The 54,992-nt window shown below is 52.1% G+C and overlaps 2 protein-coding genes across 9 annotated transcripts; one reads left to right on the top strand and one right to left on the bottom strand.

Moving 5' to 3' along the window:
* The first annotated feature begins 1,578 nt into the window (after window positions 1-1,578).
* On the top strand, window positions 1,579-14,242 carry PCIF1 (PDX1 C-terminal inhibiting factor 1). Of its 4 annotated transcripts, none has more exons than XM_032263688.1 (17): window positions 1,579-2,065; window positions 4,365-4,532; window positions 5,881-6,026; window positions 6,118-6,242; window positions 7,359-7,496; window positions 7,688-7,818; window positions 7,934-8,088; window positions 9,303-9,450; window positions 9,546-9,629; window positions 9,869-9,968; window positions 11,070-11,232; window positions 11,910-12,082; window positions 12,227-12,313; window positions 12,398-12,582; window positions 13,274-13,367; window positions 13,463-13,638; window positions 13,741-14,242. In XM_032263688.1, exons 3-17 carry the CDS (start codon window positions 5,903-5,905, stop codon window positions 13,970-13,972), a joined length of 2,115 nt encoding a protein of 704 aa, XP_032119579.1. In that variant the 5' UTR covers window positions 1,579-2,065; window positions 4,365-4,532; window positions 5,881-5,902; the 3' UTR covers window positions 13,973-14,242. The 4 variants fall into 4 exon arrangements, with proteins under 4 accessions (XP_032119579.1, XP_032119581.1, XP_032119583.1 ...); XM_032263690.1 differs by having other exon boundaries at window positions 5,884-6,026; window positions 13,741-14,239; XM_032263692.1 differs by lacking the exon at window positions 1,579-2,065 and adding an exon at window positions 2,516-2,687 and having other exon boundaries at window positions 5,884-6,026; window positions 13,741-13,972.
* A 623-nt stretch (window positions 14,243-14,865) lies between these two features.
* Window positions 14,866-40,965, bottom strand: ZNF335 (zinc finger protein 335). 5 transcript variants are annotated; one of them, XM_032263686.1, is made up of 28 exons: window positions 40,866-40,947; window positions 39,959-40,209; window positions 38,171-38,411; window positions 36,641-36,718; window positions 36,080-36,385; window positions 35,840-35,980; window positions 34,039-34,179; window positions 31,950-32,202; window positions 31,687-31,864; window positions 30,270-30,382; window positions 29,064-29,082; window positions 28,814-28,930; window positions 28,652-28,728; window positions 28,411-28,571; window positions 27,145-27,374; window positions 24,894-24,987; window positions 24,662-24,756; window positions 19,558-19,817; window positions 18,460-18,571; window positions 18,003-18,377; window positions 16,647-16,789; window positions 16,416-16,570; window positions 16,165-16,268; window positions 15,999-16,076; window positions 15,694-15,777; window positions 15,542-15,607; window positions 15,378-15,459; window positions 14,866-15,288 (listed from the first exon to the last, which is right to left on the bottom strand). In XM_032263686.1, exons 2-28 carry the CDS (start codon window positions 40,157-40,159, stop codon window positions 15,161-15,163), a joined length of 4,032 nt encoding a protein of 1,343 aa, XP_032119577.1. In that variant the 5' UTR covers window positions 40,160-40,209; window positions 40,866-40,947; the 3' UTR covers window positions 14,866-15,160. The 5 variants fall into 5 exon arrangements, with proteins under 5 accessions (XP_032119577.1, XP_032119574.1, XP_032119576.1 ...); XM_032263683.1 differs by having other exon boundaries at window positions 14,869-15,288; window positions 15,542-15,634; window positions 40,866-40,965; XM_032263685.1 differs by lacking the exon at window positions 40,866-40,947 and having other exon boundaries at window positions 14,869-15,285; window positions 15,542-15,634; window positions 39,959-40,616.
* Window positions 40,966-54,992: the final 14,027 nt, after the last annotated feature.

The raw sequence follows: 54,992 nt of genomic DNA, 5'->3' as shown, positions 1-54,992 counted from the left end.
AAAAAAAAAAAAAAAAAGGATAATCATCACTACATGGTTTTTACACTTTAGTGTAAGGAAGGACTAGCTGCGGACCTTGGAAAACTTGGCATTCCATAGGTCAAGAGTGACTATGTAATTTATTGTCCAAAGCAGGACTTTTTTTTTTTTTTTAATGGAGTCTCACTCTATCACCCAGGCGGAGTGCAGTGGCACGATCTCGGCTCACTGCGACTTCTGCCTCCTGGGTTCAAGCGATTCTCCTATCTCAGCCTTCCGAGCAGCTGAGATTACAGATGCGCACCACCAGGCCCCGCTAATTTTTTGTATTTTTAGTAGAGGCGGGGTTTCGCCGTATTGGCCAGGCTGGTCTCGAATTCCTGACCTCAGGTGATCCACCCACCTCAGCCTCCCAAAGTGCTGGGATTACCGGAGTGAGCCACCACGCCCGGCCCCAAAGAAAAGCACTTCTGAGAAAAGAAGCAATATTAGTAATTATGCCAGGCAGCAGGCATAAATCAAGACTGGCCCCTGCCACTCCAAATCTGAGACAGAGCCCAGGAGTTCGGTTTCCCATCAAGCCTCTTATCCGAACCGGAAGCTGTGCCGGTTCGGATAAGAGGGCAGGAACTGCTGTGCCTATAAGCTGGCTTATTTCTGGAAGGCTCAAATCTACTTGGAGCAATGCTGACACGCCTGTGAAATGATCATGGCTAACACTGATTCAGCACTTAGGAAGCGCCTGGTATTGTGCTGAGGACTTTATATGCATCACCTGAGTTAATTCTCACCAAATCTTTATGAGGTAGGTGGATTTATTATCTTCCACCGAGGAAACTAAAATTTAAATTGGTTAACTCCTTCAAGGTGGAAGAGCTGGGGATTAAAATCAGATGAGGATCTGAACCCTCGTTCTCAATTACTCGTATCAGTGCCTCCGTTTGTCTTGAGCCTCCCCCGGCTCGCCCCCACGCTGCTTGCAGCCGGGACCACAGACACCTGAGAGGCTGCCCAGCCGGGGCACCTGCAGCCTCCGGCTCCACACAAGCGCCGGTCTGACAGCAGGTGGCAAGCTTGTCCTCTTCTCAAACTAGTACTGGAAGGGCTGCTTACTGGGGAGGCCAGAAGTGGGTGGAGCTACTATTCTGACGCCTGCAGGCCCCTACCAAAAAGAATCCTGCAGAGAGCCGGAGGAGGAGCACCTTACAGCTTCCAGTTCCCTGCCAGGCTACCCTCCGTAGCCGGTTTGAAGGCACAGTGACGCTTTGAACTGCAAATAATGGCCACAGATATGCCAGTGTTGGAAAGGCCCTATGATGCATTTAGTTGATTTCCCATCTTTACCCCAAACCATCTCTAATACATGCCCCCGCAAGGCTAGTTTAAGTTCCTTCTACTCAAAAGCATTTACAGCTTGGGCTCGATGTGCATGTACCCCGGGCATGGGGCAGCGCTGCATAACATTCCGACACCACGCAGCACAGAGGCCCAGAGAAGGCACGAGACTGACCGGAAGTGGCAGAACCGCGCGGGTGCCAGGACCCAGGTCTCTGCTACGTAGGGAGCCTGCGTCACTAGGACTCCTCCTCTGGGCCGACCGCCGAGCCAGAGACCCCAGTAGGTTCTAAGACGGTCCCACGCCCCCTAATGCGCACGCTCAGTCCAGCCCCGCTGCGAACCGCCCACCAAGAGTCTGCGACTCCTGCGGGTGTCCCCGCGGGGGAAACTGAGGCGGGGGCGTGCCAGTGAATTCATTCCTTCCTCAGTCCACCCCTAGGCCTACAGAGCTGTCTCCCCCTCCTTAGTGCCCCAAGGAACAGCAGGGGCAGGAACAGAACAGATGGGAGGAAGGGGAGGCGGCCGAAAGCAAGCTGGGTGTGAGAAGACAGCCGACCCTGCCACACTCAAGATGGCGGCGAGGCCGTGGCGAGGTCCCTCAGAGGCGGTACCAGCGCATGCGCAGCGCGGAGTCCCGGCCCGGGACACAAGATGGCGGCAGCGGCGCTGGGGAGGGCGAGGCGGAGGCGGCAAAACGGGCGGTCGAGCAGAGCGTGTAGCCGCGTCCCCTCGAGTCCGCTCCGGGCAGGTAAGAGTCCCAGAATGCCATGGTCCCGCAGCGAGCCGCGCCAGGGTCTGGGATCCGAAGCCGAGCGGCGGCGGCCCCTCCGGCGCTTTCTCCTCGGGGCTGCCGCTTGCCCCGGCTCTGTTGCCGCCGCCATCTTAGACCCGCCGGTGGGCAGCCGCGCCGGTAACCGAGGTGAGGGAGGTGGGCCTGGAGAGCCCAAGCAGAGCGGCCTCTAGAGCCCCTCCGCTGCTGCCGCCGCCACTGCCTTTGTGTCGGGCTCCGACTCTGAGTCGCCTCAGCCCGGGGGCGGGAGCGCGCGGCGGGGCGGGGGGCGGAGCCCGGGAGATGGGCCGGCGCGCGCGCGCCAAACAGCCCACCCCCACTGCGGGGTGGGGGGGCGGGTAAGTGCGCGCGCGCGCGCTGGGGTTCGCCGTTCCTCGCCTTCGCGCGCTCTGGCGCCTGCGCACTTTGTTAGCCCTTTGACTCCGCCCTACTGGGCCGGAGAATTCTGACTGGTACATTGCGGAGATGGTCCCGCCCCTCCTTCTTCCAATCCCTGACTCGGACTCTGGCTTCTGGTGGGTTCCTCTGGTTGCGCAGATAGAGTTGTTTATCCTTGAACAGCGGTGATTCTCAAGCTTCGGTATGCATGGGGGTCGGGAAGCCACAGGATAAATAAAAACCTTATCTTAAGAGCAGTTATGTCTTACTCAGAGCGCACAATACTGGACTCTACGCATAGCGGTCGAGTGATTCCGGTTTATAAGCCGGAAAGCAGAAGAAGGGCCCCGAATCCGGGTCTGTCCAACTCCAGGGCTGCTGCTTTGGTCACAGACCTGCGGCACTCAAGTCACATGGGAAATTAAAAACGGTTTTAATCGCAAAAAATGGGTAAATTTTTTCAAATGGCGTGAAAAAATGAGTCATCCTGTCTCCAGTCACTCTTAGGGCGCGTTTTAAAAATGCTAATTCTTGTGTGCCTCCCCTCCGTATTTCTGGCTCCCGATATGCGCAGTGAGGCACAGGAGTCTGAAAATATGTATATTTTACAAACTCCGAGATGATTCTGATGCACAGCTGGCTCTGGAAATGCTGCAGTGTCCCCATTCGGCCTCACACAAGCTGTTCCGCTTGTGCGTAATCTGCAAAGTTCATCTACCCGGTGCATCAATACCACAGGATGTTTTGGGAAAAATATTTTTCAATAAAGGCAAGCAAGATATGTCACATAATGTGTTTGCATGTTTTTATTTTTTGCAAGACATCATTCAGAGCGTGTCTTTCACTTGCTGTGGGAGGCTTGCGATTGTGCCCCCAGATCAATGATATGTATGTATGTTGATTTTTCTCTGGTCTAAGGGTACTTTATTTTTTAAGAGGTGAGGTCTTGCCCTGTCACCCAGGCTGAAGCACAGTGGCATGAACATACCTCACTGTAGCCTCGAACTCCTGGGCCCAGGTGACCCTTACACTTCAGCTTCCTGATAGCTGGGATTGGAGGTGCAATATTTTTTTTTTTTTTTTTTTTTGGGCCGAGCGCACTGGCTTACGGCTGTAATCCCAGCACTTTGGGAGGCTGAGTGGATCACTTGAGGCAGCTGGATCACTTGAGGTCAGGACGGCCTGGTCAACATGGTGAAACCCTGTCTCTACTAAAAATACAAAAAATTAGCCAGGTGTGGTTGTGCACGCCAGTAATCCCAGCTACTCGGTGGGCTGAGACAGGAGAATCTCTTGAACCCAGGAGGTGGAGGTTGCAGTGAGATTGTGCCTTGCACTCCAGCCTGGGTGACAGAGCGAGACTCCCAACTCAAAAAATAAAAAAATTTTAAAAAACAAAAAACTGACCAAGCAAAAAACTTTATTTGTTGTAAAGCTGGGGTCTCAGTATGTTGCTGAGGCAACTTCTGGCCTCAATAAATCCTCCCACCCCAGTTCCCAAGTTGCTGGAGCCACTGTGCCCAGCCTAAGGGTGCTTGAGTTGGCAGGACTGCCTATAGAGTTTGTGGGGCTCAGGGTAGAGAATGAAAACGTGGGCTCCTTTTTAAAAAGTTATTAAAAATGTTAAGACAGTGACCGCAGAGCTTTAAACCCAACTCAGGGCTTTCCTGAATGTGGAGACCTGTGCAGCCGCACAGGCCCATGAAAGCAAACCTTATTGGTAACATTTTCATCCCCGGTGTTCCCTCATCCCATTCCGGGTGTGTCCTGCCCTGTCCTGGAGGCTCCCAACTTGCTCTTTGTTTTTGCTCCTCTTGTTGTACCTGCTCTGCAGCATCCCACAGGTCGGTGACTCTCCATTTTCCTATTTGCTCTCCAGCTGCTGATGCAAGGAATCCCCTGGGGCCCCGTTCACTCTACTGCTGACCAGCCCATCCGCCTGTGCTGAGTCTTCCTGCAGGCCTTTCCTCGCCTCTGTGGGACCCTGTGGGGGTCCATCCGGCTGGAGAAGAAAACCCTCTCATGCTAGTGTTGCAGACCTCAGAGGGTGAGAGAAAGGGGGGACTTCAGTGTTGAAACTTGTGGGCTCAGCCCTCAGGGCACCAGGAATTCTTCCTACGTAGAGAATCAAGGCAGCTTTTTTTCTTACCTTGGTCAGTGGTTCTCAACCTTTCTGTTATCAAGGCCCTTATTATTGTACGTATGTCCTTTTGACTGCTGCATTTTTATCTGCCAAACTGTACCGCTGGAGGAACCATTCACTTTTCCCTTTCTCAATTAACAAAGACGACTGTGACGGAGTGTGCAATAAAATCAATGTCCCAATGATTTCTATGATGTCTTCAACAACCGATCAGAGCTTCTGATCAGCATGAGATAATCACTGTGACCACAATGAGTTGATAAAATGTCAGCATGAAAAGATAACTGATGTTTAAGCCTGCCTTGTGGTCTTGTGGATAAAAGTCTTTTGGGTGGTGTGACTTACAGAAAACAGTTCTATCTCAGCCCCAGGTGTCTAACAGCCCCAGGCCAGAAGCACCTGAGGCTCATGCTGGGTTTGCTTTGGGTGGGGGAGGAGGGAATACAGATCTGAAGGAACTGGCCTCCCTGCTGGTTCTTACAGTAAATATCCACCTGGGGATTATGAAGGGCTGAATTAGATAGTCCTTCTCGGTTGCATTGGTTCTTTTAGCAACAGATTGCTTCCTGCTGTGTAGTGTAAAATAAGGTGGCCAATTAGATTCCATGCCCTTCCCTAGTGTGCTTTGTTCCTTTTAGATTTTACTGGATGGGAGCGTAAAATCCCATCTCCTACTGAGAGTTGTTACTATTCCTTCTTGTGGGAATCGCTTTTTAAGGGCGGATCCTGTTGGTCTCGTTTGCTGCTCTTGCTGCTTTGTAAATATTTGTAGAATCAATAGTGCTCCTGTTGGGTTCAGGTCCTGTGCTGAGCCCTGCAGAGAGCTGAGTTGGACCAATTCCTATTCCTGGAAGTTCTAACAGTTTAGCGTAGAGAAAAACTCAGATGACAGACCAGACCATCTGAGTGAGTGCTAAGATAGAGTTGTTCATGGCCCTGAGGAGGGGCTCTGACCACTTGGCCCAGGGAGGGGAGAGTCAAGAAAGGCTTCCTGAAGGATGTGAACCCTACAGCAAGCCAGGCAGAGAAGAGGGGGAGGGGCATCTTAGGCAGAGGAAGCAGCAGGAGTGCACCCATTGAACAGCTGTAGTTGCAGTTAGATCCCAGGGCTGCTGCTGTGGCACCATGCTGGCCCTTTAGGATAGGACCCTATTGGATTTCTCCATATCCGTGGGTGGTCATTGGGGCCCCTGGGTGGATTGTAATTGGCAGGTGAGGGGTTGGAGCTGACAGTCTTCGGTCCTCTGTGTGGCAGGTCCTGTGTGGGTGCGGAAATGGCCAATGAGAATCACGGCAGCCCCCGGGAGGAAGCGTCCCTGCTGAGTCACTCCCCGGGCACCTCCAATCAGAGCCAGCCCTGTTCTCCAAAGCCAATCCGTCTGGTGCAGGACCTCCCAGGTACTGAGGGAAAGCAGCAGTGGGGTGGTGGGGTAAGAAGGGCACCCTGGGAGCATCCCTGACCCTGGTTGGGCCCCATGCCTGTTTGCAGAGGAGCTGGTGCACGCAGGCTGGGAGAAGTGCTGGAGCCGGAGGGAGAATCGTCCCTACTACTTCAACCGATTCACCAACCAGTCCCTGTGGGAGATGCCCGTGCTGGGGCAGCACGATGTGATTGTGAGTGCCAGCCTAGGGTGGGGGTCTCAGAGTGGCCTCTGGCACCTGGGCCTTCCCCAGATGTACCCTGAACAGTTGTTCAGTGCCCAGCCCTGTGCTGGCACTTGCATATACAATGATAAGCAAGACAGACACAGTCCCTGCCCTCATGGAACATACACTCGGTAGACTGACAGGTAAACATGGTTGTGCAGCTGCTGCACGGTGGGCACTGTGCAATGATGCAGGAATGAACAACACAGACTTGCTCCCTGCCATCGCAGAGCACCCACAGGCTGCCAGGAGACTGTGCAGTTACAGTTGTGGTCCTCGTATGAGGAATAGTGTTAGAGGACATCAGGATCCTGACCTACTCTGGGGAGGGAAGGAGACAGGAAAAGCTCTGAGAGTGAGTGTTTAAGTGAGCAGGTTAGCAAGTGAGTGGGAAGGAAAAGAACATTCTAGGATCTGGCATGTCAGTGTGACGGGAGGTACAGGCATGGGCTGTCTGGTGGGAACATGGGCTTTTGGGTTCATCTCAGCTGGGGCAGCATTTCTTTACTAGGCACGGTCGAGACAGTTGGCATCTCCGTTTTGCAGGTGAAGACAGTGAGGTTCACAGACGGGGAACAGCTGGCCCAAGACCTCAGTTAGTAGTAGGCAGAGCAGGACGCACAGCTGATGTGAGTTCAGGCCCACACCACTCACCACCATACATTCTGTCAGCGTTACCAAGAGTCCCATCTGCGGGGACTTGCTTTTCACAACAATAAGCAGTTTTGAGTTTTTCCTTTATTCCTGACTTTCACTCTGTTCTTGAGGAAAATAATGTGTAATGAGCACTGATCTCGTGCCAGATGCCTTGTTAAGCAAGTCATATTCACTGACTCATTTAATTTCAGTGGTGATGTAGGGCTTAGCACGGCCATTCTGAAAGTAAAACAGGAAGGGTAGTAGCACACCCGGTCACAGTTGCAAGTTGCAGGCAGAACTGGAGCCATGTTCTCTGCCTGTATCCCAGCCCCTCTGCTCTTCTCTAAGGAGTAGGAGCAGGGGTGGGAGGGCGTGAGGATTCAATGTCCTGGGGCCCTTAAGCCACTGGCTCTGGTTGCAACTCTGCTGGTCTCCCTCCACCAGTCGGACCCTTTGGGGCTGAATGCGACCCCACTGCCCCAAGACTCAAGCTTGGTGGAAACCCCCCCGGCTGAGAACAAGCCCAGAAAGCGGCAGCTCTCGGAAGAGCAGCCAAGCGGCAATGGTGTAAAGAAGCCCAAGGTGAGTGTCTGCAGCCAGGAACCATCTGCTGAGTGGCCAGCTCAGACAGGAAGCCCACAGGCTCCCTGCAGGGGCTGGGCATCGGCAGGCTGGCCAGGAGGGGGGCCCGGGACACGGTTCACTAGGTGTGCACTGTTGGATGGAGCCTCTCTGGTAAATCTGACCTGACACCTTTGTGACTTTCACTACAGATTGAAATCCCCGTGACACCCACGGGCCAGTCGGTGCCCAGCTCCCCCAGTGTCCCAGGAACCCCAACGCTGAAGATGTGGGGTACATCCCCTGAAGATAAACAGCAGGCAGCTCTCCTCCGACCCACTGAGTGAGTCCCTGCTGATTGGCTTGGGGCCACCCATTGCTAATGCCAGCCTGTCCGGGACTGTAGGGTGTGGCATGGGTGGGCAGGGCATCCTCATCACTTCTCTCTCTGCCCCAAGGGTCTACTGGGACCTGGACATCCAGACCAATGCTGTCATCAAGCACCGAGGACCTTCAGAGGTGCTGCCCCCGCACCCCGAGGTGGAGCTGCTCCGCTCTCAGCTTATCCTGAAGCTTCGACAGCACTACCGGGAGCTGTGCCAGCAGCGAGAGGGTACCTGCCTCTGGGCCATGGCCTCCTTTATTTTCACCCACCTTTAGCAAGAGCCAGGCTTGGCCAGGCCAGCTTGGGGATGGCGGAGTGGGGGCCAGTGGTGAGCCATGATCATGCTACTGCATTCCAGCCTGAGTGACAAAGCAAGGTCCTGTTTCAAAAAAACAAGAGTATCTATACCTTAGGATTATCACAAGGAGTAAGTGAAATGGATAAGTATTCTTTTTTTTTAATTTTTTTTTTTTTTTTTTTTTTTTAAAGATGGGGTTTCACCATGTTGGTTGGGCTGGTCTTGAACTCCCGACCTCAAGTGATCTGCCCGCCTTGGCCTCCAAAGTGCTTGGATTACAGGTGTGAGCCACCACGCCCGGCCATGGATAAGTATTAAATAAAATTTAGTTTTTAATTTTTTTAAGAGGATCTCGCAGTGTTGCCCAGGTGTGTCTTGAACTCCTGGGCTCAAGCCATCTGCTTGGCTTGGCCTCCCACAGTGCTGCAATTACAGGTGTGAGCCACTATGCCTGGCCTAGTTTCTAATTCTTTTTTTTTTTTTTTTTTTTTAAGATGGGGTTTCACCATGTTGGCCAGTCTGGCCTTGAACTCCTGACCTGGTGATCCACCCGCCTCGGCCTCCCAAAGTGCTGGGATTACAGGCATGAGCTACCGCACCCAGCCTCTAATTCTTATGATTAGTAAATAAACCTGTTTAACTTTGCTCAAATACACAATCCTCTGGCTTCTCTCTTCTTTATTTTTTTACATTATATAATATTTTCTATTCTTTTGAGACAAAGTCTTGCTCTGTCACCCAGGTTGGAGTGCATTGGTGCGACCACAGCTTCAACCACCTGGGTTTTAGTGATCCTCCCACCTCAGCCCCTCGAGTAGCTGAGATGCCCAGTTAATTTTTTTTTTGTAGAAACAGGGTCTCACTTTGTTGCCCATGCTGGTCTCGAACTCCTGGGCTCAAGCGATCGTTCTACCTTAGTCTTCCAAAGTGCTGAGGTTACAGGTGTGAGCCACTACACCTGGCTACTTACTAACACTATAAAACTAGTGATTTTTAGAATATATTTTGGGAAATACAGCCTAGAAGCTTCTGAAGTGGGACTGTGTCTTACTCACTGCTGAATGCGGTGCTTCCTCTATGTGCCAAGCTCCAAGTGGGACTGCTTGACTAAATCCAGGCCTTTAGCAGCTCTCCTGTCCTCCAGGCATTGAGCCTCCACGGGAGTCTTTCAACCGTTGGATGCTGGAGCGCAAGGTGGTGGACAAAGGCTCTGACCCCCTGTTGCCCAGCAACTGCGAACCAATCGTGTCACCTTCCATGTTTCGTGAAATCATGAACGACATTCCCATCAGGTACAGCCCCACAGCTGGGGATGACCCTGGGCCATTTGGTTTCTGTGCCCAGTCACATATAGAAGGTCTCTAACTCTGCCTACTCTCTAATGCAGGTTATCCCGAATCAAGTTCCGGGAGGAAGCCAAGCGCCTGCTCTTTAAATATGCGGAGGCCGCCAGGCGGCTCATCGAGTCCAGGTTTGCCTCTGTTTCCTGCCCCAGGAAAGATGGGTCTGTGATCAAAGTGGGAGGTCATAGGCCATCTGGCCCAGTCTCATGCAGGGCTGTCATTGCTCTTGGTGGCAGAAGTGGGGCCAGCTCCCAAAGGCAGAACAAGGGCTGCAATGTAAGCCTAGGGCTTGATTCCCAGGAAGCCCATGAAGTGGGACGAGGAGGGTGGAGCCAAGCCATTCCTTTCTTGCGCCCTTGACTGGCAGGAGTGCATCCCCCGACAGTAGGAAGGTGGTCAAATGGAATGTGGAAGACACCTTTAGCTGGCTTCGGAAGGACCACTCAGCCTCCAAGGAGGACTACATGGTGAGTGGGCCCCTGGGTGAGGAGGCCAGTTTTAGGGCTCTGTGGCCACTTTCTCCAGGAAGCCTACTCTGCCTGTCCAGGCTGGGCCAGGCCTCCCCCAGTGGCCTCTTCTTGTGCAGTACGGCAGACCTTTGATGTTCGTCAGTCCCCAAACTTATGACTGGGGAGATGTTTCTCTAGGCGCCTGGCTTTCTCCCAAAGAACATTTCCGTTAACAATCTTAATGGAATCTTATGCTTGGCCACACACCACATGTAGCTGCCTTTCAACCTAATAAATGTTCAGCATCTCCCTTGAGTAGAGTTTTGGAAACAGATTGACGGCCTGCTTTTTCTTGGGTGTGTGTGTTCATATCATAGTTAAGAACTGCCATCAGATTCAATTCCCTTCTCTTAATGTGTCCAAAACAATTCTGTTTTCTGGCCAAAACCTATCACTTCTTAAACCTCTCCACCAGCACTAGCAATGGGCTTTCTTTTCAGGACCATATTTCACAAGAGACAAGGTTTCGCACTTCACGATAGTAACTGTGTACTTGACACGTAGAGAGTGACAAAGGTAGGTGTACTCACTAGCCAGAGTGACTCATTCTCACTCTTCAGTTTTACACGTGTGATTCAGCAAAATTACAAGTCCCGACAGTCATCTTTGCAAGTAACTAAAAGCTCAAATCTCAAGTCTGCAGCAGCCAAGCACCCTGTTTTGTAATTGTCTTTCCCCAATAGACTGCATACACTGTAAGCTGGGACCGTGCTGGTTTGTCTGGTTTTTCAGTAATTATCATGGGATCTGGCAGTGTAACCCCAACAAAAGCTACTGGCATTTATTGTACAATTACTGTATGCCAGACGCTTGGTAAGCCCTTAAGGGAAATGATCACATTTAATATTCAAACTGCCCTGTTAGGTATCTTGTGTCCCCTTGACACCTGAGGAATAAGATTCAGAGAAGCCAGGGGATTTGTCCAAGTAACACAGCTAGTCAGCGGCAGAGCTGGTTCAGAACAAGGACTGCTGGACTCCAGCAGCCCTGTGCTTACCTGCTAGCCAGCTGAACCCCTCTGGCCTCCACTAGTGCCCTGATCCAGAATGTCTCCTCCAGGATCGCCTGGAGCACCTGCGGAGGCAGTGTGGCCCCCACGTCTCAGCTGCAGCCAAGGACTCCGTGGAAGGCATCTGTAGTAAGATCTACCACATCTCCCTGGAGTACGTCAAACGGATCCGAGAGAAGCACCTTGCCATCCTCAAGGAAAACAACATCTCAGGTAGGGGAAAGGTGGAGCAGGAGGGCAGCTGTGATGCCGTCAGCCGTGTGCCCTGATGGAAGGGACAAATGAGGCCGAGCCTCAAGGCCAGGGGCTGGTTTGGGGCAGAACCTGCTGTGTCCTTTGGCTGGACTTTTCTGGGAAACAGGGAGAAGTGATAAAGGGAGAACCAGATGGTGGTGGTGAAAGGCTGGGAGCTGTAGTTAGGTGTACCTGAGTTTACATCCGTTCTCTGCAAGCCTCACCTTCCCCAGACTGAAGTATAGCACCTGGTGGTAGGATTGTGTGAGTACTCACAGGTAACACAAACCGCTTGGCCCAGAAAGATCCCCAAATAAGGGATCATCACGATTACGATGATGGAGATGCAGTTCTTGTACGTCTGCCGGACAGCAGGACCCCTAGCCCTGAGCCTACTTGCCATTCCAGCCCCAAGACACAACAGATGGGGGCCTGCTTCAGTACTGAGGGTGTTGACACAGGCCACCAGTTTCTGCCCCAGCCATTTGCTTGGCTGGTTTCTTTTTATGGCTTTTTCTTCCCTTTTTACTGAAATGGGCAATGGTATACTGATCTGTGGGATGGGACTTCCCTCTCTTGGTGCAAAGCATGTGGCACACAGCAGCTGCAGCGTGAGAATGAGCAGTGTGGTCCCTCACTGCTCTCCCTGCCCACAGAGGAGGTGGAGGCCCCTGAGGTGGAGCCCCGCCTGGTGTACTGCTACCCAGTCCGGCTGGCTGTGTCTGCACCCCCCATGCCCAGTGTGGAGATGCACATGGAGAACAACGTGGTCTGCATCCGGTATAAGGGAGAGATGGTCAAGGTCAGCCGCAACTACTTCAGCAAGCTGGTAAGGGCTGGGGGAGGAAGGCCTTAGCTGATGGATGAGTCGGGGCCTGGGATCTTTCCTGGGCAGAGTCTCCAGCAAGAGGCCAGTGATGGGGACATGAGGGAGCACTGCTGAAGGCTACTCCTCTCTTATCCCACCCCACAGTGGCTCCTTTACCGCTATAGCTGCATTGATGACTCTGCCTTTGAGAGGTTCCTGCCCCGGGTCTGGTGTCTTCTCCGACGGTACCAGGTACAGGCCTGGGGCAGCAGGGAGGGCTCCCCAGGAAGAAACAGAGAGGCTGAGCCCCAGGTGCTGACTGTGGCCATTCTGCAGATGATGTTCGGCGTGGGCCTCTATGAGGGGACTGGCCTGCAGGGATCGCTGCCTGTGCACGTCTTTGAGGCCCTCCACCGCCTCTTCAGCGTCAGCTTCGAGTGCTTTGCCTCACCTCTCAACTGCTACTTCCGCCAGTACTGTTCTGCCTTCCCCGACACAGATGGCTACTTTGGCTCCCGCGGGTGAGAGCCAGGGGCTACCCTTTACCCAGGCCAGCGAGGTGGTCTCCAGACCACAGGGCCCACCTTAGCTGACTGCTTCCTGGGCTGTAGCATCAGGCAGGCTTGGGTAGAGTCCCTGCCTCCACCTCTTACCAAATATGTGACCTTGGACGTGTTGCTTAACTTCTGGGAGCCTGAGCTTTTCTGGCTCTGGGAAGGCATGTGACACCCCTAACCCGGCCTGTGGGTTTCTCAGTGAGTCAGCTCAGGGTAGAATAGGAACACGTGGTCCCAGGCCCTGAGAGGAGTGAGAAATGGGGCCACAGACCTCAGAGGCCTTACAAACTAGGGGTGCGGGTGAGCAGACGAGAGAAGGTAATGCTGTTTCCAGGAGGAAGAATGGCCAGGACCTCCAGGTCCAGAGCTCAGCAGCCGGGGGTCTTGGGTGCAGCTTCTGCTGTGGTGGTGGCCGGCTCAGAGCTGGATCCCAATTCCAGCTTGGTGAACACGGGCATCCCAGCCTGAGCCTCCTTCACTGTCCTCATCCATTCAGTGCAGATGATCACGCCTTATGCCACAATCAATTTGGGTGAATGCTGGCCTCTGGCCAGGCTATCTCTTCAGTGTGGTTGCCTAGGGTTGGGGGTGGTACCTGTTTCTGGTTGAGGGACTGGGTCCTGATGGGACTTAGAATGCTCACTCCTGTCCCCAGGCCCTGCCTAGACTTTGCTCCACTAAGTGGTTCATTTGAGGCCAACCCTCCCTTCTGCGAGGAGCTCATGGATGCCATGGTCTCTCACTTTGAGGTGGGTACACTGCGAGGGTGAGGGGTGGACAACAGGCAGGATTGCCAGCAACCTGGGAGGCAGCCCTGACGCCCACCCTGTGTCCCTTCCCACAGAAACTGCTTGAGGGCTCACTGGAGCCCCTGTCCTTCATCGTGTTCATCCCTGAGTGGCGGGAACCCCCCACACCAGCTCTCACCCGCATGGAGCAGAGCCGCTTCAAACGCCACCAGCTGGTCCTGCCTGCCTTTGAACATGAGTACCGCAGTGGCTCCCAGCACATCTGCAAGAAGTGGGTGCCAGGGAGGGCAGGGGAAAGAGGCTGGGCTGGTCAGGCTGGGCTGACCAGGCCAGGCCCAGCCCCACCCTGAGCCGTCGTTGCCTTTGCCCACAGGGAGGAAATGCATTACAAGGCTGTCCACAACACAGCCGTGCTCTTCCTGCAGAATGACCCTGGCTTTGCCAAGTGGGGGCCGACGCCTGAACGGCTGCAGGAGCTGAGCACTGCCTACCGGCAGTCAGGCCGCAGCCACAGCTCTGGTTCTTCGTCATCATCCTCCTCGGAGGCCAAGGACCGGGACTTGGGCCGTGAGCAGGGCCCCAGCCGCGAGCCTCACCCCACTTAACATACCCTGCGGGGAGGAGGAGCCCCAGGGGTGCTGGTCTGGACTGCTAGGACTTGGGGCCCCTGGGGTGGCAGCGAGACCCCAGCTGTCACTGATAATATGGAAATTCTGGCTTTGCCAAGGCTCCCCTCCCTGCCCATCCCCAACTCCTCACCTCAGAATCCTTCCAAGTCCCGTGTATATAGGTCCTGATGCCTTCCCAACCCCACTCCTCACCCTGTTCCCACCTTGTTTCATTTGTAAAAGGAAATACAGAAACCCCCCCAAGAATGTGTGAGGGTCTTGAGGGCAGAGAAGGCTTAGGCAGCTGGAGCTACTTCTGGGACCACACTCCCTTTCCTCCAAGCATGTCCTTTTCATGGCCCCTGGGGTCTCACAGCTGGGTCCTTGGTGGCCTCTGCCTGTGCTCAGGTCTAAAGAGTCCAAGGCCCTGCATCCCCTAGTTCCAAACCCCCCCAGCAGGGCCTGCATGAATACCCCTGGGGATCAGAGCACGGAGAGCTGTGCCTGTCCCCAACCCGTAAGTCAGGCTCTAGCTGGCCTTGGATCCCCACAGTGAGCAGACAGCTGGGTGTGCTTCACAGTTGAGGCTCAGGAGAGCAGCCTCAGAGCCACCAGGGCCTTGGTGCTGTGCTGCCCTCTGAGGGGGGCCTATAGGCACAGACCGCATGCTCCCTAGGGCCCAGGGAGGAAGCAAGTCTGAAGGTGCTGGCTGGGGCTCTTGGTGGCTCAGCTGCCTCTCTTGTTGCCAGGCCTCTGCAGCAAGGCTCTGCCCTGCTGGTGGATCACCGGACTTAACAGAGGCAGGGCAGGGCACACTGTGGAGCCAGACAACCTCTACCTCACAGGACCTGGCCTGGTTCAGGCTGCAGGAGAAAGCAGACAAAGTAAGCTGGTCAGGACTGGACTCTGGTCCCTTTATTGAGACTGAGAGACCAGTGGGTCTATCCAAACAAAAATAAATTTTTCTCTCAAAGCCTGCCCGCAGGCTGGGGCACCCAGCACATCCTGGCTGGGGCCCATGGCTGCCCTTAACCCCAACACAATAGGTCTGGCTCCCTAGGAATGACAGGATGCTGGCTATCCAGTATCTAGAGATCCTAAATGAAGAGGGAGGTGACTCCTGGTGCTCCCCTACCCCCAGGAGGGCTGGCCTCAAATCCATGATCTGTGTTGGGCCCTCAGGGCTCAGTCATCGGCCAGGGTGATGACGTCGTATTCGATGCCCTGGTGCTGCAGCTGCTGAATGTGTTCAGGCACTGCCTCGTCTGTGCCAAACAGGCCCTGGGCTTGAGCCATGGCAGCATCAGCCACTGCTGCCAGAGGAGGGAAAAGCATGGTGAGCTGGAGGCTCAGGAGCTGGGCCCGAACCCAGCCCCATGCTCCTCAGGGTCCAGCTCCGTACCTGTGACAGCCGAGTGTGCTGCGGCCTCAAGTTGAGCCTGTGTGACTAGCTGCTGGCCTGGCGACACAGGCACATACTGGATCTGGAGGGGAGAAGCTGGTAAGATGCTGGCCTGGAAAAATCCTGCCTGTGCTGCAGGTCCCTCTGTCCTGCTAGGGCCCTACCTGGGACTCCTGAAGGAACGGGGCTCCTTGTTCATACTGGATGTGTGTGATCTGGCCCTCCTGTACCTGCAGAGAGGAAGCCAACCTGTGATCCTGGAAAGAGGTCATGCAGCCCTTTGCCACACCCCACCCTCATCCCAGGCCTGACTTACCTGGATGTGATGGCCCTCGGGGACCACAACGTATTCCTGGGGGAGCAGGTGCTGGACACCATCCTGGGAGATGATGTATTGCACCTGTGGGAGGAGGGCAGCAAGGAGGCAGATGCCGAGGCCCCACCCACTAGGAGCTCAGCTAAGAAGGCGAGTGGAAGACCAGGGACGCCACCAGCAACAATGCAGTTGTTGGCAAGCATGGACCCCAGGAGGGATGGTTTGAGAAGTATCACTCCTCCCTGAGGTGGGTTCTTGGGAGGGAGGGTAGACGGTCACAGCTGAGGGGATCAACGGTAGCTTACCTGGTTGTCGGAGGTTACCAGGTGCTGTACAGTCTGGCCATCTGCTGTGGTGATCTCTTGGATGTAGGTGGCTTCCTCCTGCCAGGATCAAGTCAGCTCTAGCCTCAGTTCTCTACCCCAACCCCTGCCTGTCATTGGCCAGAGGGCCCCCAACCCTGACTCTTACTTGATTGGTCACTGTCTGTTCCTGGGCGACAATGATGTGCTCCTGGCCCAGTGCCTGCTGCAGCCGCTCTGGGCCTAAGACCCCGTGACTGGACTGGAGTGCAGCTGGGCAGAAAGGAGAGGAGGTTCACCTGGGGTCCAGGAAAACCTGCAATGCCCCAGCCTCTACTGTGCCCAGAGGTGCTTTTTGGGGCAGTGGCCCAAGTCTGGATCTACCCTGGTGCCCACCCTGTGGCCCTAGAGGCAGCTCACTATGCAGGGTGGCCAGTGTTTCATCATCACTGTTGAGAATGATAGTCTGGGTTGGGGTCTGGGTAGCGGCCCGGGCTGTAGGAGTTCCTGACTTCCTCCCATCAGGACTGTGCAGTCGCTGGATGTGGAACTTGAGGTGCCCGTTACGGTTGAAACTGGGGATGAAAGGTGGCTTGGGTTAGCTCCCCCATACATGCCCAGCAGTCTCCACCCCCTGGTATCTGGCCTCACCGCTGCCCACAGAGGTGGCACGCAAAAGGCTTCTCCTTGGTGTGAGTCAGCATGTGCCGCCGCAGGTCCTTCTTGTTCTTGGAGGCAAAGCTGCATTGGCTACACTGGTGGGGCCGCAGGCTTGAATGCTGTGCCATGTGTGCCTGCAGAGAGGACCGAGTTGGGGGCATCAGCTGGGTCAGGATAGAGGACAATAAACTGCCAGGTCCCTGCAGCTGGTCAGAGAACTAGGCAAAGTGGACCTGGGAAAACCAAAATCCTGGGTGCTAACAAGAAGCTGGGTAGAAAGGCCAAGCCAGATCAACATCTGGTGCTGCTGTGTCCTAAGAGTGAAAGGCTATAGGTTCCAACCTTATTAGGTCAGTTGGAAAATCTGTTTACCCATATGTAACTTACAGGTGTGGATGAAGGGACCTGTGCAGATCCCATCGACCCCTGATATTCTAGGGCTGAGGCCTGCTTCACGGGGCCTCCGTCTCTGTATCAAGAGAGAGGGGCCCTAGGCCCTGCTTCCCTCTTACCTCTGGGGAGGATGTCAGTGCATGATAGGATATGAAAAGTGGAAATCCTCAGGCAAACAGGGAGGCCCCAAGTGGGGATGTAAACCTGCCCCAGAACCTGCCTACTTACCTTCTTCATACTGGCTCCCTAACCACCTTGAACCTCTGTGCCCTCAGTATTCTAGACCAGTGGTCCCCAACCTTTTTGGCACCAGGGACTGGTTTTATGGGAGATAATTTTTTCACGGCATGTGCAGGGTGATGGTTTTGGAATGAAACTTGCAGCTCAGATCATCAGGCATTAGTTAGATTCTTCTACAGAGTATGCGACCTACATCCCTTGTATGCACAGTTCAGTGGGGCTGTGCTCCTGTGAGCCTCTAACGCAGCTGCTATGACAGGAAGTGGAGCTCAGGCAGTAATGTGTGCTCACCGGCTGTGTGGCCTGGTTCTTAACAGACCATGGATGTGGCCCAGGGGTTGGGGACCCTTGTTCTAGACGTTTGAGTCTCCCTAGCTATGCCTGTCACACATCTCTGTGCCTTTGCTCCTAGAGGCCCAGCTCGGCCATCCCTTCTGTGGCATTTTCCCCAGCACCCCCAAGTTCAAATGACTTGCTCTCTGCCATGCACCTTTGGTTCACTCAGGACACTGTCTGGCATTAGTCACATTGTGTCTGGTTTGCCTCCCCACCAGACCAAGCTTGCTGAGAGCTGGGACCCTGCTGAGTCATCTCTGACCCATCTCATCCCCTCAGAGGGGACCAGGGGATCTGGCTTGAAAGGGCACTTATTAAAGGTTTGTTATACAAACAAGTGGCCCAATGAATGACAGCCGAAACACAGCCAGCACCTACCCGAACCTCAGGCCACTGGCGGGCACTGAAGGGGCAGTCGGGGCACTTGAAGGCACCAGGCCCAGCGTGAGCCCGCTTGTGACTCTCCATCTCAGCTCTGCCAGGGAAGGCCTCAGCACAGATCTTGCAGGAAAACTTCTTTGATGCTGCAGTGCCTGCGGATGGTGGTGAGGGGGGCACTGCTGGGCCCAGTGCTTTGCTGGCTGCAGGAGGTGGGGAGGCAGACCTCTGGGGGTCCCCTATCCGGTGGGTCTTGGCTGGAGATGGGGGCTCAGGGCCGTCTCTGGGCAGCCCCCCACACTGCAGTAGGGGCCATTTGGCACCAGAGGCCAAGGAATCTGGACTTGGGAAGGAGATGGAGCCATCTGCGGAGAGCTGTGGAGAGACGGAGCATGAGGTGCTGAGAAGGCGAGGGGAGTGGGGGAGTGGGGGGGAGGCTGGCCTCCCCAAGCCTCACCTCGATGTGGTGCAACTGGGTACCATCAGCAGCCATGATGTAGTGGGTGCCAGCTTCTTTTAGGGGGTCAGTCACAACCACAGCCTGGGCTGCCTCCCCTGGGGGCTCCTCGCTGTGGACACGGAGAAGGTTCTAGGAGAAGATGGAGGGCCACAGGAGCCCCCTTCCCCAAGCAACAGGCATCAACTGAGGAGTGACTGTCACCACTGATGGACTCAAATCAGAAGGGCCCAGAGTTCAAATGTGGCTCTGCCCTGTTACCAAATGGCCCTCTACTGTCTCTTCTGTAAATGATTACAAGTCAGGCATAAGTCCTTCTCGAAAACTGGTAATCCTTGTCCTCCTCGGTAAATGTGGCGAGGTGAGGGGCACATAGTGAGGCAGAGGGGTCCAGCCCAAGTCTGGCCAAGTCAAGCAGGACAGGGCGACCAGGCCAACCAGTAGCAAACAGTGAATCTGCCACCAGGAGCTAGTGGAGGAGGCTGGGCTAATAAGGACCTGCCGCCCAGGTGCTGGCCAAGGGCACAGGCCCAGGGACCCTGACTCCCAACCCAGCTGAACAATTCGACACTTGGATTCAGGACTTCCTCAGATGGCCTAAGAGTTTGGTGAACACAAACATGCCTGCCCAAGCTAATTCATTGTGGAGAAGCCAAGTGCAAGTGCCAGGCCTCAAATGCTGGCAAAAAAGCCCGAGCTTGCTCAGAATGTCAGAACAGGAGAACACCGGGATCATCCAAGCCACAGAGCCCTTGGGCATGGGAACCAAAGGATCAGGGCCCAAATCTCACCTACCGTGTGTCTGATTTCAGGCCAGTTACTTAACCTCCCTAGTCCATTCCCTTATTTGTAAAACAAGGGAAACCTGGACCTCATGGGAATGGTTTAGGTACCATCACAAGTGCCAAGTGCTTGGAATATCTAAGTGGCCAAAAAATGGTAGCTCTTGACCTTCTGAGAAAAATAAACACCACCAATCACTTTATGTGTATTGGGATTTTTACCTCCAGCCAACTAGGCTTGGGTGGGGCCCAAAATTGGACTGACACACCACACCTACCAAGAGCTGAAAGCAGCCTTGCAAGCAGCAGGTCTCACCTGTAAGGTGTGCCGGGAGCTGACGTCCCCTCCTCCATAGGGGGTGCTGTGATAACGCTGTAGCCAGTCCCACCAAATGGACCAGGTGCCAAGGTGATCTGTGGTAGGTCAGGAGGGCCTTGCTGGCTCTCGGCTGCTGTACCACCCCCTGGCTCTGCCACATGGAGGGTGACCACCTGTGGAGTGGTACCTTCAGGGGAGGGCTGCCCACCAGGGGATGGTAACCCCGCTTCCATGTTCTCCGACTTCACCACGGCCACCTGCAACGGCACCGAGGGGGGTGGGGCAAGATGGTCAGTGTCTGTGGCAGAGGAGTGGGTACGCAAGACCCCTCTCCCATCTCAGTGCTCTCAGATGCACCCACACACAATTATCAGACCAGTGCTGCCACCACTCATTTGTATAACTCAAGCTCTTTCTAAAATACACTCTGGCTTCCCAAATCTCACTCAGCAACTGGCAACAGACTAACAGGAACAGGGCAGAGCAATTTTGCCTCCCACAAACACTTGGCAATGTCTGGAGACCCTTCTTGTCACAACAGGAGGGGGAGGGTACTGGCATGTAGCAGGGGAGGCCAGGTGTGCTGCTGAACATCCCATGATGCACAGGACTGCCCCACCACACAACAGTATCTGCCCCAACGTATCAGTATCGCTGCAGTCAAGAAATACTGGGGACAAGTGACAAATCACTTAGAAAAAAGAGCTCCAGCGTACATTGTATTCCACAGTTGGCTTCATAAAACTAAATAAAATTAGGTAAGTATTTCAGAATTGGAATGGGGAGATTTTTCTATTCATGACAGGGAAAGATAAAACCTAGAGCAAAACTAACCATAAAATGAAGTCAGAAAACGAAAAATTGGGGTGGGGAGATATTTAACAACTCAGAGATAAAAAGTGGACTTCCCTCATACGGAGTTCCTGCAAAGAAATAACTAAAAACTAACAATTAAAAAAACAGATACAGGATACAAACAGATACTTTAGAAAAGGGATAAAATGGCCTCTGAACATAGAGAAGTTCAGCCTCTTTCGCAGTCACACAATTACGTTTGTTTCTGAGATGGTATTGCTCAGGCTGCAGTACAATGGTGTGATCACAGCTCATTGCAGCCTCAACCTCCTGGGCTCAAGCAATCCTCTCACCTCAGCCTCTCAAGTAGCTAGGCTACCGGCATGTCCTGCCACACCTGGCTAATTTTTTTTTTTAAGAGACAGGGTTTCACCATGTTGCCCAGGCCGGTCTCGAACTCTTGGGCTCAGGCAATTCTCCTGCCTTGGCCTCCCAAAGTGGTGAAACCTTGTCCCTACTAAAAATACAAAAATTAGCCAGGCATGGTGGCACGTGCCTGTAATCCCAGCTACTCGACAGGCTGAGGCAGGAGAATTGCTTGAACCCAGGAGGTGGAGGTTGCAGAGAGCTGAGATCGCACCACTGCACTCAAGCCTGGCAACACAGCGAGACTCCGTCTCAAAAAACAGAAACAAAAAACCCTGCAAAAATGTTGGCTGTGCATGGTAGCTTACACCTGTAATCCTAGCACTTTGGGAGGCTGAGGTAGGCCCATCACTTGAGGTCAGGAGTTCAAAACCAGCCTGGCCAACATGGTGAAATCCTGTCTCTACTATACAAAAAATTAGCTGAGTGTGGTGGCGTGCACCTGTAATCCCAGCAAATCAGAAGGGTGAGGCAGAAGAATCACTTGAACCCAGAAGGCAGAGGTTGCAGTGAGCTGAAATCAGACCACTGCACTCCAGCCAGGGCGACAAAGTGAGAATCTGACTCAAAAAAAATAAAAAACTGTTTATGAGCACTGAAAATATATGTACACTGAAGCACTGCTTGAATTAATAAAAAAACAAAATAGCCAATAAAGGACTGCCTAACTACAGCTGAGAACATCCATGTGATGGAATGATACAGAGATGCAAGATGGAGATCTTAGGAGAATGAAGGTAACTGCAGGTGCTGGCCAGGCTGTGCATCACACGCTGTTACCTTTTTTTCTTTTTTTTTCTGAGATGGAGTCTCAGTCTCACCAGCCAGGAGTGCAAAGGCATGATCTGGCTCACTGCAATCTCCACCTCCCGGGTTCAAGCAATTCCCCTGCCTCAGCCTCCTGAGTAGCTGGGACTACAGGTGTGCACCACCATGCCCGGCTAAGTTTTTGTATTTTTAGTAGAAACAGGGTTTCACTATGTTGGCCATGATGGTCTCAATCTCCTGACCTTGTGATCCCTCAGCCTCGGCCTCCCAAAGTGCTGGGATTACAGGTGTAAGCCACCACGCCCGGCCTCACACACTGTTAAGTGAAAAAAGAGATGACGCTGAGGAGCAACAATAGTGAGATCCCCCTCTTTTTTTTTTGGAGACAGTCTCCCTCTGTCACACAGGCTGGAGTGTAGTGGCGTGATCTCGGCTCATTGCAACCTCCACCTCCTGTGTTCAAGTGATTCTCCTGCCTCAGCCTCCTGAGTAGCTGGGACTACAGGCACATGCCACCAGACCTGGGTAATTTTTGTATTTTTAGAAGAGATGGGATTTCACCATGCTGACCAGGATGGTCTCGATCTCCTGACCTTGTGATCCACCCACCTCAGCCTTCCATATTACAGCTGTGACCCACCACGCCCGGCCTATTTTTTAAGGGTCAAATGTCTAGGTGTTAGTATGCGCATCGACAAAGCCCTGAAGAAACTCTTCTGGACCCATTAACTGGGTATCTGAGGGGAGAGGAGAAATGCCAAAAATTGTACCTTGTACTATGTAGGAAGGGAGCCCCCAAGTGCCATGGCAAGTGTCTGAAACCTCAGCCTGTTCCCATGTAAATACTGATTTAGGAAACAATTAGAAATGTAGGCACATAGTTATTCCTTTATATAATCATATATAATCTTATAGTTACTTATAAAGATACATACTCAATATAACCTTTAATTTTACTAATGACTATCGGGGTATGAAGCATGGAACTGAGGTGACATTGTAAACAAAGCGATCCTAAGGCAAGATGCTCTAAGCCCTCTGTCACGCCCGCGTAAGGGCTGCTGGAGGGCGCCTCGGCTGTGCGGCAGCGCCAGTGCTGTGCAAGTGCCGCTGTTTAGCCAGCTAGGGAAGGAGATACCCAAAATGGCCGAGACATTTCCTTCCTGGGGAAGTTAGGAGAAAACTCCGCTTCTCCAAGCTCTTGTGGCAAGGCCTGATGGCTGTCAGGGAGGCCCACAGACATCTGGGGGTTAACTGTCTCTATGTGATGCTGTGCTTCAGTGGTCACGTTCCTTGTCTACTCTCACGCCCTGCTTCTGCACCTGGTTTCTCTTTTTCTTAAAAGATAAGAATTAATAACAGTAATATAATCTTAGTGTCCTTGACATTTCTAACAGACATGCGAAGAGCGCTGATGCATTACGTTTTCTCCTCGCCTCGGCTACTTGAATGTCTTGGGCCCCCTATCTTCAAGACACGTGATTTACCTGACCCTGTCACTGACCACCATTTGTCACCCTACCTTCCCTGCCCACTGCTTTGTACTCAGTAAAAGTCACAGTGTCCAGGCACTCGGGGGCCACTGCAGGTCTCCACGCGTTGGTTGGCAGTGGACCCCCGAGCCCAAACTCTCTTTTCTCTACCTCTGTGTCTATGTCTTTTATTTCTACAGTTTCTTGTCACCACACCAGTAGGAAGGGGCTCACAGAACCCTACAGGGCTGCACCCTATAGTACTAAAACATTTCCTAATGTTCATTCTGTTTCTTTTATAAGCATGTGCTTTTTTAAGCAGAAAAACGCTACCACATGAGATTGGCATGGGAACAGGAGATATATCAATAGAACAGAACTGAAGTCTAGAAACAGACTCCTACATATTTGAGAACCTAGTATATAATAAGTAGGACACTTCAAACCACAGGGGAAGAGATACCATTGAACATACCGCATTGGATGACTCTGGAAAAAAAAATAAATCCCTACATTTCTGCATACACCAGAAATAAATTCCAGGTGGAATAAGGTTTAAGTTTAAAAAATAAAATCCTAAGAAAAAAATATAAATGAATGTTTATGTCACTTTGGGGTACAAGTTGGGGGAGTCTTTGTAGGGATGATACCAAAGGCAAAACTATAAAAGATTGATACATTTTCCTATCTAAAAATGTAAAACTTCTATACACCCCCTAATTGCCATGAACTAAACTCTATAAAGATTTCTGGAATTTGTGATCTTAAAAATTCAAGTTTTTAAGAAAAAGGAGGGGCTTTTTCTTGCGAAACAGGAGGGGCTAATAAACTTCCCCCTGCCTTGGAGACCAGGCCAGATGTGAAGAGGGGCGTGGGGAGGGGCATGAATCAAGACCCCAGGAACTCGAGAGAGTGTTCTGATCTAGAGGAAGCCCTGGGTGTCTGCAGGCTGTAGGTGGTGTCCTGGAATGAGGGCACTCTTGTAGATGGAAAGCTCGTTCAGACCCACGTGGGGGTACCCACAGGCACATGGTGGCTCCAGAGGTAGGAGGAAGACCAAACAAGAACAGAGCCCTGGCCGGGCCTGGTGGCTCACACCAGTAATCCCAGCACTTTGGGAGGCCGAGATGGGTGGATTGCCTGAGCTTGGGATTTCCAGACCAGCCTGGGCAACATGGCAAAACCCTGTCTCTACTAAAAATACAAAACATTAGCTGGGTGTTTGTTGTCCCAGCTACTCAGGAGGCTGAGGCACAAGAATCACTTGAACCTGGGAGGCAGAAGTTGCAATGAGGCAAGATCGTACCACTGCACTACAGCCTGGATGACAGAGTGAGACTCCATCTTTAAAAAAAAACAAAAAACAGAGCCCTACTAGATGCCATGGGGGCCGTGCATACTCGCTCCACCTGGCAGAGGTCTCAGTGACTCTGGAGAATGGATAGGAGACCCTGCGGCCTCCCTGGCACAGCCTCTTCCTGTGTTTGCCCATGGGACTTCAGCGATCTGTCTCCTCTACTACTGAGTAGCTCCCAAGGGTGGGGCAGCTCTGATTCATTGTGTCCTCTAGTCCCTGTGTCCAGTGCAGGGCTGGGCACCCGCGGGAGCTGGGAAGGGGAGCAGGTTCCAAGGCAGCTCACCTGCAGGGCTGTGCCCCCCAGTTCCCGCCGAGCGCTCATGTTCAGCAGAAGATCCAAGGCCGTCTGCGTGGCCAGCGCGGTCGACTCCTCGGCTCCTGAGTGGGGTGGGACCTAAGCCTGACCAAGTGCTAGAAAACCGCCACCCAATACCACTGCCTCCCCATCTTCCAGCCCCCACCAGCACAACCCGCCCCTGCCCCACCTAGAGCTCCTACCCTCCCACAGAGCTCACCTTGCTGGTAGATGATGGTGGCGCCACCCAGGGTGTCAGGACAGAGCAGTGAAGGAGCCTCAGATGACTGGAAAGGTGTTGCCTCTGGGGGTATCTATGGCGTGGAGATATGGCCACACCTGAGAGGGGCTGACCCAGATTCAAGTGCCATTTACCAAGCGCCTCCAATCTGCCAGGCATTTTACATCTGTTGGCCCATTTCATCTTCGTAAGATTTTCATTTTTTTTGAGACAGAGTCTGTCATGCAGGCTGGTGTGCAGTGGTGTGTGGGTAACCCCCAACGTGGGCACCGAGGCAAGGAGGTGGGCTGTGTGCAACAGGTGTCGTGCGTAACACTTCTTATCTGGGGGCTGGAGACTTCAAAGGATTCTTACAGAAAGATACTGTAAACCAGTGCAGTGGGAGCTGACAGACTTGTGCTCTATTTTATGGGAGGATGATTTGAGCTAGTTAGAGAAGCGTGAAAACACTGACAGAGTGTACAGCCACCATGACCCAGTCACACCAGAGGGATTCTTCTCCCTCAGTTATTTGCAGGATCTCAGGCCTGAGGCCTACTTTCCACAGGAACTGGATGCAAGGTACTACAACTCCCTTATCAGGAGGAGAGGCTCTTGCTCCAAGCCTGCCATACAGCGTATGCCCTTTCAGGCAGGGATGCCACCACCTGGGTCTTTGGTTCTCGTCCTGGTCTGGCTGTTTTCCCACATACTGCTTCCGCTTTGTGACTGCTCTAGGCATTCCTCCTACTACAAACTACTATATGGTTACATGGAAGGATTATATAAATCAGCACTAAATGTGTTGATACAGCTCCGACTACAATACTTATATGATTATATAGAAAGATTATATGGAACTAAGTACGGTACATGTAAGTACTAAGTATGATTATATAAGCTAGGTATATGTAAGCAGTAAGTTATACTTTAGGCACTAATTCTATAAACTAATACATGATTATACATAAAGGTTCATAGAAAGGAAATAACAGAGTAATAACACTATAAACTAAAGTATTCTTCAGGTACTAATTGTGCCTGGGGCTTGCACAGCTCTCCTTCCTCGGTGCTGATGTAGGGGGTTACCCACAGTGGCGCAATCTTAGCTCACTACAACCCCTGCCCCCTGGGTTCAAGTGACTCTTGTATCTAAGCCTCCTGAATAGCTGGGATTATGGGTGCCCGCCATGACGCCCAGCTAATTTTTATATTTTTAGTAGAGACGGGGTTTCACCATGTTGGCCAGGCTGGTTTCGAACTCCTGACTTCAAACGATCCATCCGCCTCGGCCTCCCAAAGTGCTGGGGTTACAGGCGTGAGCCACTGAGCCCAGCCCATAACCACTTTTCAAAATATACCAGCTCATTACTACAGATGAAGCAACTAAGGCTCAGAGAGGTAAAGTGGCTGGCCAAGAATCCCACTCCTAATACATAGCAGGGTGAGGACTTAAACCCATGACTGTGTGATTCCAGGGCCTGTGATCTATCAGCATATCATGTGGTCCATCTTTCCGGGGATGCTGTGTCAGCTCACACGGCAGAGACTGCTAGCTACCTATCCTGCGTCCATCCTCCTCTTCTATCCTCCTCTTCCTTCTTGCTAACAGAACTTGATTTTCATCAGGTGGCAATGTACCCAGCTCCAAGACTACATTTCTCAGCCTCCCTTGCAGCTAGGTAAAGTGTGGCCACACGACTAAGCAATGATCTTCAGGTGAAGTTCATGAGGAAGATCGATAGATGGCAGGTATCCTTTTTGCCTCTCCCCCATCCCTTCCTCCTGCTTCCTGCCCGGGATGTGGCTGGGAAGCCTGGTGCTCCTGCAGCTATACCGGACCATGAGGCAACTTTTCAACATTTTAAAGATGAAAATCATATGCCTAAGATGACTGGGCAAGGATACTGACAGCTTATTCCCTTATGACTGTACAATCGTCACATCAGCCCTAGACTGCTGACCTGTGAAGTTCTTGTATAAGAGAGAATAAAAAACCGTGATTACAGTGAATTTACTGGTATTTCCATTCTCTATTACCAGCACTAGAAAGCCACCCTTACTCTAAGCTTAGGGCTGGCGTATGTGTGACTCAGCAAGTCTTTACTACAGTCTTGAGAGGCAGGGCGCAGGGATCATTTTATTGCACCTCAAAGTGCAAATGATGCTGGGGCTGGGAGAAGTGGCCTCCCTGTCATCCTGACTCATGCCCGCAAGCTCCTCTGTCTGCTGCCTGCTCAGCTGAGCTTACCTCAGGTCCTGGGGAGCTGGGAGGTGGTTCGGGGGCCGCACTGTGCTGCTGCTTCAGCTCCTCAATCTGCTGCAGGGAGAAGAAGGGGCGACGGCGGGAGGGGGGCTCCTCAGGGTGGCGCCGCCCCCATTCCTCGAAGCTGCTTGCGTGTCGACACCGTACGTGCAGGCGGAGATTCTTCTTGTGCCGTGTGCTGAAGTGGCAGTACTCACAGGCGAAGGGCTTGGCCCCTGGAGGCACACGTTGGGGCATGTTTAAGTCTGCCCACCCCTAGCCGACCCCTCTAGGAGTCCTTTCTCGACGCTAAGGATCTCTCCAGCTGACTCACTTCCAGCAATTCATTCCCATATGTAGGCAAACACATGCTGCTGTTCATTCTGGTAGCCCAGGACAAAAATGAGACAGGGCCACCCTCTGCACTCAACAGCCTTCCCGTGCATGCCTATTTGCAAGGTAATGTGACTACACCCTCCTCCTATGGGTCATCACAGGACTCTGGCTAAGGGAACCCCTAGCTTCTTTTCTCTAATCGCCCCTAGTGTGCTGACCAGAGAGCTAGGCACCAGAGAACCAACGTTTGCAGTGCAGCATCTTCGGGCCAAGCAAATGCCGCTGTTTCTGCAGCTTCACCTGCCAAGGCAGGGCCTAGGGGAGCCTCCTCTCCAGCCCCAGTGCCAGCACACACAGGGCTCGAGGAACGAATGGAACTTACTTCCATTACAAACATATGGAAGGCACTTCCGATTCCCCCATTTCTATTTTTTTTTTTTTTTTGAGATGGAGTCTTGCTCTGTCACCTGGCTGGAGTGCACTGGTGTGATCTCAGCTCACCGCAACTTCCACCTCCCACGTTCAAGCGATTGTCCTATGTGCCACCACGCCCAGCTAATTTTTGTATTTTTAGTAGAGATAGGGTTTCACCATATTGGCCAGGATGGTCTCGATCTCTTGATCTCGTGATCTGCTCACTTCGGTCTCCCAAAGTGCTGGGATTACAGATGTGAGCCATGATTCCCCCATTTCATAAATATAGAAGGCTCAGAAAGGGCACCAACTAGCCCAGAGCCATCCAGAGAACAACAGGCCGTGCGGGAACACAGGCTCAGATTAAGATGAATATGCCCATGGGAAATTCTCTTTACACCAGGACTTGGGCTGTTCTGTGGCTGGGGCTGTTGAGGGGGAAGAGGATGAAAGCTAAGCTTCTGGACAGGGGTACAGGGAGCTGAGGGCTGGTGAGTGGGGCTGAGGTGTGCCCAGCCTGACCTGTGTGCTTGACAGCCACATGGGACAGCAGGAAGTCCTCTCGGAAGGTGCGGTAGGGACAAAAGCTGCATTTGAAGGGCTTGTCACTGACGTGGGACAGCTGGTGGTTCAGCAGTGCCTTCTTATCTTCACAAACGAACTCACAGAACTCACACTTGAACCTGGAGGCGGTTAGGGGGAGAGAAGCTCAGTGATGAGCTGGGGACTGCTGCTGTCCCAAGGGGCCTCCGAAGGGACGTACCTGCGGTTGGCCACAGCCTGGATGTGTGTAAGCAGGTGCATTTTGAAGGTGTAGCGCTTCTTAAAGGACTTTCCACACTGTGACGGGGAGCAGTGAGATGGCAATCACTCTCCATCACCCAGGGAAGGCCCTCCTCCCAGCCCCACCCCAGCCCCCACCCACCTTGTCACACATGTGGGGCTTCTCAGTGCTGTGTGTCTTCATGTGCTGTGTGAGTCTTTTCTGCATGGGGTACACACGGCCACACACAGGGCAGGGAAAAGAGCTCAGCTTTGGAGTCTGGGAAGGCATAAGAAGGGGCCAGATGGAGAGAGAAGGGGAGGAGGGAGGATAAAACCTCCTGTCTAGCCCCCACCCCTATAAACAACCCCCTGGGGCATGCTCTCTTCCCAGGCCAGCACCCCAGACTCACCGGATCTGGCCTCTTCTTCCTGGGGGGAAAAGGCCGAGGAGTTAGACCAGAGCTTCCCCAAGCCCACCCCAGACCCTCTCACACTGAACAGACCCAGTACCCGCTCTGAGCCTACTCCCTGCTGAGGCCCCTTTCTCTTATAACAGTGCTTCCCCAGCTGGAGTGCACTGGGGAAAAGGCTAAGAGGCAGGCTGTAAATAACACATTCTGCACTCAAATATATTTGTGAAATGGTACATTCTTTCTCTCTCTCAATCACAGAATGTTATTTGCATATTAAAGGTTCTAAGGATCAACTGAGGCCAGGAGTTTGAAACCAGCCTGGGCAACAGCAAGACAGAGTCTCTATAAAAAAAAAAAAAATTAATAAATAATAAAAAATTAGCCGGGTGTGGTAGTAAGCGCCTGTAGTCTCAGCTACTCGGAGGGCTGAGGCAGGAAGATTGCTGAAGCCTGGGAGGTCAAGGCTGCAGTGAACTGTCATTGTGGTACTCCACTCCAGCCTGGGTGACAGAGTGAGACTCTGTCAATCAATCAGTCAAGAAAGGCGCTAAGAAATCCTGCAGGAAAGAGATGTTGAACACCTCTGTAAGCTGGTGATCCTATGCCTATCTTAATTGGCCACAGAACCCCCCCTTTTTTTTTTCATTTAAAAAAAAAAGAAGCCTGCAAGCATCTTGAGCTGGCTTTTCCACACACACAGCTGAAGCTGCTGTCCCAGTGGGCCTCTGTCTCCAACCTCTGCACACACACCACCCCTCATGAAGGTAACTCCTTCCTGAAGCTCCAGATCTAATTCTAATCCTGTGAGCAATCATTAGGTGCCTAAGGACTTTTGTTTCTGTGTCTCAGGTGCACTCTCAGCCTGTGAGAGATGAGTAGGACTTGCAGTCTGGAAGATCTTGGATTATTCACTGAACTTCAGGTACACAATTTCCTTCAGTGCCCTCAACAACTGTCCCCATCTGATGAAAAACTAAAGCTTACAAGAGGTAAGAGGCTGAACTAGGGACCTCAAGGCCCTGGTACTGCCCTGTTCTAAGCCAGATGATCTGCAGTGAACCGCCTTTCTGCTCATGTCTGCAATGTGCAACAAATGGGGCTGGCTCAGAGCAGGCGCTGGATAAGTGAGAACCGTGGCTATCCTGGGCCTCCACTTCCCCGCCCAACCTGGCCTCTCTTGCCCGGGCCCTACCCACCACTGACCGGTCCCGGCTGTGCACAGCTGCGTGCCTGATGACGTCCTTCCGGTAGACACTGGTGTAGCTGCACTCATCACACTTGTAGGGCTTGCTGCCCACATGGTTGAACATGTGCTCCTGAGAGACAGACAAAAAGATGGTGGGCTGGGCCTCCTCTCCCATCTCGACTCCACCATGCCTGTGGTCACAGCCTTAGCGTTGCTGCGGGAGCTGCCCACAGAACACAGGTGTGTGGACGACACACCCTGATGAACAGGTCAAAGCCAGGGAAGGCCCAGGGACTATCCCCCAGCGAGAGCACCCACTCTGTGCCAGGCTCTGTGCTGGCTCACAACTTGACAAAGGGGGAACTTGAGTCTCAGGGTGGAGGGACCTTATGAAGGCACAGCTTGGAGCTAAAGCTAGGCAGCATGGTGCCACAGCCTGCACCTCTCCCACTGTGCCATGGGACATCCTCTCTGCAGAACCCAGAGAACAGCCCAAAGCACAGCATGCACAGAGCGCAGGGGCTCACTCTGACCACCATGCCTGAAAGCACCCTCTCCCACAGCTGCCAACTTGCACACTGGCCAGGCCGAGTCACAGTTTCCTGGGTCAGTAAAATGGGACTATGGACACCTATAACCTCACTGGGCCACAAAAGGATTTAATTATCCAGGTACTGCATAAAAGGCTCAGGGCTGCTGCAGGCCACGTTAGCTTTGGGTTAAGGAGAAAAAAGAACACTTTCTTTTTTTGCGGGGGGAGGGGACAGAGTTTCACTCTTGTCACCCAGGCTAGAGTGCAATGGCGTGTTCTCAGCTAACCACAACCTCCACCTCCTGAGGTCAAGTGATTCTCCTGCCTCAGCCTCCCAAGTAGCTGGGATTACAGACATGCGCCACCACACCCAGATAATTTTGTAATTTAGTAGAAACAGGTTTTCTCCATGTGGGTCAGGCTGGTCTCAAACTCCCGACCTCAGGTGATCCGCCTGTCTCAGCCTCCTGAAGTGCTGGGATTACAGGCGTGAGCCACCATGCCTGGCCTAAAAGGAACACTTTTCTTAAGACACATGACTGCCATCTGCTGGAAGTCTTTCTAACACACGGAATCAGATGAAAACAGTTTTATGGCATCTGTGGTGGTGAACAAGCTAATCTGTGACATCCACAACAGCACTCTTGAAGACATGCTGCCGCTGTGCCCTGTGCAGCCTGCAGAAATACCGTGGTGGCCCCCCAGCCCCTCCCCACATTCCCACAGGGTCAAAGGAGCTGGGTGTTCTTCAGTGCGCCAGTGAGCCAGGACACGCATCCTGAAGAGCAGCAGGAGAGGGTGACCCAGAATGCTGTGTGACTGTTCTCCCTCGGTGGCCCCAGCTGGCCTCTGCTTGCCTTCTTCACCCTCCCATGAGCCCCAAGCCTCTTTGGCTGCCGCACCTTGAGTGAGGACCAGCGACGGGAGCGATAGCTGCACTGCAGACACTTGAAGAGCTGGGGATCGCCGGCCTCGTGGGAGTTGACATGGAAGCGCAGGTCCTCATGGGACAGAAATCGAGAGCCACAGATGCGGCACAGGAAGGGCCTCAAAAGTGGTTTGGGTGACTTGTAATAGTACCTGCAGAAGGAGGGTGTGGGGCAACGTCTGGCGGGGCTGGGGCTTAACCATACTCCTCCCCGACCCTGACCTCTGCTCCACATACTTGCGGTATTTCTTGCCTAGGAAGCGCCTGGAAGGTCGACCTCGGCGCCGGGGCGGAGTGTCATGCTCATCTGGGCAGGAGGGGGCTGCATTCTCTGCGTCTGACTGGCTCACACCCGGTTCCACAGGGGTCCTGCTTGCCTTGCCCATGGCCACGGGGTGTCCCGGGCCTGAGGAGCTGGGAGCCTCGGGATCCTGTGGTTCTGGAGGGCTCTGGCCACTCTGGGAACTCACTAGAGGCTCTCCTTCCACACCTGCCATGGACGTGCCAGGTCAAAGCCAGCCACTGACAACCAGGACAGATGTGGACAGGTGGGCCAGAGGCCAGCCAAAATATCCTCACATCCTCTCATCACAGACCACTGATGGGTGCATGGAGTCGCATGACACAGACAGTCTGTGGCAGAGGGCAGTGTGGATACCACCCCCCGATACAGCCGACATTCGGTCAGCACAGTAGAACCTAGCCTGGATTAAAGCAACAGTGAGAACTGGGACCTCCCGGTCAGGAGACCCGGGTTCCAGGCTTGGCTCTGTCATCGACATGCTGTGTACCCACAAGCAATGCCATTCCTCTTCTGGAGTCTCATTTGCCCCATTTGTCCAAGGGAGGCCAGAATGGTGGCTTTGGTGACCTCACAGAACATTCTAAGGCTTGGAAAGCAATAGCAGTGCTATGACACTGCCATGCCCTAGGGAGGTCAGGCGGCTGGAGGGCTGATGAGAGGGAAGGAAGGAGAAGACTTGACTCATGCTTGCAAACCCTTTGAAGTCTGAACGATCTAAATCTGTTACCTCTTCAAAAACATCAACAGGCCAGGCGCGGTGGCTCACGCCTGTAATCCCAGCACTTTGGGAGGCCAAGGCGGGTAGATCACAAGGTCAGGAGTTCGAGACCAGCCTGACCAACATGGTGAAACCCTGTCTCTACTAAAAATACAAAAATTAGCTGGGCGGGGTTGCACATGCCTATAATCCCAGCTACTCAGGAGGCCGAGGCAGGAGAATTGCCTGAGCCTGGGAGGCAGAGGTTGCAGTGAGCCGAGACTGTGTCACTGCACTCCAGCCTGGGCTACAGAGTGAGACTTCGTCTCAAAAAAAAAAAAAAAACCCACATATTTAAATATTAAATATATACTAGAAAAATTAACAACACCACAGATAATGCTGGTAATGCTGTTTCTTGACTGGGTCACACACAGGTGCTTGGTTACACAGGTGGTTGCACCTTGTGAAAACTCACTGACCTGCACAGAGTATGTGTAACTTTCCATACACATGCCTCACCAAAATGGCCTTTTTGAAATAGAGATTAAAGAATACAATAGGCCAGGTGCGGTGGCACATGCCCAGCACTTTGGGAGGCTGAGGTGGGCAGATCACCTAAGGTCAGGAAGGAGTTCGAGACCAGCCTGGCCAACATGGGTGAAACCCCGTCTCTACTAAAAATACAAAAATTAGCCAGGTGTGGTGGTGAGTGCTACTTGGGAGGCTGAGGCCTGGGAGGCAGAGGTTGCAATGAGCTGAGATCATGACGCTGTACTCCAGCCTGAGCAAGAGCAAAACTCCGTCTCAAAAAAAAAAAAAAAAATACAACGGTTCTTCAACCACAAACAGCTGCCACTGTACTCTTTTGGTACATTTGGCCCTTAAGCAGATTTAAGCTCCAAGTCACACAGACTGCAGGCGGCAGAGCTGGTGCTCACACCACAGCTCAGTCCTTCCTGTCCCCAGCCAGTAACACTCTCAACCAGGGCTCCTCTGACAGTCCCAGGCCTCAGATTTATTCCTCCGTTCTCATTTCAGTAGTATTTAAAACTTATTCGTTCAGCGGTAAAGACCCAAATTTCTCTTTTGCTATGACAAATTGTGGTAAAAGGCATTTCCATAAAGCTGAGTTTCCCGAGTCAGGGTTTCCCGAGCTTGGGTCTTTAGAGGGCTTTCCCCTTTCCCAGGAAGCCTACAGGTGACCCAGTATGGGATGGCTGCCCTGCAAGGCACACTCAAGTCCCCAGAACTCTAGAGCAGTAAGCAGGGAGTGAGGCCACTCCTGACTCACCCACACGAGCCCCTCCCAAGACCAAGCTTACCATGGTCTGAGATCTCCAGGCGGGGCAGCTTCCGGGGCCGGCCAGGTCTCCTTCGGGGCCTTGGGGTACTGGGGGTTGGGCGCTGGAGCCGAAGCTGCCGGCCTCGGGGTTCATCCTCAGCTGGATTATAGTCACTATCCTCTGTGGGGGGGCAGTAAAGACAGTGAACAGCAGCGGGACTCACCCTTTCAGCTCTGACCCCTTGCCCAGCTCACTTCCCCATCCCTGCCTACTTCCTCCAAGCCCACAGCGATGCTTCCACCAGAGTCTTCCTGGTCTCTCTGGCTGACTCTGAGTGTTCCTGCCCTGGGATCCTGAAGTTCTTTCTCTGCACCCTTCCTGGCACCTACCACTAGCTCATAAAGCACCTTCATGTGAACAGGGAAAAGGCACCCCTTCCTCCAGACACTGTACATCCATTATTAGAAAGAAGTTTAAATAAACATTGAATCTACAAACTCTATGACTGCCCTAACCAAAACAGCAGCCATCAGCCATAGGTGGCTACTGAACACCTGAAATATGCCTAGTCCAAACTGAGATATGATTTTGTATAAAATAATGTTTCAAAAAATTGGTATTAAAAAAACTCACTAATAATTGTTATAATGACTGCATACCGAAATGATATTTTAGGGTCAGGCACGGCAGTTCACATCTGTAATCCCAGCACTTTGGAAGGCTGAGGTGGGAGGACTGTTTGAGGACAGGAGTTTGAGACCAGCCTGGCAACACAGCGAAACCGTTTCCTCTTTTCTTTTCTCCTTTCCTTTTTCCTTTCCCTTTCCCTCCCCTCCCCCTTCCCTTTTCCCTTTCTCCTTCCCTTCCCCCTTCTCCTTTCTTTTCTTTTCTTTTTCTCCCTCCCTCTTTCTTTTTTTTTTTTTTTTTTTCAAGACAGAGTCTTGCTCTGTCGCCCAGTCTGGAGTGCAGTGGAGCGAAGTTGACTCTACAACATCTGCTTCCTGGATTCATGTGATTCTCCTCCCTCAGCTTCCCAAGTAGCTGGCATTACAGGTGCCCACCACCACACCCAGCTAATTTTTTTTGTATTTTTAGTAGAGCCAGGGTTTCACCATGTTGGCCAGGCTGGTCTCAAACTCCTGACCTCAAGTGATTCACCCGTCTTAGCCTCCCAAATGCTGGGATTATAGGCATGAGCCACCGCGTCCGGCATTTCTTTTTTTTTTGAGGCAGGGTCTCACTCTGTCACCCAGGCTGGAGTGCAGTGGCTCACTGCACTGTAATTACAGCTCACTGCAGCATTGACCTCCTGGGCTCAAGTGATCCTCTCAAGTGGCTGAGACTACAGGCACATATCACAAAGGGCTCATTTTTGTATTTTTCGTGGAGACGGGGTTTTGCCACATTGCCCAGGCTGGGAGACCCTGTTTCCACAAAAATTAAAAAATTAGCCAGGCTTGCTGGCAGGCACTTGTAGCCCTAGTTACTCAGAAGCTGAGATGGGAAGATGGCTTGAATTCAAGGTAACAGCAACAATCATGACACTACACTCCAGCCTGAGCAGCAGGGCGAGGACCGTCTCTCGCATCTTTACTTGTATTCTATTTCGGTGGAGCAAATGTGAACAGGGCCCCCTGTGCTCTTTTGCAGTGTACAGCCTGCACAACTGCACACAAAGGTCCTCGTCCTGGAGCACAAACTTCTCTGTCTTATACTGGAGGGACCTGTGATGTGTCTGTGCCAGTGCCTCTTTCCTGGCCCTCCAAGTGGCCAGTAGGAGCTCAGTGAGTATGTGCAGATAGACATAGTGATGGTGGGCCTAGGAACCATGGTGGCCTACCCTCCAGGTCATCAATGGCTCCAGCATCTACAATGTCGTCATCGTCCTCCTCCTCTGGTCCCTCTTCCTCTTGGGTCTTGGTGGAGGTGCTCCACTTCCGTAGACGTCCTTTTTTACCAACTCCTGCTGCAGCTGCTGCTACTGGGGGTGAGGGGAGGGTAAGACAAGCTTGCCTTGCCTGGCTCCCAGCAACCTACCCCCACCCATGCAGTCCAAGCAGGTAGGCTGCGGCTGATGCACCTGGACGGAAGTGGCGCTCCCGCATGTGGCGCAGCAGCGTGGCCTTGGTGCTGCTCCGGTACTGGCACATCTTGCACTTGAACTGCTGCACCACCACCACCTCCATCATGGCCTCCAGGCTCTGCAGGTCCGGTTCTTCAGCACCAGAGGCTGGGAGCAGCTGCACCAGGGAGCTGGGCCCACCCTGTGCCTCCTCAGGGGGCTCCATGCATGTGGATGTGGATGTGGGGCCATCGGCCAGGGCCTCAATGGCTGCCAGACTATGGGCCAAGGTGGAACTGGACATTGGTGATGTCATGGGGGCTCCTGGGGGTGGGAGAGGCAATTGGAGGGGGTTAAATGGAGGGCAGCACTGGCCCTGAGCTGTAGCTACCCTTGCCAGGCAGGCCCAGGGAGCACAGAACCAAATTGCCCACCAGAGGCCACCCTGTTAGTAGGAAAACTAAGGCCCAGAGCAGTGCAGACCCTGCCAGGGCCACACAGGGAATCTGTGGCAAAGCCTGTCCTCATCTATGCCCCTGCCCACTGCAGGCCTCCCTGAGTCTGGCGCCTGGGTCTTACCATCATCTGGGCCCTGCAGGATCAGGTATCGTGTGGTCTCGGCCCCGCCATCCTCGGCACTGGTCACAGTAATGCAGCCTGGACAGACATGGGGAAGGGTCACACCTCCTAGGGAGGGGTTCTCAGCAACAGGCCCACCCCCAGGGGCTCTACTCTGGCCTGTGAGCAGGGCTGGTCCACACTCATTCTGGCTCCCATGTGTGACTGCAAATCAGCTGTGTCGCCCCGGAGCCTCAGCTGACTCCCTTGGCAGGCTGTCTAGGTCTGGGTACATGCTGCCTCAGTAGCTGGTCCACACTTAAACAGGGTGCCACAGCTACTCCAGCCATCTGGGCTTCGACCACCAAACCTGGAAAGTCCTTCCTCTCCAAACTTCTCAAGGTAAAGGACCAGCTCCTGCACCACTTTCTTAGGGTTGGCTTCCCAGGCTATCCTAGGGCTTTTTGAGGTGCTATAGCCTGTATAAATGTCATTAATAAAAAGTGGGTACAGCACCATGCACCACGGCTCATGCCTGTAATCCCAATACTTTGGGAGGCTGAGGCAGGAGAACTGCTCGAACCCAGGAGTTCAAGAGTAGCCTGGCCAACCCAGCAAAACCCCATCTCTGAAAAAAAATAAATAAATAAATAAATAAAGAGAGAAAAAAAATTTTTTAAATAAGCCAGGTATGGTGGCCTGCACCTACAATCCCAGCTACTGGGGAGGCAGAGGCAGAGAATCCCTTGAGCCTAGGAGTCTGAGGTTGCAGTGCACTATCATTGCACCACTGCACTCCAGCCTGGGTGACACAGCTCTGGAGTCAGACTGTCTGGGCTCATGGCCTGACACGCCACACTGCTTGCTGGTGACAGTGGGTAAGTTATGAGTGTCCTCGGTGCCTCAGATTTCTCATCTGGACTGTGAGCATAACAACACCCTCTACCTTTTGGGGTTACTGGGAAGATTAAATGAGCTACTGTATGTAAAGTTTAGAACAGTCCCGGGCACAAGGTAAGCAATAACAGTTTCTATTATTTATTGAGAGCTTTGGCCGGGTGCGGTGGCTCACGTGTGTAATCCCAGTACTTTGGGAGGCCAAGGCAGGTGGATCACGAGGTCAAGAGATTGAGACCATCCTGGCCATCATGGTGAAACCCTGTCTCTACTAACTACAAAAATTAGCTGGGTATGGTGGCATGTGCCTGCAGCCCAGCTACTCGGGAGGCTGAGGCAGGAGAATTGCTAGAACCTAGGAAGCAGAGGTTGCAGTGAGCCGAGATCACGCCACTGCACTCCACCCTGGGTGACAGAGCAAGACTCCGTCACACACACAAAAAAGAGCCTATCATATGCCAGATGCCATGCTGAGAACTTTACCATGTTGTCTTATTAAATCCGTATTTACCATCATGAGACGGGGGTGACTGTTCCCACTCTGCATACTGTGCATGGGAAAGTAATCTGCCTGAGTTCACACAGCTGGGGCGGGCACAGTTGGCTGCCGGACACTGCAGGGAAACCCCTGTGGGGCTCCTCTGCCTCACTTACTCTGCATGAGGTCGGGCCCAATGGTGGACTCGATGATCTTGTCGATGGCTGAGCCCAGGTCCGAGGAGGAAGCTGTGCAGTCAGACACCAGCATGTTGGGGTCTGGGAGTACACTGGAGTGCACAAGTGCTGGGGGACCGCCTGTCACCCCTGCCACTGGCCCACGGGACACAGACGATGAATCAGGGAGGTAACCATTAGGCAGGGGGTCTGCGCTTGAGCTGCTCTCGGACACCTCCTCCTGAGGGGCATGAAACAGGGAAGGAAGGAGTTTAGCAGCTGGGTATGCGGCAGGGCAGCCTGCCAGCTCCCACTTGCTAGACACAGCTCTCTGGCCTAAGAACATGGTCAGTGGAGCCACTCATGCCCTCAGCCCCACTGAGGACCACTGGAAGAGGCCCTCCAGTCACAGAGCCCCCCAAGAAAAAGTCACCGTGTCCCTGGATCTCATCAGGGGCTACCTCAAAATAAGGGAAGGGACTCCTTTGCAGTCTACCCCAAAGCCAGGGGGAGCTATTTTCATTGGGCTTTTGCATAACTTGTTCCCTCTGCCTGAAACTCTTCCCAGCCATCACTATGGCTCTTACCCAGCCTTCTCAGCACCATTTAGCTGGTACCTCTTCTAGGAAGTCAACGCTCACTCCAAGGCCAAGTCAGGACTTCTTCACCCTCAGTGCTGCAGCTGCCTATGTCCCTAGCACCACACCACTGTGTGGTTCACTGTGCCTTGTAACGGCCTCCATGCCAGACTGTGCCCTCCACAAGGGCCTGGACCAAACTTGTCTTTTCCCCTGCTGTGTCTCCAGGGCCCAGCACATGCTGAGCACATGGCAGGCCCCATCTCTGCTGAACTAATGAAACCCCAGGACCCCAAAGTGAGGACCACTGACTGCCGTGTACTTCTATCACACGACATACTGAATAGAGTCATTATCTTGCAGATAAAAATGGCTAATACTTATTGAGTGCTTACAGTGCACTGAGCACTGCTTTAATTATTAGCTTTGCATATGTTAATTCATTTCATCATTTCATCCTTACAAAAACTCTATGAGGCAGGTATATTAATTTATCATTCCCACTTTACAGATGAGGAAGCAGAGCTAGAAGTTGGGTAGCTTGCTCAAGATCGCAAGGCTAGGAAGTGGCAGAGCCAGGAGGAGATGGTATACAAAATGTTTGCAAGAGAATGTCTAGTGGGAGCTCACAATCAAGCACCCTTGAAAGCAAGTATTTCTACTCTACTTTAGCCGCGCGACTGAGGCTCAAAGAGGTTTCCCAGTAAACCGGAGGCAGGACCCAGATTTAACCCAGGACACCTGCCTTACTGCCTTTTTTTTTTTTTTGGTAGAGATGAGGTCTCGCTATGTTGCCCAAGCTGGTCTCCAACTCCTGGGCTCAAGTGATCCTCCCACCTCAGCCTTCCAAAGTGCTGAGATTACAGGCAATGAGCTGCCACGCCTAGACATCTGCCTCTCAAAGTGTGAGGCAGGGCTGTGGGTAGTACAGTAGCTAAGACCACAGCCTAGATTTGAATCCTGGCTCTGTCTGAACTCTGAGCCTCGGCTTTCTTTTTTGCAAGATGTGGGGGGAAATGGTATGTCTTAGAAGGTATGAAGCTGAAATGAGAATATCCATTTTAAGGGCTTGGCATGGTGCCTGGCTCACAGTAAACCAGAAACAACAAGTATTAGCTATAAACAGGCCTTGCTGACTGTTTCCTCTTGCTACCAGGCACTGCTGCTCGCGGTCCCTGCCTCCACCCACGCCTTCCAGCCTGGTCCATACCTGAGAGCGGCTGCCACTGTCCGAGCTTTGCCCCACTCGAGAGTCGTCGGCCTCTGCCTGGCCCGGGGCAGCCGCCGCGTCGCTGCTGTCGGCGGACACGGCTTCCGAGGTGCCCACACCCAGGCCGCTCTCAGAGGGCTCCTCGGGCCGGCCAGGCCCAGGGGCCGCGTCGCTGCTGCTCTCCACCTCGTTCTCCTCCATCGGATCGGCGGGCTGCCTGACAGGGGAGAGCAGGGTCTAGGGGCTTCACTCTGTGAAGAGAGGTGACTGGGGCTGGAACAAGTGGGCCACGTCCCCAGCCCCGGCAACCACGGGCCACCCAGCGGCACCCCTGCGCCCATTTTGCAGACGCAAAGACTGAGTCTCCGACGGGGCGGGGCTTCCTGGTGTATTGCGAGGGGAGCTTGGGAAAAACTGGACGGAAAAGGTGTGCTTCCCAGGCTAAGGCCCTTCCCCGTGAGGTTGGTCAATGGCTGGTAATCTTGACCCTTTTCCTCGCCCCCGCGACTCTCGTGGAGCCTTTCTCTGTGTGAGCCCGCTCAGTGGTTCAGCCCTTTGGTCCCCGCGTCCCTCCGGGTGCAGGGTCGGTGGTACAGCCGGGTGGCCCCCTGGGTCAGTGGTTCGCTCCCCCACGGTTCCCCTGCGGAGGGGGCTGACAGCGACGGTCTCGGGGCTTGGCGACTCGGGGCTGTCCCCGGCGCTGCCTGTGCTCCAGGCCCGACGCCATCTTGTGGCGGCACCGGGTTTCCGCTCAGGCAAGTGCGAGAGCGACTAAAGGGCCTGGGACCCCGGGGCCCTGGTTCGGACAGCCCCGCCGGCCCGGGACCTCGCCTCTGGGTATCACCGCAGTGTGACCTCACTCTACGGCTGGGTACGGTGGGGTTGCCTGACTCTATCCGAAGCTCACCCGAGGCTTTCGTAGTCACGTTCCTCTTTGACTCCGGCATCGACGAGGTCGCCATTCTCTTTCCCCCACTGCGGAGGGACCCATCGGCCTACTGTATCCCGGAACTACTTCCCGTGCTGGTCTCGGGAAAGATACAGTTTCAGTGTTCCGGAAGTTCGCTCCGAGGCCTCAAAGCCATAATCGGATCCGAAGAGACTCTGGGATTTTATACGTCGCCTAGTATTTGGGAGCGGGCCCAATATGGGTTGGGGACTATTTTCTCTCTTGGCGGAGTGTTACATAAGAAGTGACTGTGACGTCACTCTGGGTCCCTTCCCTGGGCCGCAGGGTTGGGCGCGGCGAATGCCGGCCTAGCGCTCTTGGGGCGTGGGCTCCTGGTGGGGGCGGGGCTCCCGATGGGGCGGGGCTCCCGGTGATTTGGCTACGGCCCTCCTACTACAGCCCGGAAGAGCGTGCGGCTGCCGGCGGCTTTGGCTTGGCTAAAGAGGAATTCATGTTTTCAGTTATTTTATCGGACTCTTTACCTATTACTCAGCGCACTTCTGCAGCCCAATCGAGCTCTGCCCGTTAGGTTTGATGTGTTTTGATGGGCAGGGGATGTATAATTATTGTTGTACAGACAGGGAAACTGAGATCTGGGTATGGGAAGGGCTGGTCCAAAATCACATCCAGGAAAGGGACTCGGGAGCCAAGTACGGATCGGGAGTCGGGGAAGTGGAGAAAAGCTAATGTTTGTCCCTTAGGTTTGTATACATATTTGTTAACATTAATAGAGTTGAGGCTGAGCGCTGTGGCTCACGCCTGTAATTCCTCCAACACTTTGGGAAGCCAAGGCGGGAGAATGGCTTGATCCCAGAAGTTCCAAACCAACCTGAGCAAGAGAGACCCCGTCTCTACAAAAAGTTAAAAAGCCCGGCATGGTGGCGCATGCCTGTAATCCCAATTGTTCGGGATTATCCCACTGGCTGAGGTGGGAGGATCGTTTGAGTCTGGGAGGTTGAGGTTGTAGTGAGCCATGGTCACACCACTGCACTTCAGCCTGGGAGACAGAGTGAGACCCTTTTTCAAAAAATAAATAAATAAATACAAGTCAACTACCTATCCTTTAAAAGTGGAAAGAAAAAAAAAATCTAATTAAAAGTCAGCTGTGCTGGGCGCAGTGGTTCACACTTGTAATCCTAGCACTTTGGGAGGCCGAGGTGGGTGAATCACCTGAGGTAAGGAGTTCAAGACCAGCCTGGCCATCATGGTGAAACTCCATCTTTAAAAAAATAAAAATAAAATAATAAATAAATGAAGTCAGCTGCCTTTAAAGTATGTCTTTCCTCCGGAATGCCCGAAATTCACCTTCTGTTTAAGCCTTTTTTTAGCAGTTTGCAGTGGAAGAGCACAAGAGAGGGAGTAAGGCACTCTGGGTTTTGTCCCTAAGCCTCTGTAGTTTAAGCTATTTTCCTTAAATGAAAGATAAAAATTTTGGGGAGAAAAAAATCTCAACTCCTAAGGAGGCCGGGCGCAGTGGCTCACGCCTGTAATCCCAGCACTTTGGGAGGCCAAGGCTAGTGGATCACCTGATGTCAGGAGTTCAAGAGCAGCCTGGCCAACATGGTGAAACTCTGTCTCTATTAAAAATACAAAAATTTGCTGGTCATGGTGGCACACGCCTGTAGTCCCAGCTACTTGAGAGGCTGAGGCAGGATAATTGCTTGAACCCTGGAGGCAGAGGTTGGAGTGAGCTGAGATTATGCCATTGCATTCCAGCCTGGACCACAAGAGTGAAACTCCATCTCAAACAAACAAAAAAAAAGAAATAAAATTAATAAAAAGGACCAAGGGTGCTTTGAGCTGTTATTTTTGTGCACCTGTGTATGAGGGGATTTATCTGGTTCTTAGGTAAAGTTTTCTTTCCTAGGTTTCCCTCTTGGGTTGAGGAAATAGAACAGGAGACCTCTGGATAGGTTAGGACCCTCATCCCCTATCCCTTGCAACCAGCAGGACCAGGCCCCGGGGCAGCTCTGAAGAGCTAGGTCAGCACTGGCATGCTGACAGGTTGGTTTTACTATCTCCAGGCAGTTTTCCCATATGGACCCCATTCCTCAGATGCATCCTACATCTGACCAAGTCACTCTCCCAAGGTTGGAGTACTTAGAAGTACCCCCACAGCCTGAGTCTCAGTGGGGATGGGAATGAGGGTGCCATGGGGGTACTTCTGAGTACTCCAACTTTGGGAGAGTGACACCCCGTCTATTAAAAAGAAAGACTCAACCCTATTCTTGGCCTTGGCCACAGCATCACAAGATTGCAGAATGTCATGGGACAGATGGAACAGCCTCATCATGAAACCAAAGAGGAGCCCAAGGCCCAGAAGGGGAAAGCTTGCAAACAGCCCGAGGTCTCCTGGCTCCTTGGAAACAACATATCAGAGCCCACCATCACAAAGACAAGCAAGCAAATCCTTGTTTTCTGCCTGTGAATCCAGGGTTTGTCCCTCCACAGTGTGCAGTTTAGTTCTGCCTCAGCTTTATTTTTTTGCTTTCTCTTTAAAATTTGTTTTCTCTTTTAAAAGATTGTTTATAGTCCAGGCGCTGTGGCTCATGCCTGTAATCCTAGCACTTTGGGAGGCTGAGGCGGGTAGATCACTTGAGATCAGGAGTTCAAGACCAGTCTAACAGTCATGATGAAACTGCGTCTCTGCTAAAAATACAAAAATTAGGTGAGCGTGGTGGCGGGTGCCTGTAATCCCAGCTACTAGGGAGGCTGAAGCAGGAGAATCGCTTGAACCTGGGAGGCAGAGGTTGCAGTGAGCCAAGATCGTGTCATTGCACTCCAGCCTGGGCAACAGAGGGAGACTCCACCTCAAAAAAAAAAATTGTTTCTAGAGATGGGGACTAGCTATTTTGCCCAGGCTGGTTTCGAACTCCATGGCCCCAGCTTAGTCAGAGAGACTTATGGAAGCAGTGAAGGGGCTCTGGGTCAGAAGGACATTACAGCGGACGATTGAGAAAAATGCAGAAGAGCCAAGAGGGAAAGAGGAGGGAATATGTCAGGCAGTGTGTGTGCCTTCTTGAGTCTTGGTTTTTGTTTTTGTTTTGTTTTTTTGCTTCCACAAAGCTTTATTTCTATTTGGTCCAAGGCTTGGAAGAAGGCTCCAGGGTAGTTAAAAATCGGCCTAGTAGCTGGAGGGAGAGGGTTAGGCAGAAGCCCTGATACTTTGAGAGGGGCCCTTTAGGCTCCCAGTTGCACTTGAGGGCTGGTGAGCCTTTCCAAGAGAACCTCACCCAGACCAGTCTGGGGCCAGCCACCTGGGAAGGTTGGCCAAGTGGTTGCCCATCTTGATGAGTTTCACTTCCTCATCTAAGAAGAGACTCTCCAGGAAGTCATAGGGATGGAGGTCTGTGTGGGCAGAACTCAGGGCTTGAAGATCTAAAAGGGCTTGGTTCAATTTTTCTCCAGGGTCGGGGTGGCTTCCGTGGCATCCAGGTTTTTATTTTTGTTTATTTATTTTTGACACCCAGGCTAGAGGGCAGTGGCACAATCTCAGCTCACTGCAACCTCTGCCTCCCGGGTTCAAGTGATCCACCTCAGCCTCCCAAGTAGCTGGGGCTACAGGTGTGAGCCACCACACCGGCTAATTTTTTTGTATTTTTAGTAGAGATAGGGTTTCACCATGTTGGCTAGACTGGTCTTGAACTCGTCACCTCAACTGATTTGCCTGCCTTGGCCTCCCAAAGTGCTGGGATTACATGGTGGCCTCCCAAAGAGCCACCATGTCCAGCCACATCTAGGGTCTTACCTCAGTGTAAGCCAGCTTCTGGACGTCCTGGAAGAGAGTGCGGACGCTGTGCTGATTTTGCATCTTCAAGGCACTCTTGCGCTTCTCCTCGGCCAATTCATGGAAGAAATGGCCCATACCTTCCAGAGCCACATCGTCGCAGTGTAAATAGAAGCTCAGAGAGGCAGGGCATGGTGGCTCGTGCCTGTAATCCCAGCACTTTGGGAGGCCAAGGCAGGTGGATCACAAGGTCAGGAGTTCGAGATCAGCTTGACCAACATGGTGAAACCCCCATCTCTACTAAAATTACAAATATTAGCCGGGCGTGATGCGGCGTGCCTGTAATCCCAGCTACTCAGGACGCTGAGGCAGGAGAATGGCTTGAACCCGGGAGGTGGAGGTTGCAGTGAGCCAAGATTGTGCCACTGCACTCCAGCCTAGGCGACAGAGAGAATCCATCTAGGAAAAAAAAAAAAAAAGCCCAGAGAAAGGCAGGCGAGGAGGCCTGCAGGTGCAAACTGACCAGGTGGTTCACAGCTGCCTCCACCTTGGTAGAATAATTCTGACGAATCTGGGAGCTCACGGGTTGGTAAGAAGGAGCTAACCACAAGCAATGGTGTTGGCTGGACCCAGAAGCAGGAGGTGGCCGAGAAGATGGTCCCTGAAGTTGCCAGTGGAGAGGAGATTGGAGGATGGTGAGAGGCTGGAAGAGAGGAAGTCCTGGGATCTCTTCCGTCCTAACACTGTTGAATCAAGAGACAGATCTGTGAGATTGGCCAAGCCCAACTCTGCTATGGAGCCATGGTATCTTAATATAGCAGGAGTTGTTAAATCGTCTTCCACTGTAGAGAGGAGACAGCTGAGACTCAGAGAGGGGAAATGACTTCTCCAAGGTCTCGCAGCCAGGAGGATGTAGCTGGTATATGGAAGCAGGGCTGCCTCATTCCATAGTAATCATACACTCAGGCCGAGGGCAATAGCTCACACCTGTAATCCCAACAATTTGGGAGGCCGAGGCGGGGAGGATCACTTGAGGTCAGGGGTTCAAGACCAATCTGACCAACATGGTGAAATCCCATGTCTACCAAAATATACAAAGATTAGCCAGGCATGGTGGTGCATGCCTGTAATCCCAGATACTTGGGAGGTTGAGGCAGGAGAATTGCTTTAACCTGGGAGGTGGAGGTTGCTTTGAGTTGAAATTGTGCCACTGCACTCCCATCTGGGCGACAGAGTGAGACTCCATCTCAAAAACAAACAAACAAACAAACAAAATACCTCAAATTACTCTGTGCCAGTCACCATCTTAAGTGGTTGTATACATTCATTTATTTATCCTCAGAATCACCCTATGAACCTGCGAACTGATTGTCACTATTATCTCCATTTAAGTAAACTGAGGCACGGAACAGTAAAAGAATCTACCTAAGTAAAGGATGAAGCTACGATTGAAAACTAAGCAATCGGGCTCTAGATTCCATACTTTCAGATTGCTGTACCATTTCTCATCATGATACCTGACTCTTAGGTGATACTTTATCTTCTCCTGAGTCAGGCCGGGTGGTTACTGTTTTCCCGTTTTACAGATGAGGACACTGAAGCCCAGAGAGAGGAAGTGACTTGCTCCAGATCACACAACAAATTTTCTGGTGTAATGGAAAGGGCTGTGAGTCCTGGCCAGATCTTCTGCAGTAGATAATAATCATACTAGCAGATGTTTTTTGGTTTTTTTGGCTTTTTTGTTTTTTTTTTTTGAGACAGGGTCTGGCTTTGTCACCCAGGCTGGAATGCAGTGGCGCAAACATGGCTCGCTGCAACCACCACCTACCCAGCTCAGACAATCCTTCCACCTCAGCCTCCTAGGCAGCTGGGACTACAGGGAGGCACCATTACACTCAGCTAAATTGTTTTGCATATTTTGTAGAGATGAGTTTTCCCCATATTACCCAGGCTGGATGAATGTTTACTAAGCACTTATCAAGTATCAGGGGCTGCATTTGGTGTTTTGTATGCATTTTTACTTTTATTTTGAAACAGGATCTGGCTCTGTTGCCCAGGCGGGGTGCAGTGGCAGATCTTGGCTCACTGCAGCCTGTCCTCCCAAGCTCAAATGACTCGCCTACTTCAGCCTCCCAAGCAGCTGGGACTATAGGTGCACACCTGGCTAATTTTTTTTTTTTTTTTTGGAGAGATGGGGTTTTGCCACGTTGCCCAGGCTGGTCTTTTTTTTTTTTTTTTTTGAGATGGAGTTTTACTCTGTTGCCCAGGCTGGAGTGCAGTGGCACGATTTCAGCTCACTGCAACCTCTGCCTCTCAGGCTCAGGCAATTCTCCTGCCTCAGCCTCTGAGTAGCTGCGATAACAGGCATGTACCACCATGCCCGGCTAATTTTGTATTTTTGGTAGAGACGGGGTTTCACCGCATTGGCCAGGCTAGTCTCAAACTCCTGACCTCGGGTGATACACCCGAGTTGGCCTCCGAAAGTGCTAGGATTACAGGCATGAGCCACCTTGCCAGGCCCTATATGCATTTTTAAACTACAGTCACAGCAACCAGAAATACTAGATACTCCCTGCATTCCCATGTTACTGATGAGGAACTTGAGGCCCAAGAGCAGTTGACTGTCTGATGTCATGTGCTTGATTGTCAGCAAAGCTAGGACTCAAAACCTGGTTTACTGACTCCCAGTCCAGTGCTCCTCATGTTGCACCAGGTGCCCCAGGAGGGCAGTGGGGCTGAGAGTAGGCAGCCAGCAGGTGGGTGTGAGGGTTTATCTCTACCTTCTATTTTCATGTCACTGTTGTCTATGGGTTTAGCTAAATCTGTTTTTAAAAACCTATTTATAGCTTAAGACTATACCACCACTTGGGATAATGAGTCCCTTAAGTTGACTCCCCATGGTGGAAATTAAGACTTCCTTTTATTTGTCCTAAATCCTTCTCTTTCACAATTGGAGGGGAATGGGGTAGTGGGAAAAGGCCCAAGGACCAGAATGCTTGGATTTGGAAAATAGGCTGAAGGGCTGGTTGCGGGGCTCACACCGTAATCCCAGCCCTTTGGGAGGCCAAGGTGGGTGGATCACTGAGGTCAGGAGTTTGAGATCAGTCTGGCCAACATAGGGAAACCCTGTCTCTATTAAAAATACAAAAATTACCTGGGCATGGTGGCGGGCGCCTGTAATTCCAGCTATTTGGGAGGCTGAGGCAGGAGAACTGCTTGAATCAAGGAGGCGGAGATTGCAGTGAGCTGAGATCACATCACTGCACTCCAGCCTGGGCCACAAAGTAAGACTCCATTAAGAAAAAAAAAAAAAAGGAAAATTGGCTGAAGTCCAAATAGTGTGTGTTTTTGTTTGTTTGTTCGTTTGTTTTTCAAGAGGGACTCTTGCTCTGTCACCAGACTGGAATGCAGTGGCATGATGTCGGCTCACTGCAACCTCTGCCTGCCGGGTTCAAGCCATTCCCCTGCCTCAGCCTCCCAAGTAGCTAGAACTACAAGCACATGCCACCATGTCCAGCTTTTTCTTTTTTTTTTTGGTGTATTTTGGTAGAGACAGGGGTTTCACCATGTTGGCCAGGATGGTCTCAATATTTTGACCTTATGATCCGCTCGCCTCAGCCTCCCAAAGGGATTACAGGCGTGAGCCACCACGCCCGGCTGTTTGTATATGATGGTAATTCCCGACACCAGGTAGCAGGCAGCATGTATGGAAAACATCTGATCACTACAAAGACATAAGGGGTAGGCAGGGCCTGGATTTTCATCTCCTTTAATCTGTTTTGTTTCCTGTGGTATCCCTAACATTGAGCACATTTTGCAGATACAGGCAGATAGATACTAGATAGCTATTTGTTGTATGAATGAACCAATGAACTCTCATTTTATAGACAAGGAAACAAAGACCCAGAATATCAGGGGTCTAGCCAGGAAAGCAAGACTTCTGCCAGATGATTCCAAAGAGGGAATTTAGGCCACGTGAAGTGATTCACGCCTATAATATCAGCGCTTGGGGAGCCCAAGGTGGGAGGATCACTTGAGGGCAGAGGTTTGAGACCAGTCTAGGCAACATAGTGAGACCCTTGTCTGTACGAAACAATTTTTGATTTTTTTTTTTTTTTTTTGAGACAGAGTCTCGTTCTGTCACCAGGCTGGAGTACAGTGGTGCGACCTCGGCTCACTGCAACCTCAGCCTCCCAGGTTCAAGCAATTCTCCTGCCTCAGCCTCCTGAGTAGCTGGGACAACAGGCGCGCGCCACCACGCCCAGCTAATTTTTGTATTTTAGTGGAAACAGGGTTTCACTATGTTGGCCAGGATGGTCTCGATCTCTTGACCTCGTGATCCACCCACCTCGGCCTCCCAAGGTGTTGGGATTACAAGCATGAGCCACCGTGCCCAGCACAAAACAATTTAAAAAAAAAATTAGCTGGGCATGGTGGCATGTGCCTGTACTCCTAGCTACTGGGGAGGCTGAGGTGGGAGGACAGCTTGAGCCCGGTAGTTTGAGTCTGCAGTGAGCTATGACTACGCCGCCGTTGCACTTCAGCCTGAGTAACAGAGCAAAGACCCTGTGTCCGTCTCTAAACACACACGCAGACACACACAACACAGGGAATTGAATGTGCAGAATTAGCTACAAAGTCGTCTTCTGTGTAGAAATAGCAACCAGGGGAAAGTGAGACAAACCTGAGATTAGCAACTTCAGGAAGCTGCCACCTCCCCTAGGGCTAGAGAAGCTGGAATCACAGCAGGTCCATCTACCAGGAGCTGAACCATGAAGGAGTCACGCAACTGCTAACATTCCCCCCACCCCATCCTTCCCAAGGACGAGAGAAATGAGGGAGAAAGACCCTGGCTTCTCCCTTCTTCCTCGCCAGTCTCTCACCAGGACTTCCCATTGGCTGATCCTAGCCAAAAGCCACTTGGCAAGGGAGTTCAGGAAGCATGGTTTGCAGGGATTAGGCTCTGCTGTATGGAGCAGAGCAGAAGGGCAGAGAATGGATTTGAGACTAACAGAAAGTTACCTGCCCCAAATAATCCCATACCTAGGAAGGGATTGCGTTACGTATGCATTGGCAGGCAGTGCCCCTCCCCCAAGTGCATGTGACCTTTCTAGGCTCTTTATTTTTCCACGTCTGGCTTAAGCATCACCTCTTCCAAGCTTTCTTCCCAGCAGAGCTGCTGCTTCCCATCGGTGCATTCCCCTAGCATGCTCTGCCTACCTCTGTCAGAACATACAGCCCCCAGGGGAGATGCTGCCAGTTACCTGCCAGGCTCCTCGATGGACGGAGCCTCCCAAAGCCAGTCCAGAGTTTTATTTCTCTGCTGGGCAGAAAGTGATTGTTGAATGAATCAGCTGTTGGAAGGATAACTCAGGGAAAGGAACACTAGAGTTAGAACAACTAAAGGTCCATGAGTCTCAGTTTTCTCATCTGTAAAACGGGAACTTTGAGGAGTGAGAGAGAGAATGTGTGGTAGTGCAGTTAAGCTCATAGGCTCTGGAGTCTGACCATCTGCAGTCAACCCCCAGCTCCACTTTTAGTTACTTAACACTCTACTCCTCTGTTTCTCACTTATAAACTAGGGATGACATTAATATTTCATGTGGTTTCTGTGAGGATTAAATGAAACTGTGTGGAAAACAGTGCAAGTGCTTAATAAATGTGCCTAGTATCATTATGTGTGGTGCCTAGCTGCATGCCTGAACATCGCATAGGTAAGAGATATCCTCTTACCTATGCAATATCAAACAAAGATCTCCCCCTCCCCCTACCCCTCCCCCACCCCTCCCCTCCCCCCCCCCCCTCCCTTCCCCCCGCCTCCCTTCTTTCTTTTTCGATGGAGTCTTGCTTTTGTCACCCAGGATGGAGTGCAGTGGTGCAAGTACAGGCATGAGCCACCATGCCTGGCCTTTAATTTTTTAATTAAAAAAAACAGAGATGGGGATTTTGCTGTGTTACCCAGGCTGGTCTCAAACTCCTGGCCTCACGCTGTCCTCCAGCCTTGGCCTCCCAAAGTGTTGGGATTACAGATGTCAGCCACTGCACCTGGCCAGGCTCTTGTCTTTATTGTTGATCACTGTAGCCCCATTACCAAGCATAGTCACTGAAACATAGTAGGTGCCTAGTCAATCTTTTGAGGTTTTTTTTTTTTTTTTTTTTTTTGAGATGGAGTCTCGCTCTGTCTCCAGGCTAGAGTGCAGTGGTGTGCACTGCACTTAGCTCACTGCAACCTCTGCCTCCTGGGTTCAAGCGATTCTCCGGCCTCAGCCTCCTGAGTAGGTGGGACTACAGGCATGTACCACCATGCCCAGCTAATTTTTATGTTTTTAGTAGAGATGGGGTTTCACTATGTTAGCCAGGATGGTCTCCATCTCTTGACCTTGTGATCTGGCCACCACATCCAGCATTTTTTTTTTTTTGAGATAGGGTCTTGGTTTGTCACTCCAGCTAAGGTACAGTGGTACAAACATGGCTCAGTATAGCCTTGACTTCCTGGGCTCAAGTGATCCTCCCATCCCAGCCATCCCCCGCCCCAAGTATATGAGACCACGAGCATGCACAACCATGCCCGGCTATCTTTTTTAATTTTTATTTTGTAGAGACGAGGTCTTACCATGTTGCCTAGGCTGGTCTCTGACTCATGGATTCAAACAGTCTGCCCACCTCAATCTCCCAAAGTGCTGGAATTGCAGAGGTGTGCCACCACCCCGGCCCCAATCAGTCTGTATTGGGCCATAGAACAATGGCTGAGTTTCATTTGATAACACTGGTCTGCCTGTGAGTCCAATGTCTGGTTCTGTGACATTCCCCTCTGTCCCTGGCATCACGGAGGATGTTCAGCCTATACCACCAGCCCAGCCCTGGCACTGAGCCCTCTCACAGAGGTCAAGGGATTATCCTAGGATTAAAAGTGGGGACTTTGGAGCCTGTGAGGAGGGGGCATGCATGGAAGGAGACAAGGGTCTGGAGCAAAGGACTAGCAAAGGAATCTAACACTTATGGAGCACCTTCTGTGTGCCAAGCGCTGCACACACTTTACTGCATTTCATCCTTATAGCAGCCTGCAAAGATCGTTACTCCCATTTTAGAGGTAATGGAATGTATGTCCCAGGGGTGAAGGCACTTGTCCACAGTCATGCAGAAATGAAGGAGCACAGCTGGATTTGAACTCTAGACTGTCTGGCTCAACCCTGTTTTTTTGTTTTTTGTTTTTTTTTTGAGACGGAGTCTCATTCCGTCACCCAGGCTGGAGTGCAGTGGCACGATCTTGGCTCACTGCAACCTCCACCTCCGTGGTTCAAGTGATTCTTCTGCCTCAGCCTCCCGAGTAGCTGGGATTACAGGGGTACACCACCACGCCCAGCTAATTTTTGTATTTTTAGTAGAGACAGGGTTTCTCCATGTTGGTCAGGCTGGTCTCGAGCTCCCAACCTTAGGTGATCCGCCCGCTTTGGCCTCCCAAAGTGTTGAGATTACAGGCATGAACTATCACTCCCAGGCTCTTTTTTCTTTTCTTTTCTTTTCTTTTTTTTGAGACAGACTCTCGCTTGCTCTCCCATGCTGGAGTACAGTGGCAAGATCTTGACTCACTGCAACCTCCGCCTCCTGGGTTCAAGCAAGCACATCCGGCTTATTGTTGTATTTTCAGTAGAGATAGGGTTTCACCATGTTGGCTAGGCTGGTCTCGAACTCCTGATCTCAAGTGATCCACGTGCCTAAGCCTCCCAAAGTGCTAGGATTAAGGCATGAACCACCAAGCCTGGCCCTCCCTGTTATTTTCACTGTACCCAAGCTGCCTCCCAGAGGAGGGCGGAGGCAGGGGAATGGAAGCTGAGCCTCAAGCCATGCAGGAAGCCACAAGAGCCAATGCTGAGGCCAGGCTCAGGCAGAGTGACAGCTTGAGACCATGACTTTGACAGCTGAGCCAAGGCTGGCCTGAAAGCAAGTCGAAGGGAAAACTAGCTGAGATTATCAAGACAAAGGATAGCCAGGGGCTGCAGCAGGGCGCCGAGGAGGTGCTGGGCCCCTAACAGAATGTCCTTGGGCCCTTATCCCAACTAAACAAGCTCTCTACTTACTTGCTCTGTGACCTTGAGCAAGTCACTCAATCATCTCAGTTGGGCCTCCTCGCTTGTCACACAGAATCATCACACATGCTGAATTGTCAAGGGATGACAGACAATGCAAGGAGACAGAACTGGGTCAAGTCCAGGTGAGGGCTCAATTACTAATTAGTCTATGATCTGAGACAAGTCACTTCACCTCTCTAAGCCTCAGTCTCCCTACCTAACAAATGGGCACAGTACCTGTCACACCAGTTCTCTGTGAAGACGTAGTGATTAAAGTATGGGCTCTGGAGTAGGTTTCCCTGGGTTCAAATCATGTTCTACCACCTTAAGTTGCTTGGGCCTTTCCTTTTTCTTTTCCTTTCCTTTCCCTCTTTCCTTTCCTTTTTTCTTTTCTTTCTTCTTTCTTTTTTCTTTCTCTATTTCTCTCTTTCTTTCTTTCTTCTTTCTCTCTCTTTCTCTTTCTCTTTCCTTCTTTCTTTCTTTCCTTCTTTCTTTCTTCTTTCTCTCTCTTTCTTTCCTTTCTTTCTTTCTCTTTCTTTCTTTCTTTCTTTCTTTCTTTCTTTCTTTCTTTCTTTCCTTCCTTCCTTCCTTCTTTCTTTCTTTCTTTCTTCTTTCTTTCTCTCTCTCTCTTTCTTTCTTTCTTCTTTCTTTCCTTTCTTCCTTTCTCTTTCTCCCTTTCTTTTTCCTTCCTTCCTTGCATCTTCTTTTTTTTTTCAGACAAAGTCTCCCTCTGTCTCCCAGGCAGGAGTGCAGTGGCACAATCTCAGCTCACTGCAACCTCCACCTCTTGGGTTCAAAGGTGATTCTCCTGCAACTTCCACCTCCTGGGTTCAAAGGCGATTCTCCTGCCTCAGCCTCCTGAGTAGCTGGGATTACAGGCACTCACCACCACACTTAGCTAATTTTTTGTATTTTTTTTTAGTAGAGACGGGTTTTCGCCATGTTGGCCAGGCTTGTCTTGAACTCCTGACCTCAACTGATCCTCCTGCCTCAGCCTCCTAAAGTGCTGGGAGTACAAGTGTGAGCCATCAAGCCCCGGCAGTTCTTTTTCTTTATGCCCCTTCCATTCTAGGAATTGCTAGGTTATTCTGTACCTTGGTTTCCTCCCCTGCAAAGTGGAGGGCGGTGAAAGCACACTGACTTCATGGAGCTGTGATAAATGATCTGCTCAGCAGGAAGATCACAGAATGGCATCTGGCACAGGTGAGCTCTCTGTCACTGAAATCATGAGCCCTGGGTCTGGCACCTACTAGTAACTAACACTTGCTGCTTGATGGGCACCACTTTGGACACGTTACACTTTGACTGTAATCCTCAAAGCAGTCCTATGAGCTAGGTGATATGACCGTCCCCATTTTATTCATGAGGAGCTGAGTTATTCAGATGTCCAATGACTTGCTAGAGGCCACACAGCAGTCAGTGCCCAGACCAGGATTTGAGCCCCGGCAGACTCTCAGTCATGTATTCATCCCTAATGAAGCCTCCACGAATGGAGCAATTAGGATGTCTACATTATGTATGAATGTGTTTTGGAACCAGAAGAGATGTAAGTGGAGAATGCCTTCAATGAGCCCTAAAGGCTCGGTGAGGAGGGTGGGGTGAAAGGATGGAGAGGACCGCTCTGTTCAGCTCCTGTTTGCTGCCAGCAGGGGGCGCCCGCTGCCTCCACCAGGTCTCCCAGCGCTGAACCAGGAGGCCGGGCTGAAGTCCTGCCCAGTGACCCATCCAGACGGACCTTGGGGACCACGTGCAGGGGCTGCAGAGAGTGGCGGTGTTAGCCCATGCAAAGCCAGGGGCATGCCGAGTGGGGTTTATCTCCCCAACCGGGCTGCAAAGCTGCCTCACCCAGACCTTCCAAAAGATGCAGATGCTTCAGCCTCATCTGGCCCCTCCTCCCAGCGGAACCTTCTGGGTGGCTGGGCGTAGTGACTCAGGCTTCTAATCCCAGCACTTTGGGAGACCAGGAGTTCGAGACCAGCCTGGGCAACAGAGGGAGACCCCATCTCTAAGAAACATTAAAAAAAAAAAAAGAAGGCCGGGCGCGGTCGCTCAAGCCTGTAATGCCAGCACTTTGGGAGGACGAGGCGGGTGGATCACAAGGTCAAGAGATCGAGACCATCCTGGTCAACATGGTGAAACCCCATCTCTACTAAAAAAATACAAAAAAATTAGCTGGGCATGGTGGCACGTGCCTGTAATCCCAGCTACTAAGGAGGCTGAGGCAGGAGAATTGCCTGAACCGAGGAGGCGGAGGTTGCGGTGAGCCGAGATCGCGCCATTGCACTCCAG

Source organism: Sapajus apella, unplaced genomic scaffold, assembly GCF_009761245.1.
Source record: "Sapajus apella isolate SASKATOON/1434 unplaced genomic scaffold, GSC_monkey_1.0 scaffold137, whole genome shotgun sequence".
Taxonomy (NCBI): Eukaryota; Metazoa; Chordata; class Mammalia; order Primates; family Cebidae; genus Sapajus; species Sapajus apella.
Note: the sequence above shows the minus strand (reverse complement) of the source record. Positions and strands in the feature narration are given on the sequence as shown.

What these genes read in the sequence shown, in the direction of transcription:
- PCIF1 (XM_032263688.1), top strand. Translation starts at nt 5,903, where the DNA reads ATGGCCAATGAGAATCACGGCAGCCCCCGGGAGGAAGCGTCCCTGCTG. An exon ending in GCTCTCCTCCGACCCACTGA is followed by an intron (nt 7,819 to 7,933) that starts GTGAGTCCCTGC and finishes CTCTGCCCCAAG; the next exon opens with GGTCTACTGGGACCTGGACA. An exon ending in GCTGTGCCAGCAGCGAGAGG is followed by an intron (nt 8,089 to 9,302) that starts GTACCTGCCTCT and finishes CCTGTCCTCCAG; the next exon opens with GCATTGAGCCTCCACGGGAG.
- ZNF335 (XM_032263683.1), bottom strand. Translation starts at nt 40,159, where the DNA reads ATGGAGGAGAACGAGGTGGAGAGCAGCAGCGACGCGGCCCCTGGGCCT. An exon ending in CTAGGCAAGAAATACCGCAA is followed by an intron (nt 31,865 to 31,949) that starts GTATGTGGAGCA and finishes CTCCTTCTGCAG; the next exon opens with GTACTATTACAAGTCACCCA. An exon ending in GTCGCTGGTCCTCACTCAAG is followed by an intron (nt 30,383 to 31,686) that starts GTGCGGCAGCCA and finishes TCTGTCTCTCAG; the next exon opens with GAGCACATGTTCAACCATGT.